The sequence below is a fragment of the Patella vulgata genome, chromosome 4 (genome assembly GCF_932274485.2).
Source record: "Patella vulgata chromosome 4, xgPatVulg1.2, whole genome shotgun sequence".
Classification (NCBI taxonomy): domain Eukaryota; kingdom Metazoa; phylum Mollusca; class Gastropoda; family Patellidae; genus Patella; species Patella vulgata.
In genome coordinates, this window is record NC_065882.2 from 1,022,172 (window position 1) to 1,094,260 (window position 72,089).

Below are 72,089 nucleotides of genomic sequence, written 5' to 3' on the forward strand. Positions count from 1 at the left end.
TTTCAATAAAATGGGTCAAAAAGCAAAGTGTCACAAATAGTCAGTTACAAGGATGAATTTTTGGAGTCTTTGCATTATTGATGACTGATATAGTAATATTTACTCAAAGTTTATCTTATCATTCCATTCCAGTTCAGAAGACCCACTTTCAGTTAGTTATTACAAGAAAATTACAATAAAAACATGGTATTTGCTTGATGCGGACTAGCTGATATCAGTTGCTATCAGATCCACATTTACTACAGAGTGGATCACGCATCCATCAGTCATAAGATTGCAATGTGAATAAAAAGATGGATAAATGATTTTTATTAATTTATTGGCTGACAATGTTGTCAATATGAATAAACATTTTGAGTGTTGACCTATAAGATTGCTATAATCAATTTATATTTAATTAAGTACCGTATTTAATACTGAGGTTGTAAATCACATTGTTGGATTTGTTAAGACTATGACCAATCACCGCTGAAACACTGCATTGTGTGCTTATTAAGCAAATTTGCAATCTATCCTTTATATCATAAATTCTGTCATTCAGTCAAGTGGCATGCCTTCGATCCCACATTAAAATTTGTAAGTTGGTTTTCTCCGGATCCCCCGTCCCCCCCCCCCCCACCACCACTTAAATACCTCTACGCGCAAGCAAATAATTGAAATAAAATTGTACCTTATTATGTTAGTCCCAAACTGACTTAGACAAGTGTCGATCTAGAAGAGTCAAAAAGGTGTATCTCGGGAAATTAGACAAATACACTTTTTTGCATTTTTAAAATCTCCCAATTAATATGCACATTTCTGTCTAAACTGTGTATCTCTACGTCAACGCGCACTGTTCTGGATATCATGTGTCCAAATGTTGTATCTCGATTTGTGGAAATTTTGAAATGCAAAAGGTTCTGTTTCTTAATCTTTAGAAATTCTTAGATACATCCTTTTGACACTTCACCGACGACATGACATTATTCGGTTTGTATTTCTAACGTGCGAGTAGTACATTTGATAATATCGAGGACATGACGTCATTATACCATTTATCGGAAACGCACCTTGAAGTAAAAGGTATTAATGTGTCTATCATAAATTGTTTACTTTAAAAAAATAAAACAGATTTTCAGCATGACGACTGACCAATATATATATTAATTCAATAATGTTATTCTGAAAATGATTGAATCTGAACAAACTGAAACTACGAAATTATAGCCTTGGATTGCTATTAATTTTCATATAATATTCAAAATGACTCTAAAATCTAATTATCAAAAATCAAAGAACTGAGTGCCACTTCTTCGCTCGTCAAAGAGCTAACAATGAATGTTTTTTTTCTTTAGTTTACGTTTAATGGAGAATCAATCGCTCAACTCTAACATCCAAGCTATCTTAAAGGTCACCTATTACTGTAAAAAATAAACTTTATTGATCAACAAGTTTGATGCAGTGGTTAGATAATTATTGACCAATCGTCGTGACTATAACTAATTGTATTAGGTATAGGTCTTTGCTTCGCTCACGGTAGAGCGATCACAAAACTGGTGGACCTGAAATAACTTTAGGTCAAAATAACATATTTTACAATTTATGGTTGACAAGTGCGTGGTGTATATCAATTTATATATCACAGAAAGCAACTAGGAAGATAGAATATCTTTTACCACACTTCCTCAAAGCTTTAAATTTCGTTTAGCTCTTTTTCAGCGATATTGTTGAGTGGGATGTTTTCAAGTTTCTCCCGTATGGTGGTAGTTATTGGACACTAATTATAAATAATAATAATAATATAGCGCTGAACATTCTGTCAGTCGGACTGCTCTGTGGCACTAGTGTATTTTATTATTAATCTCATCCTTTGACAAGATAAATGCGTAATACGTATTTTCTTAGTCTCTTTATCGTCCAGTGGTATGACAGGTGATTACCATGACAATAGCTTATAAAAAAATATCGGGTAAAAATACAACAAACGATTTTTTACGTATATAACACGCATGATACAACATTTCAGTTTCTGTTTCATAATGTGAAGAAAATAGAATCAATGTCTAAAAGATAAAATAAATATGAATAGATCACGTCTGATGAACAGCTCTGTGTCATAATATCCCATTTCGATACATGGAACTCGCTGATATGGCACAAATAGAAATGTTTTATATGCAACAGGATACTAATAACAAATGAATCAGTGCTTGGGAATTCAAACAAAATACACCACAACATTGTTCTAAATACGGAGCAATTATGTGATAGACACGAACAATACAAAACAATTCTTATTTTACAGTCATACCATGTAATATGATGACTTGGGACCTCGTGGGTTTTCTCCGGGTCTTCTGGTTTCCTCCCACTGCTAAAGACCCCTACGCGCATGCAAATCATTGAAATAAAAATTGAACCATAGGTTAGTGCCAAAATGACTTAGTTTGTCGAGTGGACATTAACGCTCACCTCTCTCTCTCAATGATAATAACACTAACAGTTATTGCATACAAACAGTCCATCATTCAAAGAGTACATCATTAGTGCAAAAACTTAAAGCAGCCAACAAATATTACAAAGTTAAAATCTCATATCTCTCTTAATGATAGCAGTCGTAACAGTAAAAGAGTACAGCATTAGTGCAAAATTAAAACAGGTCAGCATTAGTACAAACTTGAAGCAGCCCGGCATTATTACAAAATTAAAACAGTCCCGCATTGTTACAAAATTAAGACCAACTTAAAACAGACCAGCAATAGTACAAGATTAAACAATTCAAGAATATGATCTTTAAATGGCATCTGGCGATTGGGAAACACATTAACAGAACAGAACAGATTAATAGAACACAAGTTCTATGGGATAACAAAGCACTTGTTTTATTGTAAAAGCACGACGTTTATCCTCTTGTGTACTTGTCGAAACGTTGTGCTTTTAGAATAAAACACGTGATTGTTTTCCCATAGATATTGTTTCCTGGCAGTCAAGAATCAGTGCAAACTTAAAATGGTCAAGCATTAGTACACAATTAAAAGAACCCGGCATTAGTGCAAACTGTCCATAAATAGTACAATGATATACAACCCTAGCACCAGCACACACTTACAACAGTCCATAATTAGTACACTAATTACACACTGGATAGAGTAACAACAAAACACATACTTATGGAAAACAGCTACTAGTGTATTTAAGGCGACGTTTCGTAGAGTATTCTTTCAACGCCATCAAGCTAATACAGTAAAACAGGTACGAGGCAAATAATTAACCCTAACCGGTCTAAGTCAATTTGACGTCAAGTGGTCAGGCTAAATAAAGGCTGACGTGAAATATTTTGTATGCCTATTTCAATCGACTGTTGCCGAATAATTATAAGTGATAGACTATTGACACCAATAAAAAAAGTTGAAGGGGATAAGTTGATCTATAATTTGCAAATCATTCTAAATTCTTTTCATCAGAAATATCGTCTTCAGAATCGGTGAAATCGATATAATCCGAGTCAGAATTTTTCATAAGAATTTCAACCACTTCGAGCGTCTTTTAACGTTCCCGACATCGTTAAATTACGTTTTTTGTCAAGAAATGTTGAACAAAGACATGTTTTTCTCACTAGACAAGTTCCTGTCTGACACGCATACGTGGCCATTTCAATTAAATACGAAACTAAATACTGAAATGCGGCTTATAACGTTGTGGTGACTATCTGCTCATTGTATATGTTAATAAGTGTTGGTGTAGGCCTTTGATCATGTTGTTGCTAAGTATGGTTTCGGTTACGTTGTTGTATTTGGTCTATATATATATTTGCCTCATACCTGTTTTACTGTATTAGCTTGATATCGTTGAGAGAATACTCTACAAAACGTCGCCTTCAATACACTAGTAGCTGTTTTCCATAAGTATGTGTTTTGTAATTAGACACTAACAACAGTCCATTTGTAACGACAAAGTTCGCTACTGTTATACAAACCGTAACAGGGCTTCTGAGATACCGCAGCGATTTCAGATTCACCAAAATCATCTGTATTACTGTTAGAAATTATCGAATAGAGTGACAAATACTCTACAAAAATGAAGAGCAATAATTCCAATAAGGCGTATTATCAGATTTCGTGTCCTCGTCGTTTTTACCCAATGAGGAAAATAATGTTGTCAATTCTAGTAATGAGTTCTTTTGGGTTTGTTTGAAATGAGATGACATCGCCAAGTTATTTATTTCATGAAAGCTAATTCCCATTTTATTTGAGAAAGTCACACTACCAACAAATCGTTCAGGACTGGTTAGCTTTGGCGCTGATGTCATCATTCATTTACCCAATATTTTCGGTCCATACTATTGTCCCAGTTGGTGGGTATCGTGCGAAGGCATGCCCATCCTAGAATACCTGGCACCAGTTCACATCATTGCCCCACATGTGTTGTACTTTTGGATTCAGAGGGGGGGGGGGGGTGGATAGCCGAATGGTTAGCACGCACGCGCTGTATCATACGGTCTGTATCATACGGGGTTTCGATTCCCCGGTTGTACGTGACAAGGAATAGGGTCGCCTGTCCAACCTTGTGGGTTTTCTCCGGTTTCCTCCCACTGCTAAAGACCCCTACGTGCAGGCGAATTATTGAAATAAAATTGAACCATTTGTTAGTCCCGAAATGACCTAGTTTGTGTCGAGTTGACCTTAAACCCCATTTATCTCTCTCCCTCTTTAAGATTCAGACAGAACAATATGTCCTGCACCTCAACAATTCCGGAAGTAAGACGTGGTCAACTGTGATGCCCTTGAAGTTACATACAAGGAAATATAGGATACCCAATTAATGTGTTATTTTCTTTAATAACGATAATAAAGTAGCTATTAGCAGACAGCCAATTGTTCTTGTGAAATAGACATTGTTTCTTTTGAAAAACAAATTAAGAAACTGTAAGTTCGATAAAGGCAGATGTTGACAATATAAAGGTTTCACGAATAATACAGAAATCGTTATATACATGTATATATTAACTATATTTTGTATTCATGATGGGATTAATAACCATGTTGTCTATATCCACAGTTTAAGAAAAATAGTTAGAAAAGCGGTAGACGACCTAATTATTCACAAAAAAAAAAAAAAAATCTTTAAACAAAAACATGAAAATAAATCTTATTTCCCGTTCATTGCTTAAAGATACATTATGGGAGATTAAATAAAGAGCTGACAGTTCTCACTATAAAAGTTAAAAACTAGATAATGTAAAGGGAATTTGCTGACAATTTCAGTCAAATTGCTCCTCTCTGAACGTTGAGCAGCAAATCGTATTCAAATCCAGTAAATATCGCAGGATATCGATGACATCGAGAGTTGATTAGGGCTTTGATAAGTTAATGTCTAATTTTTATATAACATTTCAGGCCTAAAGAAAGACCTAGCTCTTGCATAGTGTATGTTTAATATGTAGTAGTGACGAGTGTCGTTCACGAGACAGCGTATGTTTACTAGTTCTGGAACAACTGATAATAATTATTTACACGCTTTGCTGATTTGTCATTTTGTATTTTTGCTTATTTTAAGGTCAGGGGGGTCTAATGCGGGCGCTTTATATCATCATGTCTATCACCAAATCACGTGCCGTGGTTTCGATTGCACATATGTACGTGGTGAGTAGTAGGGTCGGCTTTGTAACCTCTTTTCTACGGGTCCTCACTAGTAAAGATCCGTACGCGAATTATTAAAATAAAACTTGTGCCATATGTTAGTCCCAAAGTGACCAAGCAAGTTGTGTTGAAACGACGTTAAACCCCATTTATATATCTCATTAATGGGGGTTATAGGGTCGACAAGATGACCTAGTTATCTTCCATGGAATATATCTTTAAATGCCGACAGATTAGATATTTTAAAACTAGGCAGTGAGATCAATGTCTGTTCATTAATAAACCTCTTGTAACATCATAAATATAAAAAACTACCCAGACTCAGAAGATGAATGGCCCCAATGATAAAAAGCCTTGAGCGAAATAGATATAGCAATTTTATTTTTTTACCCCATGTAAAAATTGTTATAAATCATAAACACGCTACTGATTCGATTCCTTGATGTTGTGACAGTATTGGGTCTTTATATCAGGTTTAGATGGCAAGAATAGCTTAACATCTTATAATACTTTTATTCTATGCTTCTTACATATCACGTACAAACATCCTAATGTTAAAGACCCCGTAACTAACTTGTATTGAGGGAGCCATGTCCTAGCTTTGACTAGGCACGAGTGTGCCAACTCCCAGACGCTCTCCCTCGTTCCGTCTCGGCTCGTGTCAAGGCGCCCATGGCCTCCGCTCTCGTGTCCTGGCCGGACCTCACAAACTATGTTGTTTCCATTCTGGGTTTATAAACCCTTCAAGACAAAGGATCTTATTAGACAGCTGGCTAAGGTATCATATCAGGTCTAACATTCAATACATGCTTATCAGACAAAGAAAGTTTAAATAAAACATGCCAACTAAAAGGTTACATAAGGAATGCTAAGACCTATAGAGGGGTGTCGATAGTAGACAGGTTTAAAATCACTTTCGCGTGTCAAGATGGTAGGAAGCGTCTATAACATCTGTTATTATGTAACAATGTACGTTATAGGTGTTGCCATACATATAATAACTTTGTGTGTTTTCGGGTTTCTTTAGGGAGGTTGGGTGACCGAATGATTCAACCATAAGGTCTCTCTCAAGTGGTATGGTTTAGATTCCCCGCGCTTGCACGTGACAACCTCTTGGGTTTTCTCCGGGTATTCTGCTTTCCCCCATTTGCTAAAGAGCCCTGCGCACTAGCGAATTATTGACATAATATTAGACTACATGTTATTCCAGAAATGACCTAATTTGTGTCATGTGGACGTTAAACCCCGCGTTTACATGAATACAGGTCAATGTACTAATTTTATTTTCATATGATAACAAATACAGAATTTATATTTTTAAACATTAAATTAAGCAATTTTTCGGTTATTTCCAAAAGGCCCAGTACCCTTTTTACAAAGTAAATGGACTATTTTATCATTTCATGTTGGCGCTTGATAGTCAATTTTTACCCACCTTCACTCCTATTCAATAATAAGCTACTCCACTGAATATAAACACTGAACGTATTCATCAGAACACGTGTGGGGGTGGGGGAAGGTGGAGTTGGATGGTCGAATGGTTAGCGCATGCGCGTTGCATCATAAGGTTTGTCATTGAGTAAACTGATGTGGCTTCGATTTCCCGGTTGGTCGTGACAAGGAGTAGGTTCGCCTGTCCTTATTTCTTCATTTGTTGTCGTATTTCAACATTTGTACACTAAAATTAACATTCATATCTTAAAATCAGTATTTGTTTTACAAATTAGACGTACATTTGTCATATCAGATTTGTAAAATGTATTTTTGTTAACCATCCCGAAATGACCTAGTGGATGTTAACCCTCTCTCTCTCTCTCAAATTATCCATACTCCAATATCCGTACCTGAATTGGCCGAAATAGTTCATCCAGATTTTCCGACGTGGTTTCCCCTTGTCAGTGGTGCAGAACGGAGGGCCTGACAAGGACAGTTGTCTAGTCCTTCGGATGAGACGAAAAACTGAGGTCCCGTGTATATATTGGAATGCACGTAAAAGATCCCCTGGCGGTTGGAATTCGATATAAGAGTATGACGTATGCCCGTCTTCATTAGCCCAGTATAGAGCAGAACAGTAGGACGTTATACCCCATTTCATTTCATTTCATTCTACTAGATTAACAAACATTAATAACCTAATATATGACAAGATCAAAATATTTTCGACCTTCCAAGTGGTCAGTCTGATTGACACTAATCTTATTTTTGTCTTTCAGGGAATCATTTGTAGTGGATCAGCTGAAAATTATACGAAACTAACAACATTATTTCTATGTGATATGACGGACACTGAACGGCTTTTGAATATATATGTAGTTCATTACCCCATTTCCAGAAACCATGTCAACCTCTTTTTATGGAGTTAGAATCATATGAAGTTAAATCGCTGCGTACGCTTTTATCTCATTCTTCCCACCTACCCTTCACGAGGAAAGCTTGTCCACCATTCCTGACCGAAACCTGAGGAATCTGGTTTGACACCACGGTGTATTTCTAGAGGAAGTCGTCCTTGTTTCAGCTCAGTAAACCTATATGAGAAGGTACTGGTTTCTTGTCTTGTGTACCAACTCCGGTACTGCATATGCAGCTCATTATCCCATCTCCAGAAATCGGAGTCCTGCAGTCGCCACTCCCTTCTCTTTCCGTCTTGTTGACAGTTGGATTGTTAAAGGAAACTGCCGTGCATAACCGGTACTTGACGAAGCTCTCTGGACACCAAGGCGTTCTAGACAAACCTGTTAGTCTTAAAGTAGCTAAGTCTCTAACTCAATATCATCCAAAATCTTCTATATTGAAAACACGATTTATTTGTCGTTTTCCATCAACATTGATGTTGTGATCTTACCGGGAAAAGATGGCCTTCTGATATCCAATATTAAAGACAAAATAAACATTTTGCAATTGGTACACGAATCGTGTACCAAAATGCGTTTCAGCGTTATTTGTAATAAGGGACTCGAAAAACGAGGCTAGGCATATTCCACAAGTCATGTCAAACGGTGATGCTATTTTCTTATCTGGAGAGCATGCCCAATAGATACTATCGGCGTAGACTGGAATAACCAGACGCTAGAGACTGAAATTCGATTGAGAATACTGGCGTATTTCGCCGAATCTAACTGATTAGAAATTACAGTAAAAACAGAAACGATTGAATGTAAATCAATTTATATACTTTCATATTACATTATTGTATGCGTTGCGACCCATTTGTGTCAATTTCTAGGTCCCAAATACTAGCGACTTAGCTCCATTAAAATGACATAGTTTGTGTCGAGTCGACCTCCCTCTCTCTCCCTCATCCTTGAGTTTATCTAGAAGGAATGGATGAGAACTATCTCGATTGAACTATTAATTCTGTTTATTAAAGTCAGTGTCAGTTTATGATATCTATTTTTATATCCAGTCCAATGTACCCAACTTGGTCACTATCTCCCAGTCTCTCATATTAGTTTTAAAAAGCAATAACTATTTATGGCGCCTTGAATTATGAGATCTATCTTATGTAGCTATTTTTAACATCTGTGATGTCTAATTAAAAGTTGACACCGGTTTTGGACATAAACATTATTTATGTTGCTGACGTCAGCAAAGATGAGTAGGTCCTTTAAATAACATAAAAAAATAAATATCATCTCAGTAAAATACAGAATTATTTATAATGACCTGAAATCAAGATTTAATCACACTCGGAAAATTTATGCCTCCGTTTTTACAGACCATTACAAAATGAAACCAGACATTTTACATGACATCAGAACTATAATTATACTGTAGAGCCCGGAGGCACTGGAGTTTTTATCATAATGGTATATGATTTATTGAATACCAGGACAATAACAAACATTTATTATTCCTGTTATTTCGTTCAAGGCATTGGTAATACAGAATAAATTTTACTCTTTGCCATAGGCATAGGGGGCCAATCTCAGTTGGGGGGGGGGGGGACTATTTGCCTGATTTTGTCACCCGAATTTCCAGAATGGATCAATCATTAAAGTTACAATTTCATATTTTAAATTTATATTTTTAAAATGTATTAAAATAAAGCCCTAAAATAGATGGTATCTCTAGCCAATGAAGCGATCTATTACGGCGAGTTCTTGGCGTACTGTGCACGGAACTCTGGTTAAATCACTAGAAACGTCATAGCTGGTTGATTAATCAATGTCTGACGTCATGGGGTCAAAAGCCGCCCGTATGACCTCTGACACGACCTATCACTATGTAGTGTAGGCCATCGAAAGTATAAAAAAGAAACTAAATATAGATTTGTATTTTAATCAGATTTGACAGAATATTATTCTAAGGTGTGCCATATAAGAGGCAGGATACACTGGCATGGCATCAATAGAAACGTCAAATGGCGTTAAGGTGAAGACGGGTCGATTTATTTCTGTGCTGATTTGACCAAAATGTTCTTTTTTTCTTTTTGTTTTAGGACTAGTTACCTCCCTTAGACTTTGTTTATGATAATGTAAAAGACTGGATTCTAGCCAATGACCTATTATTCCAAAATGATGACATCGGATCCAGACCAATATTTGTTGAATATTTTTCTGGATGATAGACACTAAATTTATTTATCTGCTGTTTCGTACAAAATGTTTTTTGTTTTTTGGGGTTTTTTTTGTAACTTCGTATGATCTCAATATATGTATATATTTCACATTGACAGAGCAAAACATGTTTTAAATAGATTTTCTTGTATATTTACACATGCGCATACGTGGAAACAAACTGGGTCATTTCGGGACTAACATAGGTGTCCTTAGCAGTGGGTGGAAAATCTAATACCGGGAGAAAGTCCGCGAGCTAAACATTCCGCCATTCAATACCCCTATACGAATTATGCTTCTCCGTCATTAGTTTCGTTGTTTTCCCCGTTAATAATGTATTGGTCATCTGGAAATCCATCAATTAATTTAGCTGAATTACATTCGGTGATCAGTGTTACCATTACAGTCAGTCTGGGGAATTAGTTGGACTAGAATACTAGCATTAAACGACCTAGAACTACTGGCTAAAAGATTTCCGAATCAGCTAATGAAATCAAATATTGAAGGAAGCTTAAATGAAATGAAATGGGGTTTAACATCCTACTGTTCTGCTCCGACTGGGCTAATGAAGACGGGCATACGCCATACAATGTGCTATTAGGGAAATTTTGTGCAGACAGCGGCACTATGGCCTACTCTTATATCGAATTCCGACTGCCAAGTGGTGTTTTACGTGCATGCCAATGTGTACACGGGACCTCGGTTTTTCGGACCATCCAGAAGACTAGATAACTGATAAGGGGAAACGACGCCAGAAAATACCGATCAACTTTCTCGGCCAATGCAGGGATCGGAGACGCGACCCCCTAGGCTAGTGAGCCAGCGTCTTGCCCACTTAGCCACCATGTTGAAGGCAATCTGAATTAACATCAAGCCAAAATATTGAAATACATCTGAACCATAACATGTTTAAATGTTAATTTAATTGGCCCGGTTAAAACAAAACCAACCAGAAAGTACTCTAATCTATTAACTACTCTAAACTATTACCCAGAGAGACGGTGTAAGTCTGGAGGATGTTCCAGCCCCAGGCATGAGTGTAATATAATGGTGGTTCTATTTTCGATGATTGGATCGAACAATCAGATCACGAAATAGTCAAATTGCATTCATTAACATGTATCTGAAAGGTATTAAATGTTGTAATGGGTGCCAAGCACAGGCCATGGTATGACAACTCTTTGTAGAACACCCAATGCCACATATCCTTGTTGCTTAGTGACACGGTTACCATTATCATATTCCCAATCTGTTGGTTCAATCAAAGTACAATATTGAAGCGATAAAAAGAAATGGAATTGGGTTTAACGTCCTACTGTTCTACTCCAACTAAGCTAACAAGAGAGGGAGAGAGAAATGAGGTTTAACGTCCACTCGATACAAACTAGGTCATTTTGGGACTAACACATAGTTCAATTTTATTTCAATAGGGGTCTTTAACAGTGGGAGGAAATCGGATGACTCGGAGAAAACCTACGAGGCTGGACAGGCGACCCTACTCCTTGTCATGTACAACCGGGAATTGAAATCACACCAGTTGACACTATGACAGGCCGTATCTGGGCTAACAAAGACGAGGATATGCCATACTGTGTTCTATTGAGGACATTTTGCCCGGCCCGGACAGCGGCGCTACGGCCTACTCTTTTATAGAATTCCAGCTGCCAATGGTTCTTTTACGTGCACGGCAATGTGTACACGGATCTCGGTTTTTCGGAATATCATTTGTCGTATAAATTACTATACAATATGGAAACAATAAAAAAAAACTAACCCAGAAAAAAATTGTATCGTTGTTACAGTAATCAATTAAAGCTATCATTCCATTTCTGACACTCAGCAGTATAGGTGGTGTAATTCTTGTACATTTGACATTAATTTGATTAACTCCTTCATCGCGATTGTCAAATATCGGGATAATTTAATTAAAGGCATAGCTGAACTGTTTTTCTTCTTGGAGATGAACTAATCTAATTAGATGCGAGATGAGGGACGGCAACACTCCCTTGACAAGGTGAGTAAAGCTGGACAGGCTGATACATCAGCGTGGGTACTGGATCAAGTAAAAGATTCCGGCGGGGCGAAGGAGTGAATAGAAAAAAATTAAGAATCCCCGCTCAATAGTAGTACAACTGACTTGGTAGAAGTGACGATTGTTTAATGAAAAAGGGTATAACAACCCGAAAGTTTATTCATTTTAGTGAATAGTGTTTACTATTCACATTGAGCGGAGATTCTTAAATTCTTCTTAATCTAATTTGAAGTCAGTATAAATAGTTCTTGGACAGGGGAGATAAGTCAGGCGTTTGTAATTACATGGCGTAAGGTGGTGGTTAAGTGTCTTTTAATGGTCGAGTGCGAGAAATTAAACATACATTATGCAAGAGCTCAATCTGCCTATTGCAGGTCTTTCTTTAGGCCTGAAATGTTATCTCAATAAACTGTATATTATTATTATTATTATTATTACAGCATATTTATAGTGCACCCTTTCATATAACATGTTCAGGGGCACTTTACAAAGTGACAATGTAAATCACACATAAACAACAAGATTATGGGCATGTTAACGATTACACAATGTCTTGCACGAGACCACTATCCAGCACGTGCAATTCAATGAAAGGCGTCAAGCGGGTCCAATATTGCAACTAGTATAAATAATGTAGGCTTGGCGCATTGCCCTTCAAATAATGGTACGCCAACATCAAAGGATGACGTCACATCTGTATTCTGCCCACAGCGTAATATCTATTTCGAGAATAAATGAAATGAAATGGGGTTTAACGTCCTACTGTTCTGCTCCTAAACTGGGCTAATGAAGACGGACATACGCCATACAGTGTGTTATGAGGGAAATCTTGCCCGGGCAGCGGCGCTACGGCCTACACTTATATCGAATTCCAACTGCCAAGGGATCTTTTACGTGCATTCCAATATGTACACGGGACCTCTGCTTTCGTCCCATCCGAACGACTAGACAACGGTCCTTGTCAGGCCCTCCGTCCTGCATCACTGACAAGGGGAAACCAAGCCGGAAAAATTTCGAGAATTGATCTCTACCGAGGGTGGCAGCCATATACAAAAATCAGTATATTATTTTACGTTTTATTTGTATCAAATGAAGCGGAATAAACAAGTTCTCAAACTTCTGGAAGTACAAACGTCGATTTAGGGAAAAATAGTCGGTCAACTAGCTTAGTGTATGTTCTCTAGCGGAGCTAATGCTGACAGAGAGAGAGAGAGAAATGGGGTTTAACGTCCACTCGACACAAACTAGGTCATTTCGGGACTAACATATGGTTTAATTTTATTTACATAATTCGCTTGCGCGTAGGGGTCTTTAGCAGTAGGAGGAAACCGGAGGACCCGGAGAAAACCCACGAGGTTGGTAATGCTGACAGAGAGCGTACGTTTAGTGCGATTGGAGTATTGTTTGTGATATACCTTCCATTAAGTGGGCGTTAAATAAATAGAGCATTCCCTACGAGAAATATCAACACAAGACGATAAAGTATAATTAAAACATGAGTAGGAGATTTTATTTATGACTCAATCCTTTCTTACATGCACAAATAAATCAATATAATTCTTTGCTATAGATTTCACTTTTACTGAACCTGATTACATTAAGGCGTAGTGATACATCAGTATTTGACAGCAATTCAACCATTGCAAAGTCCTTTATATTGACCCAATGTTTCAATCAAGGTAAATTATCAATAAAAATAGTTCCTTTTAATAAAAAATGAAATGTTCTAGATTATGAAATTTATCTACTGTAAAATGTGTTATTGGGTGATAAAGCTATTTCAAACACTGGTTTGAGTAAGATTCGAATTCACATGTCAAATAATTTATGTGGAAATCAACTGGTGTAATTCTTTATCTTGATGAATATGCTATAAAGATTATTGGGGTTTAAGCAACATTTAATTAATAAATATTTGACAATTTCAAGCTGTTTGTTGTCATTACTACATTTTTTATAAAGAATATTTTTATTGAGGTTGTCTGAATGGGAAATGAAATGAAATGAAATGGGGTTTAATGTCCTACTGTTCTGCTCCTAACCTGGGCTAATGAAGACGGGCATATGCCATACAGTGTGCTATGAGGGAAATTTTGCCCGGACAGCGGCACTACGGCCTACTCTTATATCGAATTCCAACTGCCAAGGGATCTTTTACGTGCACGCCAATGAGTACACGGGACCTCGGTTTTTCGTCCCATCCGAACGACTAGACAGCTTTCCTTGTCAGGCCCTCCGTCCTGCATCACTGACAAGGGAGATGTCTGAATGGGATTGGGGAACAGGCTTGGCCTATGTAAAACCCCCTCTCACCACATTGTGATTGTTGAGTCTCTAAAGAAATGAAATGAAATGAAATTGGGTTTAACGTCCAATTGTTCTGCTCCGACCGGGATAATAAAGACGGGCATACGCCACACAGTGTTCTCGCTATAGTTAAGGAAACTTTGCGGTCTAATTTTATAGAGAGCTGTCCTTAACAGATCCATCGTGCACCACGCCAGAAAATCCCCAATGAACCTTCCTCGGCGAACACCGGGATCGAACACGCGACCGTCAGAATCTCTAAAGAGAATATCAGTCCAATAATATTCCCGTTCGGTTCGGTAGTTATACAGATATGACATATTGACGATATATACAAAACAACGTCATAGGGTGGTGTGTAAAATCATTGTGATGAGTCATAGTTTATTGTGTAAAATCATTGTGATGAGGTCATAGTTTATTGTGTAAATAACCATTGTGATGATGAGGTCATAGTTTATTGTGTAAAATCATTTTGATGGCGTCATAGGTTATTGTTTAAAATCATTTTGATGAGGTCATAGGTTATTGTGTAAACTCATTGTGATGAGGTTATATGAATCTGATTTAATGTAAGTCTAGGGATTATCTTAAATAACCAATTTGAGAATAGTTGAACGTACAATAAACCATGATAAGTTCAGCTACCTCTAAAACAACCCCGTAATTCTGCGTGAAGTTCTGGTCATGAACGAATGATCCATACGAAGAGATAAAATAACAGAGAACGTGAGTCGACGTTTACATCTCACAGAGGATTGCGAAAGTCTTCTAATAACTCACATCACGCGGCGTCAATCATTGACTCAATGGGGCGTGCATTGTTTACGCAAGGCAGAATGGTGGCTTTTATACATTTTACATACCCATTTATACAAAACAGGAAATATTCTTTACCGACATATACTTCAAACACCTTTATTTATTTATTTTTTCTAATGCTTAAGAAAAATGTTCTAGAATTTAATTTGCAGAAGTAAAAAAGGTAATATTGGGGGCTCATTAAGCCGCATCGCTGTCTTTCCTGTCAGTGATTGTAGCAGCCTAGCGAATATTTACTGCTGAGTGTATGGTGTATGGTGTGCTAACATCATGAGGTAACATTCAGCAGGCGACCGGCGACTTGATAGACATAAAAATAGAGAGAGAAATGTTGTTTAACGTCTACACGACACAAACTAAGTCATTTCGGGACTAACACGTGGTTCAATCTTTAGCAGTGGGAAGAAACCAGGAGACCAGGAGAAAAACCATGAGGTTGGACGTGCGATCCTACTCCTTGACAGGTACGCCAGTTGACTCAATGATACAGCGCGCACATGCTACCCCCCCCCCCCCCCCTTAGGGACATAAAGAAACGAATACAACAACCAGCAACAGTGGCTAACGGTAATTTATGGCACACGAGGCCATTTTGTGTGTATCACATATCTTTTCTATCTGCTTTATTCACAGTTTGGACAGAGGCTCTGACATGGACAGCTGTCTAGTCGTTCGGATGGGACAAAAAACAAGATCCCGTGTACACATAGGCGTGCACGTAAAAGATGCCTTGACAGTTAGAATTCGATATAAGAGTAGACCCTAGTGCCGCTGTCCGGGCAAAATTTCCCTCATAGCACACTGTATGGCGTATGCTCGTCTTCATTAGCCCAGCACTGGAGCAGAACATTAGGACGTTAAACCCCATTTCATTTCATTTCATTTCATTTATTAGTTTATAGTCTTTTGTTTCAATATTACACTAACACTGTGTGGGAGTCTTTTCTGTATTATTGGGTAAAATGAAGTTAATAAATCTCATAATGCTTGTACTTAAAACGAAATTCATTTACTAAACATGGTCGTTTATTCAGAACAAAGATAAATTGCAGACAAAAAATGTTAAAACAAAATATATCATGATGATATATGAGTTGGAACCGTTTGAAAAAACAGAATAATGAGTATATCTGTTTTTGTTTTATTGTGACCAACTTATGGGAAAATATATACTTTTAAATTATATACAAGACATGAATCATGGCAGCCATTTTGGAATCAAAGTACGCCCGTCGATACAAACTGCTGTAAGGAACAAGTATGCCAATTTTCAGGTCGATCGTACTTGGATTGGCGGAGGATTAGGCTTTTTTTCGAAGAGTGACGCCCCCCCCCCCCCCCAACACCCCACAAGTTGAACAAGATGAGCGAGCAGTGCTTGAGGACCATGCGCTTCTTTGTCTAAAAATTAAAGAACCATCGAAGTTTTGGATTTCTTTCTAATAATCTATATATTTCAGGCCGACATCTGTTGTTCTCAACACAATTTTTTTTTCTCCTTAAGTGAGAGAGAGAGAAAGAGAGAGATAGAGAGATGGGGCTTAACATCCACTCGAGGTCATTTCGGGACTAACCCATGGTTCAATTTTATTTCAATAATTCGCTTGCGCGTAAGGGTCTTTAGCAGTGGCAGGAAAGCGGAGGACTTGGAGAAAACCCACGAGGTTGGACAGGCGACCCTACTCCTTGTCACGTACAACCGGGGAATCAAAATCCCGCCAGTTGATTCAATGACAGACCGTATGATATGGCGCGCACGTGCTAACCATTCGGCCATGCAACCCCCCTTCTCTCGTTGAACATCGAGGCCACGATGGTACACGACCTATGGACGAACCCTTCTGGTCAGGAATTACTTTCGCCGGAAACATTGTGAACGCGATACAGACTAAAGTCTTCTACAGATTTATTTTTAAAATGTGGTTGCGGTCATGGTTGCTGTGAGGCATAGTGGTCATTATAGGATTACGATTATCGATATTCCGCGATCTTCCATTCCGGAGATACAACCCTTTTCCAAAACCTCTGTGAATGCGATCTTGTTTACATAAGGCGCACTATTAAACTAATAAATACGTCACTGATGCATACAGTTCTTGTTTAAGTCGGGGCCACGGTGGCTAGGTTGGTAAGACGCTAGGTGGGTAAAAACGCTGGCTTGCTAGTTCGGAGGTCGCGAGTTCGATTCCTACATTTGCCGAGAAAGTTCATCTGGATTTTCTGACGTGGTTTTCCTTTGTCAGTGGTGTTAATATGTAAAGAAAATCTTAAAGGCAATGCAAAATGAGATGTGAATGTACTTTAACTTTAGGGTTTTAGTGCAAATTACATGTACTCAATATCACTCGACCCAAACTAGGTCATTTCGGGACTAACATATGGTTTAATTTTATTTACATAATTCGCTTGCGCGTAGGGGTCTTTAGCAGTGGGAGGAAACCGGAGGACCCTGAGAAAACCCACGAGGTTGGACAGACGACCCTACTCCTTGTCACGTACAACCGGGGATTCAAAACCACGCCAGTCGACTCAATGACAGACTTTATGATACAGCGCGCACGCTAACCATTCAGCCATCCAACCCCCCTAAATGTGAGAATTAATTGACAAAATGCGTTAAACCTCAGCACAATAATTGACTGTCGTAATTTAAAATAAGGTATAATTATTGCCACTCATTAGCCGGGTATTTCGCCAATGAAAGTTTTGACTGGCATAGCTTATTAATGATAAATGCGAAGTCTGGGAATAGCGGATATTTGGATAGCGAAACAATACGAAAATATTAACGTTCATTTAGAAATCTTAAGGTCTGCCATTCTTGTTATCTGGGGATGTCTTTATTGATCTTCCCATAAAATCAACTGAAATCAATTTCTAAAGATAAATGTGCAGACCGTCGGATATAGGAAATTGGACATCCGAACAATGACCAAAACAAGTAAAACATAAGACACATAACGACTAGACGAAAACCAGATGATCTGTGACTCGCTTATAGACATAGTTAAGTTTAAAATACTAGTTGATTAGTAATAGTGAAATTTAAAATACTATAATCTACGCTGGTAAAACCAGATGATCGTGTGACTAGCTTATAGATATAGTCAAATTTAAAATACTATAATGTCAATAATGTCTTAATTAATCTTACCATAAAATCAACACAAATCAATTTCTAAAGATAAATGTGCAGACCGTCGGATATAGGAAATTGGACATCCGAACAATGACCAAAACAAGTAAAACATAAGACACATAACGACTAGACGAAAACCAGATGATCTGTGACTCGCTTATAGACATAGTTAAGTTTAAAATACTAGTTGATTAGTAATAGTGAAATTTAAAATACTATAATCTACGCTGGTAAAACCAAATGATCGTGTGACTAGCTTATAGATATAGTCAAATTTAAAATACTATAATGTCAATAAATAATCTAGTTGATTAGTAATAGCTAGTAAAATGTGGGTTAAGGAATTTATGTTTAAAAGCCACTTAATGTCAATAGTTGACAAGCTCTACAATAGTTTTTATCTCATTTAACACCTAATCTTTTTAGTGTTAAATCGTTTAAATGTTTGATACTAGGAAAAAAATAGCCTTAATCCAATAAAATCGTCTTTAACTACTGGTCGACAATCGCATCCGTACTTCTATCAACTACTAATGTACATTCTAAATGTTCGTTGCCTATATACAAGAGTAGGCCATAGTGCCGCTTCCCGGGCTAAATTCCCCTCATAGCACACTTTATGGCGATGGCGTATGCTTGTCTTCATTAGCACAGTCGGAGCAGAACATAAGGACGTTAAACCCCATTTCTGTTTATTTCATTGCCTCTATGGACATTGAATGTTTAAACCCGGAAAACTGAACTTTTTAATTAACAATTAACATGAAGGACATATTTATTGACAATTAAAATCCTCTGTAGTTTGTTTTAGTAAGCCGTGCTCTTTCTTTCCTTTTTAATGGCTGTCATAGTTAAATTATACAACTTGCGTCCATTGTCGTCAAGTCATATAGCACTTTTACCAAATTTGGTCACCATCCATATGCTGCCGTTGATGGTTATAGCCTTGTTGAGACATATCTCCAGCGTAGGCGAAAAAATAATTTTTATTTTCAAAATCAAGTATCTTTTGGGACTCTTGTGGTAATAAAATACCACCAAATCCAAATCATTTTAAGTCGCAAATCAATAGAGATATAGGGACTTAGAAGAGATTTTTGGACAAAATAAATTTCTAAGATAAATATTTTGTGGAATGCGTTACCACAATGTATTATCATTACCTCTAAGCGTAGTTTTTTAAAAAAAAAAAAAAAAATCTTGTGCTAACCCCTCGCAAAAAATAAACATAAAACACAACATAATATAAAATCTTGTTGAATGTCCTTGGATCACATCTTAAAAAAATTATAGAATACTATTCAAGAAAAAAGGTAGAAAAGGTATCAAAACGTCTAATTTTACAAAACGCCCCCAAAAAACCTGATATCAAAAATCAGTGACATATTATATTTGAACACAAGTGCACATAAAAAAAAACACACTTAGCTATTATTCATGAGAAATAAGAAAATTGATCAATCATATTTTCAGAAATGTTATTATATATATCTACTAGGTAATAGGACTGGAATGGCTCAAGTGGCTTACTTCAGCTTATAGAAATACTTGTAGAACAAGAATCATTCTAGAGCCCGTTGGCGACAATTGTCAAGAAGGAAGAAAGTGATTCATCTCTCGTATTTTTTTTTTCCTACAAGGAAACCTATTTTGAGGAAATACAATCTTGTTACTGTTTAGTTTGATGAGAGGACATCTTGAACAATCAGCATAGTTTACAGAGAGTTTAGTAAAGTTTCAGTGATGGGCGACTTTTTCCGGTCATAAATGAACTGTCCGCAAGAAGACTTAGTCTAGAAAACGCATGCTCGGATCAGATCGCGTATCATGCTACGCCCCCAGGGTGAAATTATAGTTTTATTTTATTTTATCAAGATATGAACTGTTTATATTAATATCATCTCATCTATTGGAAAATTACAAGATGAAAACGTTTGGTTATCGTTCGTTTGAAGTAGCTACTGCTATATGACGGAACTCGTTGACTGTTAACTTACGTCAATTGACCGCCTTCCGTTTTTATACAACCGAATCACACACTTGACCTAGATTATTTTCAAATGACGTTATAAAATTAAATTTATTTTTATTTTTTTAAATCAGGTAAAATGTTGACGATAATCAATAAAGTAAATCCTTTGATGCTTAGTCTGGAAATATCACCCCAATTTTGTGCACCTTTAAAAGATGAATAATTTGACAGTATGGCTTAGCAGCTTTAACGTCGGACGCCAATTTAAATGTTAATCAATCAAATTACGGGTTTAGTGCTCCTAGAATGAAATTTTAGTAAGTAATAGTTTGCCCTCGAATTAATACCATAAGTCTATATGACGTCATAATAAATCTTTCCGATTATCTCCCTTTTGAAATCGACGTCAGATTTTCAACTTCCTTATATTTGCCTTATTTAAAAAAATATTTTTCAATAGGGTCGTTTATCAACTTTTAAGAGTTGTCCAAAAAATTTAAAATTCACCGGAATTCCCTCCATTCTGAAAACGGAATTAAATCTTTAAATTTATCGCGTCCTTCAAGTCTTATTCGATATTCACTATCTTTAAATTTTTGTAAAACATTCACTATTAATCGATCGGCGTATTAAAATTTTGATATTTGACCGAGCTGTTTTCAAAATGGGGTCATAATATTGAACTTTTTTTTTTTTAATTTTTTTTTATCGAAATCGGGTAAAATGTAGATTGTAAAATATTAACTAAGCCATTTGATGCTTATTCTGACAGTTTTACCACTATCGGTCTGTAAACATAGGTTATGTGCAATTTGTTTAAAAAAACCCAGGAAATTTTGCCCTGCTGAAATGTTGATGCTAAACATCAATATAAGCCAAAAGCTCTCCTTCATTCGAGAAGTTGAAGTGGAGTTGGCCTGTCTTCCTACGAGACGGAGACACCGTTTCTTTAGGTAAACGGAGAAATACCTACTGGGGGCAACCTTTTACGTGTATAGAAATAAAACCATTTATAGTATATGTGGTTTTACGAAGACCTGTTTACACAACGCGACGTCACACCAACGACCACAAGCATAACAAGAACAGGGGAACCTGGGAAAGAAACGTCATTTACACCAGAGAAAGAGAGAGCGAGAGAGAAAAATAGGGTTTAACGTCCACTTGATACAAACTAGGTCATTTCGGGACTAACATATGGTTCAATTTCATTGCAATGTTTCGATTGCGCTTAAGAGTCTTTAGCAGTGGGAGGAAACCGGAGGACCAGGAGAAAATCCACGAGATTGGACAGGTGACCCTACTCCTTGTCACGTGCAACAGGGGAATCGAAACCACGCCAGTTGACTCAATGACAGACCTTATGATAAAACAAGCACACGCTAACCATTCCCCCACGCAACCCCCCTCATTGACGCCAGTTATAACTTCTGTTATAAGGCCTATGTTATTATTTTAATAGTGCGCCTTATGTAAACAAGAACTGTATGCCACATTTACTTAAACAATAACGGTATGCCTCGGTGACGTATTTTATCGACATAATGGACAATGGATGCAAGTTGTATAATTTAACTATGACAACCATTAAAACGGAAAGAAAGAGCACGGCTTACTAAAACAAACTACGGAGGATTTTAATAGTCAATAAATATGTTCTCCATGTTAATTGCTAATTAAAAGTTCAGTCTTCCGGGTTTGAACAGTTCCTGCTTAATTGGTTATGAATTTTTCTTTGTTTCAGTTAAGTTGTCAATATAAAACTTCATTTTAATCAGAAATACTAATAACGCGAGTTAAAGGTTGGGCAAAACAATGTGAATCAATTATTACAAACATTTTTATTAATTTACAGCAAGGTAAAATTAATAGATTAGGTCGGAAATTTTCACACGCCGAGATAGACAACACACAGGTTACTGGTAAATGATTTTACCGTATGGAAATGTTCTCAACCGGCCTGAACTCCTGTCCAACACACCTGAAATTAGACCAATACCTGACAAGGTCGGATCTGTATGAACTATTATAAATCAAGAACTGTGGTTGAATGTCCATGATACAGGAGAGAGAGAGAGAGAGCACTCGACCCCAACTCGGTCATTTCGGGACTAAAATCTGGTCCAATGCCATTTCAATAAATGAAGGGGTCTTTAACAGTGGGGGGGGGGGTCGAGATATGCACCCGGAGAAAACCCACGAGATTGGACAGGCGACCCTACTACTGCTGGAAAAAACGCCAGGGCTCGACTCTTAAAATACACCGTATGCTCTAACACACTGGACCGCTCTACGATACAATCCCCCAGTATGATGTAATACTGGAATACACTAAAAACCCATCGTTTATAATTAAAGCAAGGGACTTATGATGCTATACAGCAATAATAAAATTTACTAGGATAAGCATTCAGTATTATAATATTTAATCATATTGCCATAACCAATCGATCTGGCACAGGCAATAATAATATCGTATGACTTTATACTGGAATCAACTAAAACGTATCGTTTACTCTAACCCATTTGGGGAGCCACGGTGGTTAAGTGAGTAAGATGCTGGCTCGCTAGAATGGAGGTCGCGGGTTCCATCCAGGTGTTAACCGCGAAAGTTCATCGGTATTTACCGGCGTGGATTCCCTTTGTCAGTGGTGCAGGACGGAGGGCCTGACAAGGATAGATGTCTCATCGTCCGGATGGTACGAAAAACCAGGGTTCCACGTACACATTTGCGTACACGTAAAAGATCTCTTGGCGGTTGGAATGCCGCTGTCCGGGCAAAATTTCCCTTATAGCACATTAGCCGAGTCGAGGCAGAAAAGTTTCATTCCATTTCCACCCATTTGCTATTCGAACAATAATAATGATTAGTAGGGTATACTTTCATTATCACAATACTCAATCAAATGTAATAAAAGTTTGTCTGCCAGCTAAAATTCCATCAATTACCATAAATTGTTTCCTAGTGATCACCACCGGATGATAATGATCAACCGAGATCCGCCATTATTCCACATGTCATCCTGCTATATTGACTTAAGAATAACATGTCAATTGGCCTTGCGGTAAGCTAGATACGACTAATTACCTCTACCCTCACATCATCGACTTCTTACAGAAGATCTTCACAGATTATACCAATACAAGATTTCTCTATGACTACTTAACTCAGAGAATCTCATGGAATTATCCTTAAAACAAACCGACATTTAATTCAACTTTCCTCACGATTTATAAGAAAAAAATATTATTAAGTTTTAAATGAGAGCCTACAGGCAACAAAAGAGGTTGAAGATTACATGTTCGATGTCGAGGTGTTTTCAACTCGACTGTAATTTATTTCTTTTTTTATTAAGTTGATCTTTCTACAAACATACTTGTTAAATGTCACAATACCATTTTATTGAGAACTAAGAAGACGAGAAAATAGAATCTAGCCTAAAGGTATCTTATTGTAATGCCCGTATCTAATCTCCATACAGATTTTATGATTCGGGTTTCTATACGATGCCAAGAAGTATGTAAATATTGATGGCTATTGATGAACAACTCAGATCGTCAGACAACATCGTGGGCGTTTGTTTTGTTGATCAAGACACCTTATACAGTTTCTAAAATGAAATGAAATGGGGTTTAACGTCCTACTGTTCTGCTCCGACAGGGCGAATGAAGATGGGCATACGCCATACAGTGTGCTATGAGAGAAATTTTGCCCTGGCAGCGGCGCTACTGTCTAGTATTATATTGAGGGATCTTTTACGTGCACGTCGATTTGTACATGGGACGTTTCATTTAACATCATTTCATTTCATTTCAACCGTTGTATGATCTGATGAAATGTTGTAAAATTCTGTACACAGAATGTGTATACATCACTTCATTCCATTTCAACCCTTGTATGATCTGAACAAATGTTGTAATATTCTGTACACTGACAATTTATACATCACATTGTAATTCTGTCTATCACAAACGCCCAAACAAGGGGCTTAATTTAAAACAAAACACATGGTGACAATTATTTGTTGAAGATTTGTATAATGTCGTAATGAAATCAGGGGATCACGTGGCTAAGTGGGTAAGACGCTGGCTCGCTAGTCTGGAGGTCGGGTGTTCGATCCCTGCATTGACCGAGAAAGTTCATTCAGATTTTTCGGCGTGGTTCCCCCTTGTCAGTGATGCAGGGTGGAGGGCCTGACAAGGACAGCTGTCTAGTCCTTCGGATGAGACTGAAAACCGAGGTCCCGTGTATACGTTGGAATGCACGTAAAAGATCACCTGGCAGTTGGAATTCGATATAAGAGTAGGCGATAGTGCCGCTGCCCGAGCAAAATTTCCCTCATAGCACACTGTATGGCGTATGCTCGTCTTCATTAGCCCAGTATAGGAGCAGAACAGTAGGACGTTAAACCCCATTTCATTTCATTTCATTTCGTAATGAAATCAACATTGCTCTGATTGTTTTCTATTTCTAATAATTAGTATTCTAATTGTTATATGGGTTTAAATTTAAACATATCCTATTGAAAATTGCAACAACATTTGATGTATAGCGTGAACAATGTCTCCGCTTGAATTAAGACTTGACTTTCAATGTTCCTCTTGGTAATAATAATAGCCACAATTTTTACCAGGAATTTAATGGTGATATTGATGTTTGAATGCATGCTGTTTAAAGATACATTCCCAGGTGAATGGTAGAGTAATTATTATACTATATGTTGGGTAATATAGCTGAAACACCAACAATATAATTTTTATTGTCATAAATTTAATAGCTGGCGTTTAACACTGAATTGCGTTTCATAGACCACAGGAGTCTGAATTCGGGTCGTTTTATTTTTTTAACAATTCATAATGTCAGGCAATCTAATCTCCACCGATTGCGCGGTTCACTCAGATATATTTTATCATCAATCTAGTCGATTTAATTTGCATCAGTGCTCCCCACAAAACGATATCATAGTCGATTTTGTGTGGGGCGCGGGAGTGTTTAAGAAAAATGAGACCGACTTACGCAGCCACGAGCCGAGCACTGAAGGTGCGAGCTTTTTATGAGGGTCCGGAGATATGTTTGAATCTAGAGTCCCTGAAATATCATTTCTGGGGAAAATTTTGCCGAGTTCTGATGATCAGAAAACACCTTTAACATAACATGAGAAAAATTGAGTACTACGCATGGAAATTCATGTTATTGGGATTTTCTTTTCTATTTTGGCATTTTTCGTTTAAGTCATTAATTCATTTAGTAGCTGATGCATAATTTAGCGACTAACTTAAGTTATTTTGCGATCGACTATTGTTTTGTCTGAGGGCTATTGTCCCTCGCCTTTTAATTGAATTAGAATGTTCAAACTTGCTGTAATTGTTTATTACGGGAACGCCTTGATGGATTTCGAAGATGATCCTTTTATGCTTAGACTAAGCAGAGATAAGCAATTTAATTGGTTGATTAAAAAGTTCCATCCTATACTTTTTCTATTTTGGATTTTATTTGTGGCTAAGTTTTATATTTTGTGATTTTTAAAATTCACTGTGGATCTGGTTTGTGTGACGTCAGTCAATGGAGGCTGTGACAGATAAAAATAATGTAAATATTGGAATGTATAGTCCCATTTTGTTTGCACATTCTTAATTTACAGCACTTCATAGTTATCAGTATTCTCATTATAATTAAATATCTACACAGCTTGTATATTGTCTAGTAGGGTATGGGGTGCCAGTTAACTCGCAAAGTCGTCCACAGTTAAGTCGTCCACAAGGCATTGGTTATGTCGTCTGTAACTAATGGTTAAGTCGTCCACTAATACTAGACTCGTAAACAATTTAAATGTATGGAATAAATAGGTTTTACTCGTTGATGTTTGTTTATGATTGATCACGACCGAGATTCAGACTCCTCCCCGTAGAGAGCACCGAGTCTGTTGTTCATAATCTGACCGTTGTATTTAAATAACAATTAATGATGTTTTATTTATTACCGGAATATTATCATCGAGGGAAAATGTATTTAAATTGACTTCCGCTTTCATTAAGATGAATAGTTGAAGAAAGTAAAATAGATGTTGTTGATGACATGATCGCTGATCTCAGAAATAACAACTATTGATATTTTTTATATCAGTTTAAAACACGCTTTTAATATCGAGGGAAGATGAGTTGATTTGTGCTCCCATTAAAAGGAATAGTTAAAGAATGAGCAATAACTGCATGAGAACTATCTGTCCTTTATTATCGTTAAAATGTTTCTAGAAAAGGTTTTATGATATTTATTACAATTATTATACCTATAAAATATAAATTCCGTCTTTGAAATTAACTAAAAACATGAAATTGTTAATCTTCAGTTCAATTTAACATAAAAACAGATTTTGTCAGATAATTTATAAGGAATAGAATTACTGTGTGATTAAACTTCTTTTTGGCTTCAGTCAATAAATCTCATTAAACGTGGAATAACAAAAATCAATGTGAATACTTTACGACTTCCATGTTTGAGTATAAAAACACCTGGAAAAGAAAAACATGTCAACGATATCTTGTAAAGTAAAATATTTATTGATTCTGTAAATTGTCACATTACATGATCATATGGATGAAGCAACTTGTGTCCTGACTATATAGCTATGGTCCTACTATTATTTCGATTTCCAATTGAGAAGGGATCTTTAGCGTACTGCTCTCGGTTTTTCGTCGACGCTGAAGATTAGACAAATCTCCTTGTCCGACCCTACCCCCCCCCCCATGTGGCTCAGATGAGGGGAAATGAGGCTGGTAAATCTTCCGCAACAAAACAGAGAGAGAGAGAGATGCGTTTAACGCCCACTCGACACAAACTAGTTAATTTAGGGACTAACATGTGGTCCAGTTTTATCAGTGGCAAGAAACCGGGGAAAACCCACGAGGTTGGACATAATACAGATATGGACAAACTTGACGGTTTGTTCGAATTGAGAAATGGTGTTCTTTTTTAAAAGACCTAGTGCCTGTTTCTTTGTGGGTTTTTTTTGTGAGTTTTATTTTTTTGGGGGGAGGGGGGGGGGGGGTAAGTTAATGCTGTTGCATTTGAGAAGCATGTCAACAGAATCGGTGAAATGAAGTTACTCAATCCATAGAGACTACGAGAATATGCCATAAAGACGCACATTTTACAGATTTAATTTAGCCATTCTTTTTTTTATCTTCAGTTAATGTCCATCGAGGCAACGAAATGAAATGAAATGGGGTTTAACTTCCTGCTGTTCTGCTCCGACTGTGCTAATGAAGACAAGCATACGCCATCGCCATAAAGTGTCCTATGAGGGGAATTTAGCCCGGGAAGCGGCACTATGACCTACTCTTCTATATAGGCAACGAACATTTAGAATGTACATTAGTAGTGGATAGAAGTACGGATGCGATTGTCGACCAAGAATTAAAGTCGATTTTATTGGATGTAGGCTATTTTTTTTCCTAGTATCAAACTTTTAAACGATTAGTTGGTAAATGAGATAAAAACTATTGTAGAGCTTGTCAACTATTGACATTAAGTGGCTTTTAAACATAAATTCCATAACCCACATTTTACTAGCTATTACTAATCAACTAGATTATTTATTGACATTATAGTATTTTAAACTTGACTATGTCTATAAGCTAGTCACAGATCATCTGGTTTTACCAGCTATTACTAATGAACTAGATTATAGTATTTTAAACTTAACTATTACTAATGAACTAGTATTTTAAACTTAAGTATGTCTATAAGCTAGTCGCAGATCATCTGGATTTCGTCTAGTCGTCCTGCGTCCTATCTTTTACTTGTTTTGGCCATTGTTCGGATGTCCAATTTCCTATATCCGACGGTCTCCACATTTATCTTTAGAAAATGATTTCAGTTGATTTTATGGGAAGATTAATAAAGACATCCCCAGCTAACAAGAATGGCAGACGTTAATATTTTCGTATTGTTTCGCTATCCAAATATCCGCTATTCCCAGACTTCGCATTTATCATTAATAAGCTATGCCAGTCAAAACTTTCATTGGCGAAATTCTCGGCTAATGAGTGGCAATAATTATACCTTATATTACGACAGTCAATTATTGTGCTGAGGTTTAACGCATTTTGTCAGTTAATTCTCACATTTATTGTTAGAATCGTTCTGAATATTGAGTACATGTAATTTGCACTAAAAACCTAAAGTAAAAGTACATTCATCGATCCATTCACAGCCCGTTTGCATTGGCTTTAAGATTTTCTTTACATATTAACACAAATATTAATTTCTAAAATCAACTATTAGGTACATCTTGTTCTCTACCATAAATAAATTTGACTAATGTTAAAGGGGTCTTTCTGTCATCATCCACTTCTAGTTGACGGAGAGAGAAATGGGGTTTAACGTCCACTCGACACAATGTATTTCATTTCGGGACTAACGCGTGGTTCAATTTTATTTCAATAATTCGCTTGCGCGTAGGGGTCTTTAGCAGTGGGAGGAAACAGGAGGACCCAGAGAATACTCACTCCTTATTACTCAAAGACAGACCTTCTGATACAACGGCCATTCAATCCCCCTACTTCTAGATGACTTACACAAGCAAGGTCTGATACAACGGCCATTCAATCCCCCTACTTCTAGATGACTTACACAAGCTATCATAATCTGTTATTTCAGAAAGAGGAATGTGTATCATCTGTATGTACACACGTCGATGGCCTTTTTATTGCCAATGCATGTCTAATATCAATGAGGTGTTTATTGTTATTCGTGTACCTCACGGGAGTAGTATTCTTGATGTCTCTATTACCGTACACCATGTCGATAGTCTTTTTATTGCCGGTATAATAACCCAACAGATAATAGTCTTCTAAAGACGATCTTGAGAAGTCCATTGGCAAATGCAGCATTTCTCTACTTACTGCTTTAACGTGTATCATTTTACGGCACATTAAAGGTCACGGGCTATTCGAAATAATTTTTTGGGGGGGAGCCACGGTGGCTAGATGGTTAAGACGCTGGCTCGCTAGCCTGGAGGTCGGGTGTTCGATCCCTGCATTGGCCGAGAAAGTTCATCTGGCTTTTCCGACGTGGTTTCCCCTTGTCAGTGGTGCAGAACTGAGGGCGTGAGAATGACAGCTGTCTAGTCCTTCGGACGAGACGAAAAACCGAGGTCCCGTGTATACATTGGAATGCACGTAAAAGATCCCTTGGCAGTTGGAATTCGATATAAGAGTAGGCGATAGTGCCGCTGCCCGGGCGAAATTTCCCTCATAGTACACTGAATGGCGTATGTCCGTCTTCATTAGCCCGGGTTAGGAGCAGAACAGTAGGACGTTAAACCCCATTTCATTTCATTTCATTTCATTTCGAAATATTTTGTCGGCGATAGTCTGCTAGTTGACGCTTGTCTGCAATATCACTTCTGTGGAAGCAGACGTTAAAGCACGAGGTAGTAGTAGTAGTGTTTCACAGAATATAATCATCGATTGGTATTTAGCGATTGAGTATTATTAAAAAAACACAACACAATTTATATGGAAAACAATCATTGGTTTATACACATATAGCACGACGTTTCGACAAGTATTCTATTATCGTTTTCAAGTATGCAATACCTCTGTTTATGTGTGTGTGAAATAGCTTTATTGAACGTCCTTCGTTCGTTCGTTTCTGGTGTTTTACGTCCACTTCCACCTAAGGTGATATCGTAGACAATTGAACGTCCTTTATATAAACTGACCTTTATATCAATTCAAATTCCTTCTAGGATTGACGTCACATCATTCGGCGTCAATCATTGGTTCGATAGCCCGTGCAATTGGTTATATAACGCGGACTGGTCCGGACAGAAATAATTTTATATATTAATAAGATTTTTTTTTATCCAGATATACGTCAAACACCTTTATTTACATGTTTTATTAATATATTTTACATAATATATATTCTTCAAAAAACAGTAGGGGATATTCAGAAACAATACAATACTGTGGAAATGCACTGCTGTTTTTATTAGAGGTAACCAGTGTATGTTAATAACAGGTCAATTGCCTACACATAAACATAAACAGTTCATATGGGCGGCTTATCTGACGGCCCCAGAACCGATAGGAAAGCACACATGGATAGATAAACCAACAAGCGGCAGTTTTCATCAACCCTTCCTTGAAGTGTCAAATTTGAGAATGAACCCCTCCCACGTGTATAGCGCTATTGCCTGTCGCACCTGCAGCTCAATGGTTCTGTTGGGGCGTTAAGTTCTTCATCTTTGAACATACTCTCAAAGCATGTCAAGTGTCCATGACTATTTATCATATCACAACCTGCAGACGTAGCTGCATTTCTAAAGCCCTTACTTTTTTTTGAAGAGTATATGTTAAAGCTAGACTTAAACGAATTATACAGCTCATATTTGTCGCTGTTCTGTTGTCTTAGGTCCGCCATTACCCTTCACCGACATTTAGGTTGTGAACAGAAGAATTCCAGGTTGAAGAACTCAAGTTGTCTTAGGTCTGCCATTACCCTTCACCGACCTTTAGGTTGTGTGAGAGAGAGAGAAAAAAATGGGGTTTAACGTCCACTCGACAAAAACTAGGTCATTTCGGGACTAACATATGGTTTAATTTTTAATTTTATTTCAATAATTCGCTTGCGCGTAGGGGTCTTTAGCAGTGGGAGGAAACCGGAGGGCCCGGAGAAAACCCACGAGTTTGGACAGGCGACACTACTCCTTGTCACGTACAACCGTGGATTCGAAACCACGCCAGTTGACTCAATGACAGGCTTTACGATACAGCGCGCACGTGCTAACCATTCGGCCATCCAACCCCCCAAATAACGAAGAAGTTCAAGTGGACAGGAAAGTACAGGGTTGAAAAATAACATAACTACGGCGAACAGAGGTGGGGAGAACTTCTTGTCAACTGCATTGACGAAAATGTTTACAAATTTTCAGTCGTTCGTTAAGTCGTTTACTTTATATTTAACGAGTTAAGTATGGTTATTGTTTATTGGATTGTGTTGTAAAGGTGACCACTGCGTTTAAGTTCACTGTAAACATTCACTTATAAAGAGTGTTAACGAGTCCCTCTGGGCTAAATGGATTGAACGATACTGTTTAAACGATCCCGTTCATTATACGGATGTTGCACCTTCTTAACCCAGCACGTGGACGAATTGGTTTTATTCGGTTTTACAGGGGCTTAAATTTCATTATTAGCTGACAAACAATAGTTGCCTTTCAAGATGTCGTTGACGCCGTTTTATAGGGTTGCAGTTGAAGACTTGGGGAATCAGATATCTTTTATTGACGCATTGCTGTTACAAGATGCAAGGGTTTTCAGTCAACACTCATAAACATCTCTGGTATATAGATATCAGTCTGGCATGGAAAACCTAAAGAGACATGATATGAGTCAAGAATGTTATATGATGCGTGTGTACTCCGTCTCACGTAAAAAAGCGGTCATGGCTGTTTTTGTAGTGAAGAACGTAACACTCAAAAATACATGTAATCAAACGTTTTGTGTGTTTCTGGCTACATATACACAGACAGAATCTCATTATCATGGAACAGGAAGTGCGTCAAACAAACGGTCCTTGATGGCATCAATTGATACATGTAATTGTAATGAGGCCCTAAAGATTCGCTGTAATAGAAGTAAACAATCTAATGCTATTACATATTACCGGATATGCGTCATTCGCCTAAAATACAAAATACAGGTTATTGGCCTGGGATAATAAAACAAATTAGGTGGATAGCCAACAGATTTAAAGAACCCAAGCGTGTTTAGGGGGGGGGGGGGGTCGTGCGCTTTAGATTGTCGGGACTATCATTAATTGAGTCATGTGGCGTGGTTTCGATTTCTTGTACCTGACGACGAGTAGGATCGCCTTCCACCCACTGTTAAAGACAGAATTATTGAACCATGTTAGTCCCGTAATAACCTAGTTTGTTTTGAGCGGATATTAGGCTTACCTGGTTTCTTACCTCACTTGTATGACATGTGAAGCATAAAATAAAAATAAACATCACATATAATAATAAATAGATGTGTGGACAATAATGAAATTAATATGTGCAATGCCACCTTATGCCCGAAAGCGCCAACAGAGTAATATGGATACTGTGGATGTAATTGCTTTTTCTAAATAATCATAAGCAACATTCATATATATCAATTATTTAAAAAGACAAGATCTATATTTAAAATAACTTCTTTGATAGGCAAGTATATGTCTTCGGGGTCGAGTGTACGTTCAGTCATCGTTGACAAATGGTGAACACGATCTCACGTTTACACATGATAAGATGTTTACGGCCAACACAATTCAGCATTTTAGTTTGACTTAAATAAACCAAGTTTGGCGTCTTTCGATTTCAAATTCCGTTTCTGGTTAACCACTCTTGAATTGCAGCGTTTTTAACAGACTTGGTGAAATTTGACACCGTGTGGCTTGTTTTTACAATTCTCAGACAAGGAAATCAAAGAATACGAAGGATATTTCCGACAAAGACAACTCCCGAGTGACTTCGTCGTAGATGAGATAAGTGCATCCGAAATGTAGAATTCGCGCCTTTTAAGCGGAACTCCTGTAAACAAACAGACTTCTATGCAATGAAAAAAGAACGCTTTTTTTTTTAACTGGATGATTTTAAATACCGTTTGTGAGATACACTTTAACGAAATGAAGTGCAATTGGGTTTAACGCCCTACTGTTCTGAACCAAAAAGCCACGGTGGTTCAGTGAGTAAGACGTATGGTTCGCCCCTTGTCAGTGATGCAAGACATCGGTCGTGATAGTCGTTCTGTTGGGACGAAAAACCGAGGTCCCGTGCACTAAGTGACGTGCACGTAAGGGATCCATTGGCAGTGAAAATTCGATATAAGAGTTAGGGTCACAACATGTCTTAAATTCCGTGGACGACGTAACAATTTGCCAAGGATCACACATAATCACAGAAGACGCGCTAACGCCAAGAGGATGCGGTCATAAGTCACCGGAATCAACATTGTAGCGAGAGTGGAGAAGGATCCCACAGTACAGAGAAATATCACCAACACCACATGGCGTGTGCAGGTGCTAGAGGTGTACGTCCACGTTACCAACATTAAATCGTTACCCACTGTACCCAAATGACCAATGATCAGCCTATAACAATCATACCAAAACTCATATTTCAGTTGCATTATATAGAGAATCTCCTACCAGTCTTTTTTGATATCAAAAAATATCAACACAAGTTGATAAAGTCGAGGGGTTTTTTTTTACTTTCTCAACGAGTGTTGATATTTTTTAAAATAAAAAAAGACGAGTATGAGATTTTATTTATCACCCAATCCCTTATTACATGCACAAATAGATAAATATAATTCTTTGCTGTAGATTTCACTTTTACTAAACATTACAGCGTAGTGATACATCATTTGTTGACAGCAATTCAAGCATTGTAAAGTCCTTTATAATGACCCAGTGTCTCCATCAAGGTCAATTGAATAACAATAGTTCATTTTTAATTAAAAAAAAGTTACTTTTAATAAGAAATGAACTGTTCTTTGAAAATAAAAAAAGTAGTTCCTTTTCAACGGACCAATCAAGTTCATGTAAAGAGATATCTCCTTAGAAGATATCGCTGTAAATTATGAAATATATCACACAAGCGATATCTTCTAAGGAGATTACGTAATTTATCACACAAGCGATATCTACTGTAGAATGTATTATTGGGTGATAAATCTCGTTACCCAACCCGTTAGCACGTGCGTGCTGTATCATAAGGTCTGTCATTGAGTCAACTAGCGTGGTTTCGATTCTCCAGTTGTACGTGACAAGGAGTAGGGTCGTCTGTCCAACCTCGTGGGTTTTCTCCGGTTCTTCCGGTTTCCTCCCACTGCTAAAGATCCCTACGTGCAAGCGAATTATTGAAATAAAATTAAAAACAACATTATTATGTCAGTCCCGAAATGACTTAGTTTGTGTCGAGTGGACGTTAAACCCTCTATCTCTCTTTCTCTCTCTCTCTCACATTCCACGTAGTCGAGTAAATCTCCAAAAGATGAATTTTCGTAGGACAAGAATCTGTTCGAATTATGTTCAGTGTGTCGCGATCGCCTCCTTTTTGTACATTCTCCCTTTACCCTGTTCATTAGGTATTCTGATAGGTCCCCCCCCCCCCCTGATGAAAGTCTCTCTCCCTCCATCTCTCTCTCCCAAGTTGGTGGTGTGTTTTCACAATCTGTTTCACAGAGTAATTGCGAACGTCTTCTTATAACTCTGAATAAAATGACTGCCTTTTAATGTGTCATCAAAAGGCGTCAATCATTTGCCGAATGGCGCGTGCATTGTTTATATAGGGAGTTACACTGAATAGGAAATATTTGTTATCTAGATGTACCTGAGACATCTTTATTTATTTATTTATTTTAATTCGTCAGAAAAAAAATGTTCTAGAATTTAATTTGCAGAAGGAAAAATGTTAATATTGCGTGCTCAATAAGCCACACCGATGTCATACTTCTATCAGTGATTCTAGCGGCCTAATGAATATATTCACTGGTGATCTGTGTGGTGTCTTCATTACGTCACAGTATAAGATACTTACAGGAAGTAGCTATGGTCGGTAGGGGGCGGTCGGTGATAAACAGAAACTGTTATCAGTTTATATAAGCAGCTTATTGAGAATTAAATAATAAATTGATTCATACAGCACAGATTACATTTAAATTAATTTTTCTTTAGTGAATTAAACCCAGTAGTGTTTTTTAACTGATAAATACTCCATGGTAAATATTCTATCGATCAATTCAATATATTACTTTTAACTCAAAATAATTAATCCCGAAATTATGTTTCCAAACAAAGGGGACAAATGCATAGTAACTTAAAATATTTCACATAGTTAAACTTGTTCATGTCTTAAGGGACATTGTATTGTGTTCGTTCTGTGTTGGGGGATCGCGTGGCAAAGTGGGTAAGACGCTGGCTCGCTAGCCTGCAGGTCGGGTGTTCGATCCCTGCATTGGCCGAGAAAGTTCATCCAGATTTTCCGGCGTGGTTCCCCCTTGTCAGTGATTCAGGACGGAGGCCTGACAAGGACAGTTGTCTAGTCCTTCGGATGAGACGAAAAACCGAGGTCCCGTGTATACATTGGAATGCACGTAAAAGATCCCTTGGCAGTTGGAATTCGATATAAGAGTAGGCGATAGTGCCGCTGCCCGGGCAAAATGTCCCTCCATAGCACACGGTATGGCGTATGCCCGTCTTCATTAGGCCAGTATAGGAGCAGAACAGTAGGACGTTAAACCCCATTTCATTTCAGTTCTCGTTCCGTGTTTCCGTTAATTATCTCCCGTTTTTCTACTTTTGTTTTAATAATTACTACTCTTTAGTATTGAAGTTACATTCCGTTGTTCAGTTGACCTTGACCACAAAAAACATCAAAATTCAAATGGCTGCATGTAAATCATAATATTGTTCATTTTCCCATTGAAATTCGCCGAGATAAACAATGATTGAATAATGTTAAACAGATGTAAACAGTAACAGAATACTTTATTAACAGAATTAAAGGTACCAAACTGATTTATGCCATAGTTCATTCAATCTTGTCTGTCAGATGCATTTATCGATATTACCTTGTGTTCGACTGAAGACCCCAGTTGTACGTGACAATGAGTAGGGTCGCCTGTCCAGCCTCGTGGGTTTTCTCCGGGTCCTCCGGTTTCCTCCCACTGCTAATGACCCCTACGCGCAAGCGAATTATCGAAATAAAATTGAACCATATGTTAGTCCCGAAATGACATGGTTTGTGTCGACGAAACCACGCCAGTTGACTCAATGACAGACCATGTGATGCAACGCGCACGTACTAACTATTCGCCCCCCCCCCCCAGTTTGTTATCTAAATCTTACATAATGCATCTTTACATTTGTACTTTAAATTAAAGATTCCCCTTGTCCACGCGTTCTGTGTAATTTGTCCATGCGATTAAAACAAGGTACATCAGCCTCACTGTTGGCCTTGCGTGGATACCAACATCTAGTCAAGAATACAACGTTACCAGCCTCACTGTTGTCCTGGCGTGGATAGAAACATCTAGCCTAACTATACAACGTTACCAGCCTCAGTGTTGGCCTGGCATGGATGCCAACATCTAGCCAAGTACAGAACGTTACCGGTCTCACTGTTGGCCTGGCGTGTATACCAACATCTATAGCCAACTACACAACGTTAATATTACTGTTTTATTAATTGCCACAAAGGAAACTATTACCCTTGGGGCAGTGTTAACACCCTTCTTGTGTGTTGTTAGGTTTTTTTGTTGGGGATGTGGTTGGTGGTTGATTGGGGGGAGGGGGCCCATCCGCGGTTGGTAAACTTTTGATATATTAATTGACACAGATGCAACTAACCATTAACCTTAACAGCCTTCTTGTGTTGGGTTGGTTTGTGGGGGATGGTGAGCGGGGGGGGGGGGGGGTCCTTATCCGCATGTTAAACTTTGAATAATTCGATATATTTCCTTATTCAGCATGACACGAATAACACGTGCCATCGTATATCATAATAAAACATTTTCATCTATTTGTATTAGGTTGTTTTTTTCTGTTTATGGAGGGAAACGAAACGTGTTATTTCGTTCCAGAAAAGGAAATAAAGTGTAAATTTGTAAACCCACGGTCTATAATTTAACACAATCCCACGTCTAATCACCTGGAATAAAAACAGATATTATAGTGCGACACAGAACAATAATTGTACACATTGTCATCTTATTCTGCTGTTTTTTTACATTATGTAATACTTTTACATTATAAACAAATTTGTCTCACCTTTTACATTTGGACTTGACTCCGGAAGAAAGGGGGCTCATATAACTATCATTATCTTTTATAAAATGAAAAACAAAAACAACCAGTTCAAAATAAATCATTTCCAAAAACAAGATTAATATATTAATAGAAGCTTGGAGTAACTGTACGTGATTTCCTTTTTTGTTTTTGGAAAATATCGGATTTCGTACATAGTATTTTGATCTTTATTCGAAATCTTGACTGGATGATATGTGGATATACCTAATATATAATACTATGGAAAAGTTGGGTCTGGTTTTGTGCCCATTTGATGGACACCCCTCCGTACCGAGCCTCCAGACTATTATTACTGAGCGACGTTTCGACTAGGCTTCAGTAATAAGCAGTCATTGTATTCCATAGTGACCTGTTTCTTCCAGCTGAAATAATTTATATGAATATATCTAATACAGTCGAGCATGACACTGAGTTTTTTTAAACATTTACCTAAGGTTGTTTATATTTTATTTATTGTGAATACAAGCTTATTTACTAAAGTGATTTAATATAACTGATATAAATTTACATAATTTGATTAAGTTTGTGGCTTCAACATTAAATAAATCTTTCATTTTATAACGTGAGGGAGATCTGTCATAAAAAAAGTGTTAAATATAAAACCCTTTCTTTAAAGTAGCGAAGTCTCTAACTCAATATCATCCAAAACCTTCGACAATGAAAACACGAATTAATTGTCAATTTTAATCCACATTGGTGATGTGATCTTAACGGGAAAAGATGGGCTTCTGATATCCAATATTTAAGACAAAATAAAAAATACGATTGGTACACGAATTGTGTACCATAATGCGTTTCAGCGCAATTTGTAACAAGCGACTCGAAGAACGAGGTTAGACATATTCCGTAAGTCATGTCAAACGGTGACATGCGCAATAAATACTATCGGTGTAGACTGGAATAACCAGACGCTAGAGATTGCCATTGGATTGAGACTTCTGACGTATTTCGCCGAACATACCTGCTTTGAAATTAGAGTAAAACGGAAACGATTGAATGTAAATCAGTTTATTTACATTCATATTACATTATTATATACGTTGCTACCCATTTGTGTCAATTTGTAGATCCCAAATATTACTGATTTAGCTCCTTTAAGAAAAAAGGAAACTTTGAATATATAGTGATATTCGTTACCAACATCATTATCATTACATAATGTACAGATAATATCATCTTTAGGAATAAAAGAAGCCAGTTTCTATTGGTAGCAAATGACGTCTGCATCAAAATCGTGTGAAACTAACACGGTATTTTCTAGACAGACTTACTAAGTATTCTTCAAATTTAAAGCTATCTTTGAATGTTCTATAGCGGGGGGGGGGGGGGGTCATATTGTTATATGTTTATAATTATTTCTCTATGATTATAATGAATAATCAGTTTATTGCTGTTACTAAAGTCGTGTCGTGATTTATCTGCTAGCATTTTTGCCGAATTTAGAGACTTGTTAATCAAGACGAGCGAGCGCTGATACCCACGTGATTCTGGGGTTTCAGCAGAGGTATGGCAACCAGCGGCATTGTGAATGTTTGTTCTGAAGTTTCGTGTGTTAATTCTTTCATTTCATAGTTATATATAAGTTCTTACATTATTGTATACCTTGTGAATGTTCGGTAAGCCGTCCTATATCATCGTAGGTAATCCGTATCAGGAATATATTAAGTAATTCGCGATAGAGTAGAAGGTTCCAGTATCATCGCAGATTACAAAATATTTTGACCCACTTGACATCGGAATGTGTGTTGAAGGAACATTTGTGATATGAACTGATTCTTTAATATATAATTAATAATACTGTCTAATATTTAATGTCCATTACAAGTCCGTTACGTATGTTTTTCTATGATTCTCTTGTATTACCATGTTTTTGATTGTTGTAATAAATCATGTTATTAATTGTACATTGACGTTTTCTATAATTTCTGCTGACTGGGCGTACTTCATGAAGAGCTTATTTCTGGCCTTGTTGTAAGTGACGTAACTGGGGCGAATGGTTAGCGCGAGCGCGTTGTATCATAAGGTCTGTCATTGAAACAACTGGCGTGTTTTCGAGTCGTTTACTTTAGACCCCTATTCCTCTCCATACTGTTCCATTAGCCTTTAAAGAACTCTTCGTGATTTGCATTTACCGGAAAATATTTAATATTTTTACGGCGTAATCTCCGCAAATATTTTCCCAGATTAATATTTTTAACACGGAATTATGAAATGAAAACCATATCGCTAGAAACTCTCCAGGCGTGGATTCAATCGGATTAAAGATAGGTCCATCGAAAAAGATGGCTGTGTTATAATATCACGACGTCATCAAACAATACAACGACTTATAACTGGCGATAAGTAGAACGGTATTGTTGACAGTTGCTGACAAGAAATATAAACTAGAAGATGGCGGGTAGCATAGATCCATGAAATTTGGACTAAATCTATTTGTTAAGGCCAGCTCAATTTTTGTCAAGGTCGCTGAGATGTAAATAACGTCCAGGGTTAGGTTTAATTATTTAGGGGAGAGGTTATAAGTCTCCACATAATGCGAGGGCACGTTAGGGTAAGCATTTGGGCTAAGTCCACGGTTAGGTTTAAGAATTTGGGGGAGAGGTTATAAGTCTCCACATAATGCGAGGGCACGTTAGGGTAAGCATTTGGGCTAAGTCCACGGTTAGGTTTAAGAATTTGGGGGAGAGGTTATAAGTCTCCACATAATGCGAGGGCACGTTAGGGTAAGCATTTGGGCTAAGTTCACGGTTAGGTTTAAGAATTTGGGGGAGAGGTTATAAGTCTCCACATAATGCTAGGGCACGTTAGGGTAAGCATTTGGGCTAAGTTCACGGTTAGGTTTAAGAATTTGGGGGAGAGGTTAAGTCTCCACATAAGCACTGACCTAGGATGATGAAAAATTAGTTCGTGATATTTCCTAGTTTTATTAAAAATACATACAATACATTACATTTATATACAAAGGCGATTTCACTGTTTATTGGTGTTGGTGGCGCTGATGGTCTTCCTTGGGTGGTGCTTCTGGTATTCTGGTATTATTGTTTCTGAAGAAAAAAGAAAATAAATTTGAGGCTCTCGGGAGAGAGCCACATTAGTGTGTTTCTTACTACGGATTGGATTTTCTAAAAAATCGTGTTTGTTCCACATCACCGGGTTAGGGCTAGGGATTCTTATATCTAATTGATTTTATTTACTAACGGTTAGGGATAGGATTTGATATATGGATGGTTTGTTTTGGGTCAGGGTGGAGACTGGTCTTATTTAATCTAATTTACTGTGCACTAGGATGTTCAGATTTTTATTTTTAGAATATGCAATTATAAGTTTCTGTGTGAATATTTTCGGGTGATTCTCTTGGAGATCAGTATAGTGTTTTCTGATGATTTTGGATGCACTTGCTGCTGTTGCGCTAAATGGAACTACAAAAGGAGCTATTGCGCTAGCCGTATGAATATTCAAACCTAGGGGGCTGTTGTTTTCAATTTGTCAATCCAGAATTTTTCTCTAGTTAGCCTAAACGTTTTAATTTCTTCTGAAGTTTCAAAGTCGCTCATGGTCTTTTCTATTGGCGTGACAATGAGATCAGAAATGTCATGATTCGGTTGGTTGAAATGAATTGAGACAGGTTTGTCTTTTTTGGTGACTATGTCTGACCGGTGACCGTTAATTCTTTCCCACACTCAGACACTTTAATAGAAGCTCTATATACCAAGATGTGATATGGTATAAGCCAACAATATTCTAGGATATAGTGTCTCAAAAACTCCGTGATTATCACGCATCAACCCATTGGGAGTCTCTTTGAAAAATTACACTAAAGGAAAGGAAATGAAATTGGGTTTAACGTCCCACTGTTCTGTTCCTAAACTGGGCTAATGAAGACGGGCATACGCCATACAGTGTGCTATGGGGGAAATTTTGCCCGGGCAGCGGCACTACGGCCTGCTCTTATATCAAATTCCAACTGCCAAGGAATCTTTTACGTGCACGCCAATATGTACACGGGGCCTCGGTTTTTCGTCCCATCCGAACGACTAGACAGCTGTCCTTATCAGGCCCTCCATCCTGCATCACTGACAAGGGGAAATCACGCCGGAAAAATTGGATGAACTTTCTCGGCCAATGCAGGGATCGAACACCCGACCTCCAGGCTAGCGAGCCAGCGTCTTACCCACTTAGCCACGTGATCCCCTACACTAAAGGAGTTAATCGCTATTCTTTGGCTACTAGAAATGGACACAAATGGGTCGCAACGCATATAATAATGTAATATGAATGTATATAAACTGATTTACATTCAATCGTGTCTGTTTGTACTGTATTATCTTATCAGTTACGTTCGGTAAAATACGCGAAGAGTCCAAATTGTATGGCAGTCTTTGGCGCCTGGTTATTCCAGTCTACACCGGTAGTATTTTCCTGTTGGTATGTTTTGCCTTGTTCACCGAGTCGCCTCATTACAAATGGCACCCGAGAGCATTCTGGTACGGGATAAGTGTGCCAATTTCAATTATTTTTATTTTGTTTTAAATATTAGATATCAGAAACCCATCTTTTCATGGTAAGATAACAACATCAATGTTGATTAAAATTGACCAATAAGTCGTGTTTGTAATGTGGAAGATTGTGGATGATATTGAGCTAAAGACATGCCTCCTTTAAGTTAAGAACTATGTCTAAGCTATATTATTGATGATCAAATTCAAGGTCAAATATCCGGATGAGAAACAGTGGTTATCATGTGTAGGATAAAGCACGAGACTTGGGTTACGCTGGGGAAGGAAAGACTGAAGAAATTAACCCAAGAAAAAGAAAAACCCGAGTCCAGCAGGCCGAGGTATTTCTGTGGAGGTTGATTTTTTGCTGAAGTCTTTTTTCCCCATCAGAAACAAAGTCGAGGACTTTACCTTGCTTATAATCCGCCCATGTTTACATGGACGTAAAATGATACCCTGGAAGAATAACCCGTTATAGATTTAAAGAAAAACTTTCAGAAGAATAACCCCAAATCCCCCTGTTTATATCCAAAGCCGCCAACGACTTTCAGGCGGCAAGTTATTCTGGGCATAAAATATACCCCAAAGATCAAAGAGATTTACCGTTATACATAGAATATATCCCAAAGATCAAAGATATTTACCTTGATACATAAAATATACCCCAAAGATCAAAGAGATTTACCGTGATACATAGAATATACCCCAAAGATCAAAGGGATTTACCGTTATAAAGCGAGATTATTCAATAACAACTTGTGAATGTATGAGCATGTTGTTATCTATTTATTTCGACATTGGCTCAAATGATGAAACAATGATCAAACCAAAAATCATTAGTTCTAATCTATGTTGTTATGTATTTATTTCGAAAACTCGTTGATCAAACCAACGTATGCAATAAAATCCCAAGTTCTGATCTAAATTCATTGTTTCATAAAAGTTATGCATTACTTCCTCTTGGTTTATAATAACAAAATGCTATTTATTAGAAATAAATTATGGCTGTGCCAGAATTATCATGAAATAATGCCAACTTAATTAAATTGGCATACCAAACGCGTTTTGGACATATGTGATTACATGGGTATGTTTTATTTTTATTCCAAATCTTAATTTCGTTGGTAAGGAAATTAGGCATGAGAATAATAGGACGACGCTGTTTCTGTAATTATATTAAAATAGTTTGTTGGCGATGGCAGTGGCGCCATTTTGAAGTAAAAAGTAAAAAAAAAAAAAAAATATTTAGGATGTTTTGAGAACAAAAATAGAATTAATAAGTGTAGATGTCAATGTATTTTGAAATATCATTGTTATCGTATTTTATGTGAATAAGGAAGTGATTTTAACACGTGAAGTTCTTTCCATGATTTATCGAACAATATGTCGGGTTTGTCAATAAGAATTTGATAGTAATAGGTATGTGATTTTAACTGATATTTGTGACTATATGTTGGGAGGTTCTATTGGTAGAGTAGTGAAACCATTTCACGGTTAAACACTTCTTGACCGCTAGTTAAAAGTTAGTTTAAAGTCTTGGTTCTTGGCTTAATTCTAACTTCTTCATTAGTTTGAGCATCATCATTTTCACGGTTAATATTACTTGTTCGTGTGTTTGCTGCATCAACGGGCAGGGCGTTGGCTCGCTATTCTGTGTGGACGTGTGTAGAAATCACTTGAGATTCTGTAATATTAGGACGTGTAGCCTCTATCGCGTTTATAAGGTCTTTGCAAACCACGGATTGCAAAGTTGTAGAACGGTTTACATCAATAGCAAAAAAAAAGATCATAGCAAAAACAAATCATTTAAAACTGTAGTCTCTTTCGCGTTCACTTTTTCGACTTAGTAACTCCTAATTAGGACTTTATTTATTTTATTTATTTTTATATTTGGCCCTAATACACTTCCGTAGAAATCTCACGAAATTATTTAATAACAGTAGTCCAATATTTTCAATAATGTTATCGACGTAAAAAGAGGATTATCTCTGTTATTATTGTTGGAGGCTTTCAACTTGAAAGCTTCTCAACATTTTCTTTAATTTTTTGCTTTGCTTGTTTCTCATTTTGTTGTAAGAGGTTTTTTAAATGCGCGACAAAAATGCATAATTGCTGGGTAATGTTTACACGGTGTTATTCCATTTCAATTTGTAATGACAAAAAAAACAATATTGAAATTAAAGTTGACATATTTTGTTATACAGCGATATTGTGAAGCAGTTCGAAAGCCTGCACGGTATGTGTGTGTGAATAGAAATGAAATGAAATGGGGTTTAACGTCCTACTGTTCTGCTCCGAACAGGGCTAATGAAGACGGACGTACCCCATACAGTGTGCTATGAGGGAAATTTTGCCCGGACAGCGGCACTACGGCCTACTTTTATATCGAATTCCAATTGTCAAGGGATCTGTTACGTGCCCGCCAAGTGTACACGGGACCTCGGTTTTTCGTCCCGTCCGAGCAACTAGACAGCTGTCCTTGTCATCACTGCCCCACGTCCTGCATAACTGACAAGGGGGAACCACGCCGGAAAATCTGGATGAACTTTCTCGGCCAATGCAGGGATCGAACACCAGGCTAGCGAGTGTGTGAATAAAGAAAGAGACACAGTGGGAGGAGGGGTGGGGGGGGCGGTGCTCTAACGTCCACTTAACACAAACTAGGTCATTTTGGAACTGATATATGGTACATTATTTTTTTAATTTAATAATTCACTTGTTAGGTTAGGCAGACGGCCTTACCCATTGTCACGTACACGTGTGGGATCGAAACCACGCCACTTGACTCAATAATAGGCCTTATGATATAAAGCGCACGCACACGTTACGCCATTCGCCACCCCGACCTGTGTCTGAAGAGTAAACAGTCGGAAATCCAACAGTAACACCCCCCCCCCCTCACAAACATGGTACATATCTTAAACATTAACATAATGTTATTAGTAAGTAGTTCCTATTGTATCATTATTCCATTGTGTCGTCAAAGGGCGATAAGTATCGTATTAAATCCGCGTTCTTCAAGTTATATGTGATTTGCAATGTATGCCTATCAATATAATGAATAGCGACGAGAATAATTGGACATTAACAGATAATTACGAGATTGAGCTTAACATGTTCGTGATGGGAAAGATAAGGTCTGTCATCGAGTCAAGTGGTATGGTTTCAATTCCCAGCTTGTACGTCGCTTGTCCAACCTCGTGGGATCATCTGGCCCCCATCCCCGGTACTAAAGACTCCTACGCCCAAGGAAATTATTGAAATTAAATTGAACCGTGTGTTGTCCCAAAATTACCTACTTTGTGTCGAGTGGACGTTACCCCCCCCCCCCTCCCCCCATCTCTTCAAGCCAAAGTAAATACGAGTGAATACGATGCATTATGAAAGTCTGATTTCATTTATCAGTTTGTTGGAATTGAGTAGGACCCAGCCATCTATTAGGATTACATGAGGGATGTAAGTATGTATTACACACAACTTTATTCATAGTCTAATTAATTTGTTTAGTCCGATCCCGTTAATCGGGTCGATTTACATTTCTTGATTGAGGTATAAGCCTTATGTTTTTTTATTATTTTACTGAGCTCGTGATTTCACGAGAAAAGACAGAAATGGGGTTTAATGTCCACTCAACAATAATTCGCTTGCGGGTAGGGGTTTTTAGCAGTGGGAGGAAACCGGAGTCCCGGAGAAAACCCTCGAGGATGGACAGGCGACCCTTCTCCTAGTGTTATGTAGTGATTTCACGACCTGTGGATTACTGTACAGTAACGGATAAACAACGTTACATGAATGTAGGGTTTAGAATACCATTAGATATATAGCATATTTATCAAGTCAACATGACAAATCCAATAACTTTTCATTTTTTAAACAACAGAAGACAGGAAGTAAATGAAATCCGATTTATTATCTGACTTATCCGAACCAAACGGGATGATACAACTATAAGCCATGCAGTGCTCTACGGACTACTACTACTGTAGTAGGGTGAATTTGGACTCAATAGTAAATGTTTATTACGTAGTGCTAATCCGCACAGTATTACTTAATTCAGTAAATTATATTTTAATGGATCTTAATCCACCTTCATTACCCACCATTTATATCTACTCCATTTTGTCTTATATATCTCATTAATCACCTGTCTCCAGTATTCTTTGTTTTAAACTTTAAATTGAGCTTATAAATTATAATTAACGTCTACGGGCTATAGCGTTTAGTTACCAGGGTATATTGTTTGTATAGACGATAGATTTATAGGATTAATGCCCTAGGCGATACATTGGGATATATAGACCCAAAGGACAGAATTAGGGGCAAGCTTGCTACACACGTGTCTTGGGAGATCAACTTAGATCACATACCTAAGGACAGACCTAATTTACCTGTATTTGGATATTTGGAGACATAAGTTTATGTCAATTCCCATATCCACATTGGAGCTTATTTACTATTAAGCATTGAACCAATAATTGTTATATTACTTGTCTGTTGTGATATTTGTTGATTACTGTTCACCAAAAGAATATAGAGAAATATTAACAACTATCGATAGTCTTGTCTTCATTTAATCAGCAACGAAGATTCCAGAAAATACACAAGAATTGCACTTGTATTCTACTCTATCTATAACTGGGGATAAGGGGGGGGGGGGGGGTGCGAATGGCTAGCTCCTGTGCGCTGTATCATAAGGCCTGTCATTGAGTCAACTAGGGTCGCCTGTCCAACTTCGTGGGTTTTATCCGGGTCCTCCGGTTTCCTCCCACTGTTAAAGACGCCTACGCTCAAGCGAATTATTGAGCTGACAAGGAAAGCTGTCTAGTCGTTCGGATGGGACGAAAAACCGAGGTCCAGTGTACACATTGGCGTGCACGTAAAAGATCCCTTGGCAGTTGGAATTCGATATAAGAGTAGGCCGTAGTGCCGCTGTCCGGGCAAAATTTCCCTCATAGCACACTGTATGGCGTACGCCCGTCTTCATTAGCCCAGGTTAGGAGCAGAAAAGTAGGACGTTAAACTTCATTTCATTTCATTTTATTTCTTATTTACATCTCGGCGGCCTTAGCGAATTATGGAAATAAAATTGAACCATGTGTTAGTCCCGAAATAACCTAGTTTGTGTCGAGTGGACGTTAAACCGGGTGAAAACCCACGAGGTTGGACAAACAACCGGGGAATCGAAACCACGCCAGTTGACTCAATGACAGACCGTATGATACAGCACGCACGTGTTGACCATTCGGTCATCCTAGTCTCCCATTGGATGAGGGACTGGGGTGGGGCGTCAATTGAAACTTGAAACAACATAAGATCACCTGAAAGACGTTTATTTATATTTTGTTATTAATTGATTTAAAATAACAAATATGCATGCATGTTTTAAAACTATAGATTTATTGTATTTTAAAATATAATAATTCATCAGAGAAAAAAGAAATTAAAGTTTATTACGAGAAATGTACATTTCAAGATAGAAGGTTACAGGGAACACTCAATAACGTAGGCACAATGGCGGGAACGTAAATCGCCCTATAAACGTTTATTGGTCCATGGAGAATATTTTGGCAATGACGATTAGCCAGGTGGAGGATATCAGGAGTTCAGCTGCACCTGTAAATATAGACACATATTGTAGGACCTATTTTATTATATGGGAGCCGCGGGAGCCCAATGAGTAAGAAACTGGCTCGCTAACCTAGTGGTCTCGGGTTCTTTCTCTGTGACGGCCGCGGAAACTTTCTGGGAATTTTCCAGCGCGGCCCCTCTTTTCAGTGGTGGAGAACGGAGGGCCTGGCAAGGAACAACGTATAGTCATTCGGATGGGACGCAAAAATTTAGGTTCCTTGTACACATTGACGTTCACGTAAAATAACACTTAACAGTTGGAATTCGATATAAGAGGGCGGGGTTGGATGGCCGAATGGTTAGCACGTGCGCGCGCTGTATCACACGGTCTGTCATTGAGTCAACTGGCGGGGTTTCAATTCCCCGGTTGTACGTGACAAGAGTAGGGTCGCCTGTCCAACCTCGTGGGTTTTCTCCGGGTCCTCCCACTGCTAAAGACCCCTACGCGCAAGCGAATTATTTAAATAAAAAATTGAATCATGTGTTAGTCCCGAAATGACCTATTTTGTGTCGATTGGACGTTAAACCCCCTTTCGCTGTCGCTCATAGCACACTGTATAGTGTATGTCCTTCTTCATTCGCCCAGTCGGTGTAGAACTTTACAACTTTAACCCTATTGGTTGATTTAGATATGATATGGATGGTGTATATATGATACAAGTTCTATTGTATTAATGGTGTTAGATTGTTGATGCGAGTGCCGGGAGAGGGTACAACCCATGAGGTTATATAGTGTATTATATTCCTGGCAACTATGGGTGACATGTTAGAACTTTAAGATGACACGGTAGACGAGACAAATTCCAAGCAGCTATATATGCAAACACCGGGATGGAACCGGAGACCTCCGGATCAATGACCCAGCGCCTTACTCATTGAGTCACCGTGGCTACCTCTGCCACATAACTAAACTCGCTTATTGGGTGTCGAATGTAAAAAGGAATGTGTGCAAAAATAAATTCTTAACTAAAAGAAAAACAATGATTAAACATACCACGCTTTTGATATGCTAAAGATTCTACCCGCTGTGTATAAATTTCACCAGATGTACAGTTGTTGTCCTGTAAACATTTGAAAGAAGGCCTCTTTTTACTGAAATTAATACAATATAGTATTACATATAGTTAGACAAGTTACAATAATATATCAATTCTTTAAATAACATCTAGACGCACGGTTAACAATTCATAAGGCCTCTTTTTACTGAAATTAATACAATATAGTATTACATATAGTTAGACAGGTTACAATAATATATCAATTCTTTAAATGACACCCAGAAGCACGGTTTAACTATTCATAACAAAACACAACACAAGGTATATATAGAGGATATTTGTCGTTTTCTCGTGAATAACATATTTTATTTCATCGAGAAGCAAGAAAACTTATATTTTCACGAATGCTACGCATTCGTCAAAATATAAATGTTTTCTTGCTTAGAGATGAAATAAAATATGTTATTCACGAGAAAACGACAAATTTTCTATTTATTTTATGATTTTACAATCATTTTAGGGAAAAAACAACATGGACTACTTTAGCCAGTGGAATAACACTTTTATTTCACTGATAAAACGCGGTATTCCACTACTGATCATAAAATAAATGGATATTACGACATTTCGTAACACATACAGGTCACGCTTTCAATGTGTTATAAAACGTCGTTATTAAATAATAGAGAAGTAGTTATAATAGACAACCAGATTGTAATTATACATAGACAGATTGTAATACAATATAGACAGATTGTAATACAATATAGACAGATTGTAATAAAGTATAGACAGATTGTAATACAATATAGACAGATTGTAGTAATACATAGACATATTGTAATAATATATAGACAGATTGTAATAATATAGACAGATTATAATACAATATAGACAGATTGTAATAATACATAGACAGTTTGTAATAATATAGTTAGATGTTTCACTTACCAGCATGAACTCCTATGAGGGATACCCGTCAAGTGACTGCTACAATTAGCTGGTAGACTGACACAGTCACTAGATAAAACACATTCGGGTGTCACTGATAGAACTTAAAGTAAAACAAATGAAGGCACACTTTAATTATTGGAAATGAAATGGGGTTTAACGTCCTACTCTTTTGACCGACTGAGCTAATGAAGAATGTCATATGAGGGAAATTTTTCCCGGACAGTAGTGTTACGGCCATGGGACTTTCTACGTACACGCCAATGTGTACACAGGAGCTAGGCTTTATGTCCAATCCGAATGGCTATACGTTGTCCCTTGCCAACGTATAAAGGGGAACCACGCCAAAAATCCCGATATACTTTCTCGACCAACGCAGGGATCGAACACGAGACCTTCTGGTGAGCGAGTCATCGCGGCTCCAACAGTTTGATAGAGAATTCCGTGCAAATATATTAGAATTTCAGAGTTATTGTCCTTGATTACTATCCGGAATTACAGTGTTAATTTATGCTTCGAGTGTTATACCGGCTTTCCATGTGTACTGAACAAAATCATTGATCGGATTACTTTCAGCTGCTAAAACCCCCTCACGCGATGAACACACTAGCCGAATGATTCGGCCAGATCAATCGGCGTCAAAATTGGCCTTGTGTGCCCATTGCCATTCGCCCAAATGATTGGTTTTTAGCAGTGGGAGGAAACCATAGGCCTCGGAGAAAACCCACGAGGTTGGACAGGCGACCCCACTCCTTGTCACGTATTAACCGGGAATCGAAACCACTCCAGTTGACTCAATGACCAACCTTATGGTACAGCGCGCACGAAGAGTACATGGCATTATTCGGTTTGTGTAAATTTCACCATTTTTGATTATCCTTGCAAACACATCTTTTATAGGACCGGAATTAAATCGGACTCTTCTCCAATCCCACTCATTTATGAATAAATAAATATTTCTTTTAAAAAATTATCAAAATAAAGTAAAATTATAAAAATATTCGATACTTATCAAAACTGCAAGAACTAGGAAAGCCTTCATTTTGTAAGATGTCTGTAAAGTATGACTGTGATATTAGGTCGGTAATGACTAATATTAGTATAACTATTCCCCACTGTGGTATCAATAACAACCAATTAAAAGCTATTTTTTTCTTTTTTTTGTGATCAATAACAATATTTCGATATACAAATGGAAGACCAAACAGCTCTTTATTCAGTGTTCTTACTCCTTATTTCTTCACTTGTTGTCGTATTTTGACTTTTTTACACTAAAATTAACATTTGTATCTTAAAATCAATTTTTGTTTTACAAATCAGACATTTGTCTAAATGTATTTTAATTGTATTTTAATATAAAGATAAAATTTATTTTCGAAATTCAAAAATTAGCTTACATTTATATTTCATCAGAGAAATACAACGAAAAACAAATCTGGAACAAAAAATTTCTAAATACAAATTTCCAAATACAAATCTTACAAAACATTTCTCCAAAAACATTTCTCGAAATCCATCGAACCGGAATATTATGACATGAGCGGAAATCAACCTGGCATACAATAAGTCACCATGCAATAAAGGAGAATCGAGCAAGCATATATACAATAAGGAAAATCGCTCGATGACCAGGACTCTAGTGAAACCACGTGCGTAGTATGACTAATCTGGCCGGGCCTTCGAGAAAGAAAATAAGGGAAATTAGTCTATTTCCAGAAATTAGTTTTTGTCTGATAGCGACAAAATTCGTTTCTCAAACGAAAGAGTGTTTAATCTCTTCTAAATCATGTAATCATGAAGGTGCCAGGGAATAAGTAATGTATTGAAAGATGGATTACACGATAACCCGTATTTTAACTTTTAAATAACCCCGGCCCCATTAACTTAATAGTATTTAGCGGCATCCAACTGTAGTACCCTTTTCATGCTATGTAAATTTAAATTTGCCAGAAATTAATTTACATTTCTGAAAAAAGTAAATGAAACTTCTTTTCAGTGGTATTCTGTATGGTATGGAATGTCGTAGTATGACCCGTATTTTGACATTTAAGACCCCACCCCTCCCAATGAATTAATAGAGTTTAATAGCTTACAAATTTTCAAGTTTTTTTCTGGCATATTTATATTTATATACCTTCAAAAGAGGCGGGATATTTAAGGTAAAGAAAAAAGAAAAAAAAAAGCGATCTTCAAAAGAAATTCTCGATATCTGTTCATATACAACTGAAAGTATATTTATTGTTTGCTACAAAATGTAAATTATTTTCTTGCAAATTTGTAATTACATACCTTGAAAAAAGAACAAAATTGAAATGGCACTAACATGTATTAAATGAGGAGGGCCATAACACAAAAATACCAGATATCGGGATGCATACCATTAAAAAGGTCCCGAATACATTTTCAAAATTGTAAAATATTTTCTGACATATACTTATTTACGTTCCTTGTTAAAGCAGATATAATTTGGATCGTCTGAACTCTATTTAGTAAGGGGAGGGGGTATTTAAAATTCAAAATACGCGTCTTAATACGAAATTCCAGTTATCGTAAAATGCTTCACCGGAAAGTATTTGCCAATCGCTCTTTGAATATACGAGTATTAGCTATTTTTCTGGCTATCAAATAATAACCTAATTACTAAAAATAGACTACTTTCAATTTATTTTATTTAATTCTAGATCAGATTAACACGCACGCGATTTCAAATTTCACGAAAATTACGGTCATCGAGCGATATTTATTATTGCGTATATGTTTGCTCGATTTTCCTTTGTTGTATGGTGACTTATTGTATGCCAGGTTGATTTTCGCTTATGTCGTCATAATGTTCCGGTTCGATGAATTTCGAGAAATATTTTTGGAGAAATACTTTTGGAGAAATGTTTTGCAAGATTTGTATTTGGAGATTTGTATTTAGAAATTTGTTGTTCGAGATTTGTTTTTCGTTGTATGTCTATGGTGAAATGTAAATGTAGATTATTGATTTTAAGATACAAATGTTAATTTTAGTGTACAAATATAGAAATACGACAACAAATGAAGAAATAAGATTTAAGGACTATGAATTAAGAACTAAGAATTAAGAACACTGAATACAGAGCTGTTTGGTCTTCCATATATACATACACTGCTGGTGTGTAGCTTTTACTAACTGCTTCTGTTATGTTTGATCTGCATCCCTAACTGGAACCGACGTCAGTAGAGCGTGAAATCATTCAAAAACATTTCTTGTAGCTGTGAAATACTCAAATTGTTAATTTGTAACACATTTAACATCATATCTTTCTACGCGAATTAACAATATAATATTGTTCATTGTTCATTTTCTATACCTGTAAATTAATATACCACTTGTTAATTTATATGATAAGTTATCTATATGATAAATTAAGCTCTACCATTTAATACGGAAATTTGCAACACGTTTTGACACTTTTTCTTTCCACCCGACCGAACAATAAATTGTTCATTGAATAAAACGGAAACGTTTGTTTTATATAACTGTAAAATAATATACGACTTAACTTGGTCTTCCATATATACATACACTGCTGGTGTGTAGCTTTTACTAACTGCTTCTGTTATGTTTGATCTGCGTCCCTAACTGGAACCGACGTCAGTAGAGCGTGAAATCATTCAAAAACATTTCTTGCAGCTGTGAAATACTCAAATTGTTAATTTGTAACACATTTAACATCATATCTTTTTACGCGAATTAACAATATATTGTTCATTGTTCATTTTCTATACCTGTAAATTAATATACCACTTGTTAATTTATATGATAAATTATCTATATGATAAATTAAGCTCTACCATTTAATACGGAAATTTGCAACACGTTTTGACACTATATCTTTCTACCCGACCGAACAATAAATTGTTCATTGAATAAAACGGAAACGTTTGTTTTATATAACTGTAAAATAATATACGACTTAACTTTTTATATGGCGTATGTTTTACTGATATATGTTTTACTGATAATTAAAGTAATTCAGGAATTTTAAATACGTTTTCCACTATAAACCCGACAATGCCTCGCTCGGCATTTTTGTCCACACGTGGCAAAAACGTGTTAAAATTTTCTATCAACAAATAGGTCCATACAAATAATGTTCCGACCATCACGTGACAAATTGCAGATCTACAAATTAGATTATTTATTGGGACATGATATGGTTCATTATTATACTATGGTTTCTATCGTGTATAATAAAACGCTTCCTAAGCAGGGGTAGATGGCCGAATGGTTAGCGTATGCGCACTGTACCATAGTATCGTCAGATGTTTCATTGAGTCAACTGGCGTGGTTTAGATTCCCCGGTTGTACGTGACAAGGAGTTGGGTTGCCTGTCCAACCCCGTGGGTCCCCCGGTTTGATCCCACTGCTAAAGACCCCTACGCGAATTAATGAAAAATAAATTCAACCATATTTGTGTTGTGTGGGCGTTAAACCGCATTTCTCTCCCTCTCTCTCGCTTCCCAAGCAAAACATAACATAACAATGTCACGTGACAGTATTACATATGGCGGATCAAGGCGTTCTGTGATTACATGTTTGTTTGTTTTGATTATTAAAACCCGCCTGTACCATTACAGGGCGAAAAACGATAGTTAAATAATACGGCAATCTGTTTTGATGGAAAAAAAGATAATTAATTTTCTCGAATCCAAAATCAGATGACTGAAATATTTATTGAATGGAAAGCGAATTTTTTATGAACAATGATCTTCGGATTTGTAGTTTTCTAGCTTGGGCGGATTTGTGATTTGTATCCATGTAACGAGGACAGTAAACAATTCGATTACGGTACACAATGGTAAACTTTTAAAGGGTATTAAGTTACATCAAGGCCCTATTTATATTAGCGTATCGTCATAAGATCCCTGAATTGGCCGGAAAAGTTCATCCAGATTTTCCAGCGTGGTTTCCCCCTTGTTAGTGATGCAGGGCGGGGGCCTGACAAGGACAGCTGTCTAGTCATTCGGATAGGACGTACACGTAAAAGATCCCTTGACAGTTGGAATTCAATACGAGTAGGCCGTAGTGTCGCTGCCCGGGCAGAATTTCCCTCATAGACAACTGTATGACGTGTATGCCCGTCATCATTAGCTCAGTTCGGAGCAGAACAGTAGGACGATAAACCCCATTTCATTTTCTGAACTAAAAATATATCAGCCATCGCATGTTCCATAACTTCAGTGGCATATGCTAGTCAGAACAGTACAATAATATTGGGATTGGACGCCCAACGTATCACTAAAAGTATAACAATTGCTTGTTGAACAAGTGTCACTAATGAAAGTTTTTTCCCCAATGCAGCAAATTCGAATGTGTCAAAATCGCAAAACCTACCGGGCTAGTTTCTTCTATTGTATATATTTAAAGGAGCTAAATCGCTAACATTTGGGACCTAGAAATTGACACAAGTGGGTCGCAACTCATATAATACTGTAATATGAATGTATATAAACTGATATACATTCAATGGTTCCCGTTTTTACTCTAATTTCAAATCAGTTATGTTCCGCGAAATAAGCCCGCAGTCTTAATCGAATGCAAATTTCTAGCGCCTGGTTATTCCAGTCTACATACACCGTTTCGTTTGGTGCAATATGTCTAGCCTCGTTCCCCGAATCTCTTGCTAGAACTGGGGCTGACACGCATTATGGTACACGATTCGTGTACCAATGGCAAAATGTTTATTTTGTCTTAAATATTGGATATCAGAAGCCCATCTTTTTCCGGTAAGATCACAGCATCAATGTTGATTTAAATTGACAAATAATTTGTGTTTTCAATGTTAAAGATTTTGGATGATATTGAGTTAGAGACTTAGCTCCTTTAAGTTATTATGTTTTTAAACTATATTCAAAAAGAATACGTCTTTTCCAAATTTGAATACACCTACAAATAAATGATTATTTTGATACACCATGTCCTACACGATGCTAAGATGGGTTAGTAATACAAGCCAAAAGTGACGCTGATGTCCCCCGCCGAAATCCCAAAATAAATATATGGCATATATTAAATAATCGCACATTTATTTTTTCAAAAGTATCAAGCTATCAAACTGATTATCAACTATCACTCGATCTCTATTAGATAGAATCAAATTTATCTTGTACCAAAGCATCGATAAATGAAATTGCTTAGCTTTAGCTTGAAATTTTAATCAATGAACTCAGTCAAGAGATTCATCTAATGAATATCTATATTAAGTTTAACCATTCTACCCCAATTAAAAGCAGAGTTGTTATGTTCTAAATTGTTTATCGCTCCTTAGCCTCAGTAGAAAATTCTCATCATCGAACTTAGTCAAGGTAATGATAGATGAAACTAAACTCGGAGTATCATCACTCTCACTTAATTAAAACCAAAGTTATCGTGCTCCAAGGCAGAAACCAATCAGATTGCTTATCTCTGCTTACTCGGAGCAGAAAATGCTTATCACAGACTCGGATACTTTGAGATTAGAAATTGAAAGTGAAGAGATATCTAGAAAAGGATCAATATCACGGGTTTCACTGTCGAGCTCTTTTCTTAAACATACATTATGCAAGAGCTAAACCTGTCTATTGCACGTCTTTCTTTTGGCCTGAAATGTTATCTAAATTATTAATTAGACATTAATTAACCTATCCAGACCATAATCAACTCTATATGGCATCGCTACCCTGCGATCTCTAGTGGATTATGGGCCGATTTACTGCATAACTTTCCTTCACGATTTAACGATTAAATGGATAATCGAGACTATGGTGTTTATCGTACTGACTTTAGTAATGATGACCAAGGCTAGCCGGAAATTTCAACCGCTTAGTTCCCGGTACATAGTGGATCAATTTGAATGAAATTTTCAGCAAATTGCCCTTTACATTATCTAGTTTTTAACTATTATAGTGAGAACTCGTTATCTAATCTCCCATAATGTATCTTTAAGTTATTGACCTTATCTTTAAAATATTGACAAGAACCTTTTGCCAGATGCCGGTCACTGGCCCTAGACGGAAGCTTACTAGATATATCAACAGTGAGAGATTTTACAACTTTGAACAGGTCTTTAGAATCTGATGAATCTAATTTAGAAGTCTAATAAACCGATTTACCACGTTCAATTTTCTTCCCTATTGCTCCTGCCTTGGATTCATATATTTCATAATGGCATATCCATGCACTTAATCCTTCCTGCAACTAGTATTCTCGAACAATGATTAACTCAATGATTAGGCTAGTCGAAGTTTATAACAATCTTAGTTTAAAATTTAAGTCAGCTTTCCAACATATGACTGGTGAGAAAATCAGAGATTAAATCTAGGATAAGCACTAATCTATTTTGGGTGCATTTTCGCTCAATCTGATTAAAATACTGAGGGAGAGGGAGAGAAATGGAGTTTAACGTCCACTCGACACAAACTAGGTCATTTCAGGACTAACATATGGTTCAATTTTATTTCAATAATTCGCTTGCGCGTAGGGGTCTTTAGCAGTGGGAGGAAACCGGAGGACCCGGAGAAAACCCACGAGGTTGGACAGACTACCCTACTCCTTGTCACGTACAGACTTTATGATACAGCGCGCGCACGCTACCCATTCAGCCATCCAACCCCCCTATTAAAATACAGATCTATAAGATCTTTGGTTGGTCAACAGAGAAGGGTTTCTCATATATTAAGTATTTTGATATTAGTGTATATGTTAGAATAAAATGTTAAATCTAGATTATCTTTTATTTCTGTTAACCCAAACTATTTTATAATATTTCGTTTCGTTTTGTTATAATTTCGATGGCCTCTACTACATGACGATCTGACCAGTTGTAACGGGAGTTCGCGTTAGAGGTCAAACGACATGCTTTTGACCCTATGACGTAAGGCATTTGATTAACTAACCGGCATTGATGTTTCTAGTGGGTTACCCACAGTTCCATGCAACTCACGCCAAAGACTCGCCACAACAGAGGCTAATCCCTCGAATCAATAGGAACGCGGGTTACATAACAACTCATCCAGATCCTAGTGTATTAATGACAAGTAAAACAATATTTTGAACTATTAAAACGAAACGAAATAGGAACTGTGTTTTAACCAGATTGATTTTCACTTGGCATAGGGCGTGAAAAAGCAGATATTACCAAAATAAAAACGGTAAAACTGGATGTTTCTGAAAATGTGGAGTGATCGAAGGGAAGTGATTGCATGTCTACGATCCCTTTTTTTTAAATCCTTCCATTAAGGTCGAGCTAACTATCGAAGTTGTGGATTATTGAAAAGATATCAATCATTTTAATATTTACTCAGAAGATATGTATTTACACAGGTGTAGTTATATCTACGAATGATATAAGTTTAATGTATATACATTTGTGAAATTGTCTATGATTATCATAATCTTGGTTAACGATGTATTTATTACATAAGCCTGATTAACATCGGAGGTGTGTGTACCGTAAAGATAAGAGATAGATGTAAGAGTTACCACGCCGAATTTAATGCTGTCAATAACATCTAATATGTTTTGCAATTTTATAACCTTAACCAAATCATGTTGACATTGCACTGAATGTTTTCACTAGAGCACCTATTACTACTGCTAGCATACCAAGACACTAGTTACTGTATTCGATTCCGTGTATTAATTTTAAAAGTGTGCGGGGAGGAGGGGGGGGGGTGTATGTAGAACAAGAAAATAAATGCCATTAATTTTATATAGTATCATTATCCAAAATAATCTTTATGTAGAACAGTAGGACGTTAAACCCCACTTCAATGACCCGAAACCCAGTCAACGTTAAAAGAGCTATATTTTTATTCTTTGGCACCTAGAAATGGACACAAATGGGTCGCAACGCATATAACAAAGTAATATGAATGTATATAAACTGATTTACATTCAATCGTTTCCGTTTTTACTGTAATCTCTAATCGGCTATGTTCGGCGAAGTGTGCAAATTGAATGGCAAGTCTTTGGCGCCTGGTTATTCCAGTCTACACCGGTAGTATTCTCCTGTTGGCATGTTTAGCCTTGTTCATCGAGCAGCTTCATTACAAATTTCGCGCGAAAGAATTCTGGCATGCGATTCGTTTGCCAATTTCAAAATTTTCATTTTCGGCGAAATACGGATAGAGTGCAAAAGTAATGGCAGTCAGTATCATCTGAAGTCTTTTACATTGGAAGCACGAATTATTTGCCAATTTAAATCAGCAATGACGTTGTGATCTAACCGGGAAAAGATGGGTTTCAGATATCCAATGTTTAAGACAAAATAAACATTTTATCATTGGTACACAATTCGTGTACCATAATGCGTTTCAGCGCCATTTGTAACAAAGGACTCGGAAGAACGAGGCTAGACATATTCCACACGTCACGTCAAACGGTGACTTCATATTCTTATCTGGAGAGCATGCGCAATAAATAGCCTGGAATAACCAGACGCTAGAGATTGCCATTCGATTGAGACTTCTGACGTATTTCGCCAAATAGAACTGACTTGAAATTAGAGTAAAAACGGAAACGATTGAATGTAATTCAGTTTATATCAATTCATATTTCAGCGACCCATTTGTGTCCATTTCTAGGTCCTAAATATTAGCGATTCAAACATCAGCATACAACAAATACCAGAAAGAGAACATTACCTTATTTGGTCTACCAAACACATGTCAGAAACAAGATATTATTTGAAGGATATTTTGATAATGGAAAGGACATAACCAGTGTTTTTATCAATTTATCACTGTTTTTATGTCTAAACCCATCAGTCAATTCCATTTGAGTGCGTGAGATTTGACTCTATACAATGTGTGATTCTAAAAATTACTTAAAGATACACTATGGTCGCAAAGAGAGGGAGAGAGAGAGAGAAATGGGGTTTAACGTCCACTCGACATAGACTAGGTCATTTAGGGACTAACATATGGTTTAGTTTTATTTCAACAATTCGCTTGCGCGTAGGGGTCTTTAGCAGTGGGAGGAAACCGGAGGACCCGGAGTAAACCCACGAGGTTGGACAGGAAACCCATGGTCGCAAAGACCGTATTATAACACCTAATACTTGTAGACATATGGACAAAGACAGCTGTCTAGATATTCGGATGAGACGAAAAACCGAGGTCCTGTGTACACATTGGCGTGCACGTAAAAGTTCCCTTGGCAGTTGGAATTCGATATAAGAGAAGGCCGTAGTGCCGCTGTCCGGGCAAAATTTCCCTCATGGCAAACTGTATGGCGTATGCCCGTCTTCATAAGCCCAGTTCGGAGCAAAACAGTAGGACGTTAAACCCCATTTCATTTAATTTATTATTGAATAGTGGATGTTCCATCATGAACCCCTTGTCCGGCCGAATATGTGAGAAACGGGTGGGCTGACATTTTAATTCCGTTATAGGCGATTGTAGTCGAAAACACTTAAATATATACTTTGTGAATTTTTAGAAATATTTATTCTGCTCCCATTCAATGAAACGGAAATTTGTTTATTTAGTCTTTGTGTGTGTATGAAAGGTGTAAAACGGCGTAGAACTGCACTACATAATAGGAAGCTATTTTTTTTATTTTTTAAATATGACGCCAATTAAGGAAAGTGGTCTATTTACTAAAGTAGATTGTTCTCTGTGTGCATAATGACGTCAGAGTTGATGAATGCTATTAGTGAGTCAGTTACACATTATTTCTATTTAGACAGCTACCCGAACAGTGGAACAGGGATAACAAAATGTGTCACTATAGAAACCACGATCAGAACAGATCATAAGTACATATAGTTGAATAGTTGTTTGACAGATTCATTTTCCCACCCATGAGAAGTTTAATACATGCATTTATAAACAATTAGATGGGTTGGTCTTTTAAATGTTTTGCCAGTATTGAATGGACTTTGTATATACCACGTTCTATTTTAAATTTTAGTATGTATTTATTTATTTACTTATATTTATTTACACATCTATGGCAATCTCGGATCCCAGAGAAAGGTTTACCGTTCGTTTCTCGCCGGCCGTGTTTCAGTCTCAATTCGATTCCTAAGCTAATCCCCTAGTCGCTCCTGATTGGCTGGATTTGTTTAAATGAAATGTTGCCGATTTCTCGACAATTAGGCCGGTTCGTCGCATGATTTACATATTAATGATCTTTGGAACATTATCAACATTTTTACATCAACAGTTCATTCGAAAACAGCCGATTTTATGATTTACCGGGAAATATTTTGAGCGCGCGGTGATATGAGCCTAAAATACGCGAAATTTCTGAAGAAACGCGAGTTTGAGCCGCCATCTTGGATCTTTGTGAAACGATCGACGAAACAATACATCACGTGACATTCAAAATGACTGTTGCGATTCCCAGGAAGAAACGACAGGTTAATTTCTCTCTAGGAGCCTAGATTGATTGTATGGAAATCAAACATGGCTACTTCCAAATATTGTAACGTATGGTCGGGATAGATGTCGTGGGGCTAATTGAGATATGAATTTACTTTGTATTATGGCGTAATAATAATTTTTAAAGGTTGTGTTGAGTATAGCATTAGCTATATTCCACATGCATCCAAGGCAATATGGGATTGAAATTATATGTAACACAAACGAGTTTATGTCGGGATTTTAATGGAATAATTTTATTTCAAGAATTCGCTTGCGCTTAGGGATCTGTATCTATGTGATTAAAATGGAGGATGCGGTTGAGAACCAAAGCGGTGTGACATGCGACCCTAGAATAATTCGCTTGCGTTTAGGGATTCGCACTTGTAATCCGGAATCTGACTATGGTTCTGTTGGAAAGTTTGAGTAGGGAGAATATTTTTGAAGAAATGTTTAAAGGGTGCCGAAGTAAGTATTTTGAACTTGGGTGGACACTCACCCACGTGGTAGGTTATTCCACTATGACGTCATCAAATATGGCCGCCGGCGTTATATCAATTTTATCCTACCTTCTCTAGTTTTCTGTCCATTTCTATGAATTCTCTCTGTGTGTGTGTGAATCAAGTGTTAGTCCAGGAATGACCTACTTTGTGTTTCTCACTTGATTCTGTAACAATAAAGTAGGGCAGGTTTGTGTCAGCACTACTCACTGTGCAGAAACATCTTCTGACGATATCATACACACACTTCAGTGGAGGAAACGTCGCTCTACCAAGATAGGGCTAAATCTATTTGATAAAGCCAGCTCAATTTTTGTCAAGGTCGCCGAGATGTAAATACGGTTAGGGCAAGTGATTGTTGTCGAGAATGTAGGTTAGGTTTAAGAATTTGGGGGAGAGGTTAAGTCTCCACATAAGCACTGACCTAGGATGATGAAAAATTAGTTCGTGATATTTCCTAGTTTTATTAAAAATACATACAATACATTAGATTTATATACAAAGGCGATTTCACTGTTTATTGGTGTTGGTGGCGCTGATGGTCTTCCTTGGGTGGTGCTTCTGGTATTATTGTTTCTGAAGAAAAAAGAAAATAAATTTGAGGCTCTCGGGAGAGAGCCACATAAGTGTGTTTCTTACTACGGATTGGATTTTCTAAAAAATCGTGTTTGTTCCACATCACCGGGTTAGGGCTAGGGATTCTTATATCTAATTGATTTTATTTACTAACGGTTAGGGATAGGATTTGATATATGGTTTGTTTTGGGTCAGGGTGGAGACTGGTCTTATTTAATCTAATTTACTGTGCACTAGGATGTCGTTCAGATTTTTATTTTTAGAATATGCAATTTTAAGTTTCTGTGTGAATATTTTCTGGTGATTTTCTTGGAGATCAGTATAGTGTTTTCTGATGATTTTGGATGCACTTGCTGCTGTTGCGCTAAATGGAACTACAAAAGGAGCTATTGCGCTAGCCGTATGAATATTCAAACCTAGGGGGGGGGGGGGCTGTTGTTTTCAATTTGTCAATCCAGAATTTTTCTCTAGTTGGCCTAGACGTTTTAATTTCTTCTGAAGTTTCAAAGTCGCTCTTGGTCTTTTCTATTGGCGTGACAATGAGATCAGAAATGTCATGATTCGGTTGGATGAAATGAATCGAGACAGGTTTGTCTTTTTTGGTGACTATGTCTGACCGGTGACCGTTAATTCTTTCCCTAAGTGCATTTTAATTCTCCCCTACGTATTGCTTGTCACATTTTCTGCATGAAATTAGATAAATTATGTTTGAACTACTGCATGAAAGTTGGTCTAATATTGGGAATTTTGTGCCAGATGTTTTGTTATGGAAATGGTCGGATATGTTTAAGATTTTGCATGTTTGACATCTTGGATGGCCACAAATTTTGGTTTTAACTGCTGATTGTATATTATTTGTTTCTTTGGCGGCAAGCTCAGCGAGAGTGTTGTTTTTTATACGTCGTAGATAGCGTTTGGAGTATCCCCTTTCCCTTTGTTTGCTAAATACCAATGTACATGCTGACTCAAAGTCGGTACATATCATATGAAAACGGAGAATCTGAGATTTTATGATGCCAGAGAATGTATGTTTTGGGTGAAAGGAGCTTTTGAACAATAATTGATGTGTGTCGGTTTCTTTGAAAAATACTTTAGTTTCCAATTGGCCTGTGATTTTGGTGTTGCTACTTTTAAACACGGTGGTATCAAGGAAATCTATGCTGTTATGGCTTACATTTGCGGTTAATTTGACAGATGGATGATGACTGTTCAGAATGTTGAAAAATTCGTCTAGTGTGTACGTCCAGACTATGAAAACGTCATCTAAAAACCGCCGATAGAAATCTGGTTTTAATGGACAGAGTGGCAGAACTTCCCTTTCCCACTCCGCCATGAAGAGATTTGCATAACTCGGGGCAAATCGTTTTCCCATCGCAGTTCCGGAAGACTGAAGGTATACTTGGTCGTTAAAAGCGAAGTCATTCCTCCTCAGACAAATGTCGAGTAGTTTAAGGATTTCTTCGTCCGGCCTGGATGCTTGCGGGTTCCTAAGAAATGCTTTCCTAACTGCTTCAATACCTGTGTTATTATCAATGTTCGTGTACATGCTTTGTACGTCGATGGATATTAAAATGGTGTGTTCGGGGACTCTTAACTGTTTGATTTTCTGAACGAAAAATTGAGCTGACCTTATCATTTATCATTAACCACCAATACAGATATGGACCGATTGAGATCATTTCGCTCACGATATTTTTATCGTTTACTAAAACGGTTAATAGATATAAAATTGTGTCTGTCTACCTTTGATATCTTGAAATGGAATCTGGGATTATATGTTTAGATCAACATATTGAAGATCAACTTATCATCATTAGACCGAATGAAATATAATTATTACATTATATGGTTAAAATGTTACATGTATTATTGTCTAGACGACTTCGAATCAAATAACTTACTTTTATCACTAATTACTGTAATTATATATAATTAATACTATCTGCTCTAAAATGATAGAAAAACATATTTCGACACTTAACAAATTCAGGCGTGTTTCGATCCCTGTGTAGACCGAGAAAGTACATTGGGATTTCCGGCGTGGTTCGCACCTGTCGGGGCAGCACTGGGGGTCTGGCAAGGGAAAAGTATAGTCGTTCGATCAACCGAGGCCTCTTTTACACGTAAAATAACACTTGGCAGTTGGAATTTGATATAAGACTAGGCCGAAGCACCGCTGTCCGGGTAAAAAATCACTCTTAACACACTGACAAAGGTTTGAGATCTTTCGTGTTCAACCTGGTTCTGGTTATCATATAAATTAACACTTGGTATTTTGATCGAGTATTTTACAGTTTAAAGAAGCTAAATCGCTAATATAGTTGGTAGTTATACATGGAAAATGGTACAACATAAAGGAGCTAAATTGCTAATATTAGGGACCTAGAAATTGAAACAAATGAGTCGCAATGCATATAGGCCTAATAACGTTATATGAATGTATATAAACTGATTTACATTCAATCGTTACTGTAATTTCTAATCAGTTATGTTCGCCGAAATACGCCAAAAGTCTAGGGTTCTACTAGCCATGAAACCATATCATATGTCCAGTGTTTTCGGAACCTTGGAACCCCCTCCTGGATACAGGTTCAATTATTGCTTTAACATTTCTAGCATTGTTCGACTATTATAATCGTGCATCCGTTTTATGTGGAGTTAGTTCCCCTGTCACCATAAACTGAGAAACCCCCCATACATGTAAAAATTTGTAGTGCTCCCAAAAGATTGTCTTGTCGTTGACAATATGTGTAATAGCCAGTGAAACATTTAAAGTGATAAAATAAAATCATTTGATTTACCGGTGGTCCCCCCCCCCCCTTGTCAGTGATGCAGGACGGAGGGTCTGACAAGGACAGCTGTCTAGTCGTTATGATGGGACGAAAAACCGGGGTCCCATGTACACATTGGAGTACACATAAAAAAATCCCTTTACAGTTGGAATTCGATATAAGAATATGCCGTAGTGTTGCTGTCGGAGCAAAATTTCCCCCATAGCACACTATATGGCGTATGCCCTTCTTCATTAGTCCAGTTCGGGGCCGAACAGTAGGAAGTTTGACCCCATTTCATTTCACCCTTAATGTGTGAACATGTGTCACCTGATATCCTATTACGGCGATAAATGGGTCTCCTACCTATGTTATTAACAGGCAAATGTCAATCAAATGTATATAATCTATGAAATGTGATATGATAATATCCCGAGGAATACTTACCCGGAAACATTATAATTACTTTGTTGTTGAAAGATAATACTTACATTAATATACCTTGTATATGTAACTGTTGCAGGTATCAATGTTTACGCCATGCTTTTATATTGTTATCCCAACACATTTATACTGATATAAATATCACCCATTAATACATTCTACAGTAGATATCGTTTGTGTGATAAATTTCATAATTAAGGAGATATCGCTTTACATGAATTTGATTGGCAGGTAAAAAGGAACTACTTTGTTTTCCGAAGAACAGTTCATTTTTTATTAAAAGTAACTATTTGTAATTAATTGACCTTGATGGAAACACTGGGTCAATATAAAGGACTTTGCAATGGTTGAATTTCTGTCAAAAAATGATGTATCACTACACCGTAATGTAATCAGGTTCAGTGAAAGTGAAATCTATAGCAAAGAGGTTTTTTGTTTACTTAGGAGATTCTCTATCGTGCACAACCCGAAACACGAATCACTTCATGGTACAAATGGACTATGATGTCACGATACGAAATGTCAGTCAATGGAAAAGATGAAATGGGTTTTAACCTTCTACTTTTGTGCCCAAACGTGGTTAATAAAGCTATAACATGCAATGTGCTATGTGTGAAATTTTTGCCCCGACAGCGGTGCTATGGCATATTCTTATGCGCACTCCGATGTGTAGTCCGGTTTTTAGTCACATCCGGACTAGACCAATTTCATTCCGGAGTGATGTCAACAAATATACATCCCAATTTTTTTCGAAGTAGCATCTGAAGCAGAACCTATCCGAAACTTCTGTTTACATGCAGTAATGTTCTCCAATCACCACCCTAAGTTTACATATCTTGGTTATAAGGTGTCATAGCCTCCATTTAATGAAGGTTATTCAGTTGGGGGAGGGGGCTATTCCTTGGGGGGGGGGGGGAGGTGGTACGTCCACTCGACATAACTAGGTGATTTCGTGACTAACATATGGTTCAATTTTATTTCAATAATTCGCTTGCGCGTAGATGTTTTTTTAGCAGGAGGAAACCGAAGGACCCTGAGAAAACCCACGACCCTACACTTTGTCACATACAACCGGGGAATCGAAACCACGCCAGCTGACTCAATGACAGTTCTTATGATACAACGCACACGCGCTAACCATTTTGCCATCCAACTCCCCTTGTTGCGATATAGTTAAGAATACCAGAAAGATTAAAATATATCAGGGAAAGTATAATTATCCGTGTTGTTATTAATATCATGTCTATTTCCAGGCCTATCGGAACTAAATCTATATTCGGAGAGAAGGGGGTACGGCTGTCAGCGTAGCAAGCTAAATTAGGTTCCTGGTGGGTGCATGTAAAGACGTATATACTTTTAAATTATTGTGGGAAGGAGTTAGTGTCCCGTTAAGAGTTATATTATAGTAGGGACAGGTCTCTTAACATCTGTTTCTCCTTCACCATGTGACCATCAATTAATTTGACTTATTCTCCTGATAAAATTACATTAGGCTGAATTGTCTTTTTTCAGTGACGGCCATTGAGGTGTAATGAACTTGATGGTACTATATTTTTATTAAAAGGGTTTCGTGATCAAATTAGAAAAAAGGTGGTTCAATTAATTAATGTTTAATTGAAAGGACATTAATTGTTTATTAATTATTCTTGGATCCATCCAGTATATCTGAAATCTATTACTACTGTGGAGAACAAAACATCGCAGTTATTTCGGGACTAACATATGGTTAAATTTTATTTCAATAATTCGCTTGCGCGTATGGGTCTTTACCAGTGGGAGGAAACCGGAGGACCCGGGGAAAATCCATGAGGTTGGACAGGAGACCCAACTCCTTGTCGCGTACAACCGGGGAATCGAAACCACGCCCGTTAACTCAATGACAGACCTGATGATACAGCGCACACACGTTAACCATTCGCCCCCCTCCTCCCCCTCAGACGAGAGGGATCTGGTCTTATTTTGGGAGACCTGAATCACCTGTCACTTCATTGACAAAGTTGCTGTGGTTCATTCTTCATTGACAAACTTGTTGCCGTGTAGATTAACTGACTAAGGGGTATCTATCCTAGCGTTATTAACCTTGTTCTTTCAGCCGTTAATATAAATGTGAATTAAGCAATAACCGTTTGATCTTCCAATATGATACAATGTATTTTATTGCGACTCTTAAATTACCAAGATGACGAGCAGTCGTGATTTTAGTGTGTCACAAAATATAAATGGTTGGATATCGCGTCGAGATAATTTAATGGGGTCTGACTCCAGATGCCTTACTTGTGATATTCCACAAATTATAAAAAGGTCAGAGCCATTGATGCTGCTGACGATCTTCTAGTCTATTAGTAGTTAAAAAACATACCCCATCATTCGTCAATGGCTTCAGTCATACTAATTGATCGTATGGCCAATCACTTTCAGCAGATGCATGAATTAGATATGTCTGTCATTCATGCTGATTTAAACATGTCTATCCGCCTACAATTCTTGTAAAGCCATACAGAGTTACAGCCTCGGGACAATCTCTTCTTTATTTTTCACATGGCCAAATTGTAGCTAACTACTTGAAAGAATGAACAGGGCCGTAACTAGCTCAAAGCAACGAGGGGGACCGGAAGTGTTCTCGGGGATGCTCTAATATTGACGGACAATGTATATCTATTTTTTTTATGGTCGAAATTTTTTCACAGGGGGGGGGGGGCTGAGAATGAATCGACTTCATTGTCCAAATTTATGTGGGTTAGTGCTAAATGATAAGGCCGGCTCAATTTTTCGTCATGTGTCACGAGACGTAAACAGGGCTAGTGCTAATCCCAACCCTAACCCTAGAAGAACGGTAGGAAGTTAAACCCCATTTCATTTCCAAACTTAAAAGAATAAATATTGTGCCTTTCAACAAACTTTAATTGACTTATTTATACTTTTATTTTCAGCGAACAACGCCCACGTAATGAAATTAATACACGATGGTTGTCAGGCCGACGTGTGGATGTAAGGGTGGAGTCCGAGCCCGACCCGAACCCTTACCGAATATCTCATGAACAAACTCAAACGTAGCTCAAAAGAGACGACGAACCGCTTCGGTAACCAAATTAAGGGAGGAATTTGCAGCCTTTGACGACTTCTTACATAATTAAGTTTATTTATTTGCTTAATAAAATTTTCCAAACCAGTTATAAGTAATCACTATTTGTGTTTTTGTCCAGGTTTATTTCGATAGATCGAAAATAAATAATATATTATTATGTACAATATCTATTACTAACTAATTATAATGTACAATTATTGTAAATTATCTTTTAATTATTTAACCCCTATTACTAACTAATTATAATGTACAATTATTGTAAATTATCCTTTAATTATTTAAATTCTATTACTAACTAAATATTATGTACAAATAAATATGTACAATGAGAGCAAATAATACTTATTTAGGTTTTAATTATGAAAATAAATAATGCATGTACAATTACTAACAGCTATTTTAAATATTGTATCACCACTTATGTTTTTAAATGTTTATAATAAAAGTAATAATACATAATGCATGTACAATTACTAACAGCTATTTTAAATATTGTATCACAACTTATGTTTTTAAGTGTTTTTAATAAATGTAATAATACATAATAGATGTAACAATATCTATAATAAATACTCAGCTGAAATATATTGTGTTTTTCACTATGCATCTAGTTTCAAGCTTTGTGAAAAGTATATATGACTTAAAGCTGAACTCCGGTTACAACAATACCGAAATAATTTAATAAAAAAAAGTTAACGCCCCAAAGCCGCCATTCTTGTTTCCAATTTATGAAATAAATATGGCGGACATGGAGGCTTATGACCTGGAAAGGTTAGCCGATCTCACTTCCAGTTTGTTTCTTGTCAGTCAGCTGTACACATCCGGTTTTATTCTCTACACACGATTCACCGATTGCTCTATATTTTCCCAACAGCATACCAAATTATTGAAGATTGCAAAATGTCTGATCAGGTAAGCCTGTAAATAATTATATGAACTGAGTATTTCAGTTTTACCCTTTTCGTCAATTTGTAATCCCTGAATACGCTTCAAGACGGGTTTGATCCAAGGAAAAATTATTTCCTCATCTTAGATTCATAAATAAGATCTCTACGCACCATCTCTGTTGCAATTTCCTCGGTTAACTTACGTCCATCGAAAGTATCATTTGGTTGTTGCGTCACAGACCAAACTATTTTCCGCAATAGCTCGACAGGTGCCCTTTTGCCAATAAGAGGGCACAAGTCATTTCTCGACCAAACTGCATTCATACCCACAGGTGATAAATCTACCAATACAGCAGCATGAATACTCATTCTTTTAACGGTTGAGGTATCGACATAATCACTTAGTTTGATTTCATTTACGTTCCGTTCTCCGAACCTACAAGAGAATTTGAATTGTCCAACACCTGGTGGAACGCCCACGGATTGAATAGCACTATCCAAAAGGTGTAAATACCAAGACCTATCCGCCGAAGAAATTGTCCACTTAAGACACGTCATTAATTCGGTTTTTCTTAACGGATTCTCGCTTTAGATTTGCATGATTTGATTTCAGCTTCTCCGTCATTGTCCTTTTCAGATCGGTAAACCAATCATTCACAAGTGATCGACAATAGGTTCTTCGTATATTGGACATACAGTTGAGAATAGGCAGTATCGTTAGAAAACATTGCCACCCGCCATCACTGAAGATCTGCGCTCCAACACCCTCACGTATTAGTTTATAACCAGCTGGATTATACTTCACTAACGGTAAGTGCTTTTTAATTAGACTGTATATTGGAATTAAGCTGCTACACCCATTCGGTAATATATGTATATATCTGACGGGTATAGTTATTCTGCAGAAACACGAATGTTCCAACACGATTCCATCAATGCCGCTCCTTAAACAAGCACACGATTGATGAATCAAATGAGACGTTTGCAAGATCTCAAGGATATATATTCTTCTCTCTTCAAGAATTCTGGCACTGTCACACTGTTGAAAGCACACAAGAAACTGATAGCATTTTCCAGGCTGGTCTCCACAAATACGTCTTCTTCGGTCATTATTCAGACTCAAAATGAAAATGAATACTTACCTATGGTGCTTAAATAATGGCCACCTCGGATTTAAGTAAGGTTTCACCCGGGTTTAACTAAGGTTTAACGCCGAGTTTTTCCCTGAACCAGGTCAAACCTAGGTCAACCCTAGCTGGACCCCGGCTTGGACATGGTTTTACTTCGGTTGAACCCAGGTGAAACCCAACGTTCAACCCAGGTACAACCCAGAGTTTTACCTGGGTTTGACCTGACTTTAACCACCCGACTTAGCATTCATTCAATTGTTTACTCTACAGATGGCGAGTTTTCCAGGCGACAGTTCATCGGAGGAAGAACACTCAACAGAAGAATTTCCCGTGTTAGAAGTGTGGCCAAATTTAGTGTGACCAATAAAAGAAAGGGAAAAGAGATAGATGAAAGATTCGAGAGGATAGAAAAACAACAAACAGAAATAATGAAAAAAACAGCAAGAATTACAAACAACATTTTATAATCTATAAAATTAGTAGTACAAAATAAATAAATATCAATAAAATCAGTAAGAAATAAATAAAAAAAATCTTTAAAAAGTTATAACTATATAATCCATAAAATTAGTACAAAATAAATAAATAAATATCTATAAAATCATTAAGAAATATATAAAAAAATCTTTAAAAACTTGTAACTTATTATTCATTGTATTTTTAATATTTCAGCCAGCGCTATAACAATAATGGAACTCAGAGCAGGGGGGTATCGAGCTGGAATTTGGGCCAAGGACTGGATACCATCAGGCGGGAAAGCATTATCAGAATACCTAATGAATAGGGTAAAGGGAGAATGTACAAAAGGAGGCGATCGCGACAAGCTGAACGATATGCGAACAGATTCTTGTCCTACGAAAACTCATCTTATCTTTTGGAGACTTCGACTACGTGGATTGAAAAGCTGCGCGAATTATTCAGCGTTGTTTGTTTTTTATGAATGGTAAGCTGAAAGACTCGGTTTTATGATTATGTAAACATTTTAAGAATAATTTTTAAAATATAAATATGCTACAAAAGAGATCTAAATTTGAGATATCTACTCAACAAATCCGATATACCCAACACAGACATCAATAAACCACGAGGCTGCTACAAATGCAAAAGAAACTGTATTTGTTGCAAACTTTTATTAGAATCTACCAAAGTAAAATCCAGCTACAACGGAAAAACCTATAAAATTAACAACAATCTAGATTGTAACACCAAATTTATCATTTATTTAATAAAATGTATTAATTGCCAGATCCAATATGTCGGTCAGTCCAGCAACTCACTAAAAGTCCGCTAATACGGACATGCTAACAATATCCGAAAATTTAATGACACCCCCGTAGCCAAACATTTTAGTACCACGGGACACAAATTTCAAGTCCAAATTTTCGCCAAAACGTCACGTAACACCAACGTTAGATTACGTCACGAAGAATCGATCATCGACCTCCTAGCAACCCAAGCTCCTGGAGGATTGAATGAACAGAATTGAAAAAAGATGGGATTCGAATGTCCGTTTTGTAACAATATATTCTTAAACGGAAGCAATGGAAAAAGACACATCAGAAATGTTCATAAAACAACAACATTCAAAAAGAAAAGAAGAGACGGAATGATATATAAGAAGTCAGCCCCACGATTGGACGACTTTAGTAATGAGAACACTAAAAAAAACTTCAAACTCCAAGAAAAATGAAAATGCCACAAGAAGTGAAACAGAACCTATACCCAGATTACCACCGTCAGACTGGATTCGTCCCTTCGAATCAAGATCCAAATTTATCTACGTAAATGGTTATAAACACGTATTGAAAGTTGAAAACAACCAAATGATAACTACACCTTATAATGAAGAGCATCCTGATAGTACCTGCCCAGTTCCATCAAACAACAACAGTAAAGAAAAAGAAGAAACAGCCGTAGCCACAGCCATCCTAGAAGACATCAAT